The sequence below is a fragment of the Neomonachus schauinslandi genome, chromosome 14 (assembly GCF_002201575.2).
Source record: "Neomonachus schauinslandi chromosome 14, ASM220157v2, whole genome shotgun sequence".
NCBI lineage: Eukaryota > Metazoa > Chordata > Mammalia > Carnivora > Phocidae > Neomonachus > Neomonachus schauinslandi.
In genome coordinates this window covers 71791138-71861727 of record NC_058416.1, presented here as the reverse complement: position 1 = coordinate 71861727, position 70590 = coordinate 71791138, and the positions used below count along the sequence as shown (strand labels likewise).

At 54.3% G+C, this 70590-nt stretch overlaps 1 protein-coding gene across 1 annotated transcript; it reads right to left on the bottom strand.

Annotated features, from left to right (window-relative positions):
- Positions 1-26062: 26062 nt before the first annotated feature.
- Positions 26063-69528, bottom strand: MN1 (MN1 proto-oncogene, transcriptional regulator). Its single transcript, XM_021703537.1, has 2 exons — positions 65718-69528; positions 26063-26412 (listed from the first exon to the last, which is right to left on the bottom strand). Exons 1-2 carry the CDS (start codon positions 69487-69489, stop codon positions 26231-26233), a joined length of 3954 nt encoding a protein of 1317 aa, XP_021559212.1. The 5' UTR covers positions 69490-69528; the 3' UTR covers positions 26063-26230.
- Positions 69529-70590: the final 1062 nt, after the last annotated feature.

Sequence of the window (70590 nt, the reverse complement as noted above, 5' to 3'; positions counted from 1 at the left end):
AGGCCCTTTGCACATGCTATTCCCTCCTCCCAGAATGCTTGTCCCTATGCTCTTCCCCTAGTTCTGATCTCAGCTGCCACTTACTCAGGGAAGCCCTCCCTGATACACACTCTCATCACTCCATATGTCTCTTTTCTGGAAGCACTGTATATACTTACTCCATGAACTTTGTCTCCCTTGGTAGTCTGTGAGCTCTTGGTTGGGAAGTAGGGAGTAGGAAGGGACAGGACCTATTCTCATTCACCACTGGGCATATTCACTATACCTAATGCTGGCACCACCTGGCATACAGTAAGCACATACTAAATGCTTGTGAATGAGGGAATGAATTAGTGAATGGGCAACTTCTCCATCTTTTCTGCCCATCTCAGGGGCAGGCAGGGTGCTCAGGCCTCTGGGTGTGAAGGCAATGAGTGAACCCCTCCATTCAACACTGAACAGAGATACCATCTGTGTTATTCTCCCTTATTTTTTTTAAAGATTTTATTTATTTATTTATTTATTTATTTATTTATTTATTTGAGAGAATGAGCGAGAGAGAGTGCAAGCAATGGGAAGGGGGGGGGGGGGGGGGGGGAACATCCCAAACAGACTCCACACCAAGCGTGTAGCCCAACACGGGGCTTGATCCCATGACCCCGAGATCACGACCTGAGCCGAAAGCAAGAGTCAGACGCTCCATCGACTGAGCCACCCAGGCTCAGTGTTACTATTCTCCCTTAGAAGGACAGGTGTCCGGCTTGAATTCTTCATGAGGCAGCTTCACAGAGCAGAGCAGGACACTCAGGTCTCTCCAAGGGGTGGGTGCAACTTAGCCAGCCTTTCCCAAATTCCTGCAATGGGCCAGGCTCTGTGTGGGGCACCAGGAGCCAAAGGCTAGGAGGCCCCCAGCCCAGCCCAGCCTCAAAGAGCCACTACTCTAATGCAGGAGAGGGGGTAAAGGGTCCAGGCAAGGAGCGGGGCAGGTCTGGCTACAGCCAGCAGGGCAGGCTTGCAGAGGATGGTTCCCCCCAACTATACCCAGAAATACAGGAAGGACTGCCACACAGGCCAATGGAGATGGAAAAGGGTGGGGGAGGGGTGTTGGGACAGAGGGTTGTTCCAGGTGTCAGTAGGGCATGAGCAAGATTTGGGAGTCCAGAAACTCTGATCTGCTCGAATTTAAGCTCTATCCATGCAGACAGCATATCTGCCTTATTCACCTTTGTAATCTCCAGAGCCTAGCACATAGTAGGTGCTCTATAAATGGGGGAGGGGAAGACACAGAGTTTATTTCTCCATGAGGGTTTTCCAAGTCACTCCTCAAGCCCTGAGCTCTGACCATGGTTCTGCATTTATCAGCTGTTTGAGCCTGGCAGGTCACTTACTCTGTGACTCAGTTTCCTCATTGGTAACACGAATATGAGATTCACAGACCTCTGTGATGAACACCTGCCTGCCCACCACCCATCCTCTCTTCTGGGATCAGCACACTGATTCTTCCTTGGAAACTATCCTCCCACCTCCTTCAGTCTGTGAAGTTTGACAGAGACCTCTTTCCCCACCTCTCTCAATGGCACATGACCCAGGCATGGCCAATCAAAGCACTCTACCCTCTGGTCTTATGACTGATTCAGAAACATGAATGTGACTCAAGTGCAATCAGTGATAACGAGCTCTGGAACTTTTGCCTGAGCCATTGGGAAGAGTTATTTTGGTTTGTTCATTGGGGTTATTTGTGTGTGTATGTGTGTTTTTTTTTGGGGGGGGGGTGAAGTTCTGAAAAAATAATGCTATAGTTCTGCTATAGTTCTGAAAGAATAATATAGTTCTGGAATTGCCCAGAGTCCTGTCGGTAGAGCCTGCCTGAAGAGGAAAACAGAACCAGGAGAAACCAAGTCCTGATGATATTGTTTGAGCACCTGGATCCAGCTATGCCTGAAGGCAGTATTGAGCTTTTTGGTGCCCAGTACATAGTAAGTATTATACAAATGGTAGCTGCTATTAGCAGCATAGAGTCTGGTATACAGTAGGTGCTTGGCAATGTTAGTTCCTTTCTTCCTTCACTCTCATGTCTCTGAAAACATTTTAGTATTACTGCGATTCCTCTTTCTGCCTATTACAAATGCTTCAAAATGGATTGTGGGGCCCCATTCAGGGCATGAGCAAAATGTGTTGTTCTGACAGCATGGCCCGGTGCTCGCTGAGAGCTTGCACTCTCTCTCACTCATTCTCTCAAGATGGGACGTCAGTCAGAGCATTTCCCCATCAAGCTGTTCTTCCCCACTGAAGACACTCAGGGGACTAGACAGATGCCGAAAATAATGAGGCCCAGAGTTGCCATGATCTCTGCCTGGCAAATTCACAGCTGCCAGACATTCAGGCCCTGGGACAGCCACAGGGAGAAGGGGAGTAGGGGACCTCAGGGGTATTCCGGTGCTGGGCACCTCCCCATCAGGCCAACGTGGGTGCTAGGGTTTGTGAGCTGAGGCCAAGCCCCAGTCGGCAGGGTAGTCAGGCTGTGAGTGCATTTAGTGGACACCTGCTGGATGCTAGGCCTGTGCTGGGGTTACAGTGGTGAACAGCACACAGCCCTGCCTTCACTCAGTGCTGAGGCTAAAAGAAAAGACAGGCAAGTCAGCAGACAGTTCCAGCCCCCGCATGAACAGCAATGGGGTGGGGGATGGAGTCTGGGGGAGCCAGGGTGAGGGGAGGGGCTGACCTGGCTGGACATGGGGAGAGAACAGAAAAGGCTTCCTTTGGGTTGTTTGTGAACTCAGTCGAGCCTTAACAGATGAGGAGAAACTGTGCATGAGGGGGCAGAGAGACGTTCCAGGCAGGAGGAGCAAAGGAGCAAAGTACCCCGGAGCAGGCTGGGAATGGGGGAGGCTCCAAGTGCAGCAGGGACTCACAGACCTCGCTCAGGAGTTCAGGTTTTGAATGGGGACACTAGGGAGCCATGGAAGGGCTTTGAGCAAGGGCTGACCCGACCAGATTTGGGTTCAAGAGAAACCTCTCCAGCCACTGTAGGATAACGTAGAAGGAGAAATCCAGGAGGCAGTTCGAGTCCTTCAAGTGAGTGATCCTGGGGCCGGAACTATGCAAGAGATTCCAGGAGCAGAAGCGGCAGCCTTGGGAGTCAGATCAGAGGCAGGGTGGGACAGGAGGTCCAGGAAGAGGATCTCAAGCTCGAGGCCTTGCCTCCTGTGGCCGGGTTGTAGGTTCGTCCTCTGGAAAAGGGAGCTGAATAGTATCTATCCTGCTAGACTCAGGGTTGGCCTGAAAACCAAGTACAATGGGACACGGGGTCTCCGTCACTCAGCACAAAAGCCCCAACAGGCGATACATAAATGAATGGACATGGCTGTGTTCCAATAAAACTTTATTTCTTTGCCCACAGGTTGGGGCTGGCCGACTCCTGATGTAAAATGATATGCAGATACCGAGCCTTCCTTATCACCCCTGACATATCCTCTGTCAGAGCTCTTCCTACAGAAAGAAAGTTCTTCTCAATTTCTGCATCTCCACAGCCCGGAGGCAAAGAACATCCTGTCCCCTGTGCACCCATTTTATAGATGAGGAAACCAGCACAGAAGAAGGGGAAGACTTGCACTTATGGGGTGTTTTGTTAACTGCTTATTGGATGAAGGAATGGGCCTTGGAGATCCAATCCGTGGGTAACACCCATACCCCCAACTGCCAATCCCATTCCCATGGCAGACATCACTAATCGATCCCAGCATGCTTTTCTGGAGAGCAGTGAGTCAGCTTCTAAATTCTCAAGTCAGCATCCCAAGCAGCCACCTCCAAGCCAGATCGACAACTAAGAAGAAGTGGGGTTTAGTTCAACCAACCTCTTTTGTGGCTGCGGAAATGGAAGCAAAGGTCTCATGAGGAATCTATGGACCAGCTGGTACCCTCTGGCTGCCTGCTTCACCCAGCCGCTCCAGAAGCTCCAGAGCAGCCCTCCTCCAGCTGGGCAGGGAGGGGGTGCCAGGGAGGGGCACAGCTGGGCAGCTGGCATGGGCTCATCGTGCTTCCCCGGTCCCTCCACACCGTGATCACTGCTCTGGCGACGTCCCCTCTGTTCTCCGCCCGCCTGCTCCCTACAGCTGCTCTTTTGAAAGCCCCGCATGGGAAGCTGTTGATGTGTCTCTCTGTTCCCTTTTCAGACCATTGTCCTCTTGTTGGCGCCAGCCGTGTTCTTCTCTTGGCCGCTTAATTAACAGTATTATTAATGCTGAGAGGCAAGACTCGCCCAGAGCCTTTCTCATAGCAACTCACGCTTGGGAGTATGAGCCACAGGCAGACAGGAAGCAGGGGCTGGTGCCAGGAGATGCCCCCTCCCGCCTCCGGGGCCCTTCACTTGCCAATGCCCAGCTGGACCACTTGGCCCCACCTCCCCTGGGGGCAGCCGTGGAAGGCCCATGAGGGAAGAGTCAGGGAGGAAATGGCTGGCATGAACCCCGTGTGCAGGTACCTAAGGCTGATTGATGATTCTGAGCTCTGGGTACAAGTCTTTGAGAAGAGACATGAGAGCCCAGCCCTAGGTTGGGCTCAGAGACCAGCAGATGGGTTCTGACCACCTCCATGCAGAGAAGAAGCAGAAAAAGCAGATGGAAAACATGCCCAGTAGCTGTGTAATGTTGGGCCAACCCACCACCCTCTCTCTGTGCCCAATTCCTCTTGTGTAAAAGGAGCTAATGATGCATGTGGTCCTAGGCTAAGCCACCTCTGTGCCTTATCTCACCTACTCCTTGTTCTGGCCATCTCTTACTACATAGCAGATCACCCCAAAACTTAGTGTCCCAAAGCACTAACAGTCATTTAGTTTGCAGATCTGTAATTTTGGTGGGGACTCAGCAGAGATAGCTCACCTCTGCGACCCCCCCGCCAAAATCAGCTGAGGCCGACCCACTATGGAGTAGAGGATCAACTTCGTTTAGTCACCAAGCTGGCAGATTGGTCCTGATCAGGAGCTCAGCTGGAGTCTCCATTCCTGTCCGCAGGCTGCTTGAGGTTCCTCACAACATGGCGGCCGGGTACCGAGAATGAGCGTCCCAAGAGAACCAAGCACAAGTACATGGCATTTTTATGACCTAGCCTTGGAAGTCATGGCATCACCTCCACTGTACTCTGTTGGTCGAGGCAGTCACCAATGCTCACCCAGCTTCAAGGTGAGGGGATTTAGACTCTACTTTTTGATGAAGGAGTGCTGAGGTTCTACCAGGGCGCAAGGGATGGGAGATATTGTTATAACCATCTTTGGACAAATATAGTCTGTCGCATTCTTCAAAACAACTGTGAGGTAGGTACTATCATTATTCCCATTTCACAGATTAGGAAAATGAGGTTCAGAGAGGTTAAGTAATCTGCCCAAAGTCACACAGCTAAGTGGCTGAGCAGAGATTTGGACATATGTAGTCTGACTTCAGAACTTAGGGCTTTCACACTTTTTTTTTTTTTTTTTAGCTGCAAAACCTTTCTTTCTAATGAAACCTTCTGGGGAAGATCTGTGAAAGACAGGGGTAGAGAGAACAAAGTGAGCGAGGGCTCTGCTGTGGCCTCCATGTCCTCAGGAACTCAAGTTCCCAAGAAAGAGTCCAACCACCACCCCCCACGCCAGGTAAGCTGCTCCCCAAGGCCCATCTAGGCACCGAGGAAACCTCACTCCACCTTCTTTCTGGTCTACCTGTTCTTTGTCCCGGGTCCCATTGTCTTGTTTCATGGGCCTCCTGCCTCTCTGATTCTTCTCCAAGATAATCCTAGAGACCCCGGTTGCTTTTCCTTGCCCCATCCCCCCCATTCCAACTCCTGGTTCTTGTTGGACGTGATGTTTAAAACAAATAGTAGTCAGCCAGGTAAAGGAGGTCAGAGGAAGGGCAGTCTAGGTGGAGGGATCAGCATGCACGAAAGCCCAGAGGACACGGTCACTGGGGCATGAAGCCTGAGCAGGAAGTGGCATAAGCTGAAGCTGGCAGCAAGGGCCAGGTCAGGGCATGCAGGGGAGGGGGGAGGAGGGAAGGGACTTTATTTTATGGACAATGGGGGACAGAGTGGATGGTCATTTCTGGCTGGGGCCACTGTTCCCTGTCTCTAGGAAGCTCCCAACAAAACAGCTCCCAGGGACAGAGGAGCATAAGATAGATATGAGGAAGAGGGGGTGACTCATCGGAGCCCCACCCCAGGCTGCCAGCCTGGCAGCTCCGACGTCAACCCAAGGCTTCTCCCTGGCCCTGTCCCCACGTGAACGTCACTTCCCAGGATGCCTGAGGTGTTCCTTACCTGGTGGCTTTGACATGAACCTGTTTTAATTTTAAGCAGAGGAGTTTAAAACTAGCCACCTCGTCCGGAGTTGTAGGAAAGAGAGACCCCTCTCCCCACCCATGGGTGAGAGGTGGAAAGTCACGGGCACTTGGCAGAGCTGCACCCGTGGGTGCTACCCCCTCCTAACCATGCTGAGCCCAATCCGGGCAACTTCATGCAGATTTGCTGGTGCCCGGTGCTCGGGAGTCTTCTGCGGCGTTAGCAGATCATCCCAGTGTTCGGTGACATCTCCCAGCTTCGTTCTCTCTCCTCTGAGGCCTCAGCAAGAGTGAGAAAAAGATTCTTGCAGCCATCAGGGGGCCAGTTGGTGATCCTGGGGGAGCCTGCCGAGGTATTGCTCAAAGCCTGGCTCTCCACATTGGTGCACCTAGATTCAAGCCTTCTCCCTCTCCCCTCCTAGCAGAGTGATCTTGAGCAATTGATGTAACCTCTCTGGGCCTCGGTTTCCACATCTGTAAAATGGGGCCCATAACCCAGGGAGACCAGGGAGACTCTGGAGGGCAGCTTCTGGAAGGCTGGAGCTGGACTCCCCCATGTCCTCATGCAAGTCCAGCAAGTGGCCACTTCCCATCTCTGCTCTTGGCCGAGAGCATGGCCCATGGGGACAGCCTGGGCGCCTTCAAGCTGCCTGATGAATGTTCCATTTAGTGCAATAAACAATACAATTACTCAACCCCTGCAAACTCCACTCTGAGTGGGGTGGGCAGGCTGGGTGAGCAGGCAGGACCGGCCTCCGGAGTCAGCCCTGCTATTAATTACAGGCACTTAAGCCCAGTTCTAGAAGCCCATGTCACACCTTGGCTGCTGAAAGGGTGAGTGTTGGGGTGGGGGGAGACAAAGATGGTGTCTCGTGGTCCCTCATTATGGCATCCAGCAAAGCAGGGGCCGCCAGACATGGCTTAAGGAAGACACCCTCCCTTTCTCCCCCCACCCCGCTGTCATTGCCTGTTCTCTGTCACAGTACCTCTGCATGACAAATGACGACCTACCGTGGGTTGCATCCAATGCCAAGCATTGGCTGCTCCCACATCTAGAGCGGTCGGGCCGGTAGCTCTGCTCATCTTGCTGGGTTCGCTCTCCCATCCAGGGCACAGCTGGCTGTTGGCTGATCTAGGCTGGCCTCAGCGACTCAGGTCTCTTCCATGTGCCTCCCATTCTCCAGCAGGCCAGCCCAGGCTTCTTCTCCTGGCAGCTAGGCAAGGGTTCAAGACAGAGTAGAGAGAGCAAACCCTCTTCGAAAGCCCAGCTGGGAACTGCCAGAGTGCAGTTTCTACCACATTCTATTGGCTAACCCCAGTCACATGGCAGAGACGAGCTTCAAGGCATGGGAGAGAGACTCACCTCTCCACGGAAGGAGCTGCAAAGCCACATCACAAAGAGGCATAGATATAGGGAAGGGTTGGGGCCGGGGGAGGAACCGAGGCGTGTTCATTCAGCCTATCGCCACCAGCCCTACGGTATAGAATTTATGGCCACCAGCTTTGGCACAACACAGACATTCTGGCTCCTGCCATTTGCCAGCTGTCGGACCTGGAGCGAGTCCCTTGACCCCTCCGCACCTCCATGTCCTTATCTCTAAAATGGGTATAATAATACTCACGGCCTCCTAGGGCATTGTAAGGTGCAATAAAATAATTCCTGCAAGAGGCGTAGCTTAGTGGCTGGCACGGCATTGAGCTCCTCAGAAGTGGGGGTGATTATGATTATTAATATCTGTAAATAGGAATATTAATACCCACCTAGAGAGCAACTCTAAGAAACTATGGGGTTAATGAACCATGGAGGTGCCTTGGAAGCCAGGAAAGGCTTGCATTTATCAAACTGTTTCAGTCATATGGGACGGAAACACAAGTCTAATTAGCTTTGGCAGAACAGGAAATGTATTCTTGGCTCCCGTCACCAAAAATTCTGCAAGGAGGGTAGGTGTGAGGATGCCAACCTCACCTGGACATTTCCTTTGTCTTCATCTGCTTCTCTCGTTCCTGGTCACCTTCTTTTTCTCAGACCAGTCTCTCTTCAGAGCAGGCGACACCCTCCTGGCCAGCCCAGGGCTCACCTCTGTGGAGGAAAACAAATTGTCTTCATCTGGCCCAAGAGCAGAAATCCCAGGGCAGGGATCTGATTGGCCCAGCATGGGTCCATGCCCATCTTTAGACCAATCACTGCCGTCAGGGGGTGGGATATTAAGACTGGCAACCCCATTCAGAAGCACATGTTGCGAAAAGGAAGAACGGGTATCTGGAAGGGAAGGGAGGTTTGGAGAAAACCAAAAGGCCTGCTTTGGCTCTGCTCAGACCTACTCTCCAGGTCTGTTCGCCCCATTTGACAGGTAGAGTCCCCTAAGTCTAAGCAAGGTCAAAGAGACTCACTCAGGTTACACAGCAGGAAAATAAAACCTCACTCCCCACACGATGTGATACCGTGTGTCCTGGAAGGAAGAGTCTCCGGCGCCCAGGCAGCCCTGCTCAGCACCTCGCCCAGCCTGGCCAAATTCCTCTGAATCTTGGTCCCTGTCCATGTGTCCCTGGCATGCTCACAGGATGAGCCATGGCATTCGGTTGCTCACTCCTGGACCAGCTGCCGCAGCCCAGTGCTGCTGGTCCATTCTGCTGAGCCTGGGAGTTGTCAAACATCTCAGAAGCAATTGCCCGTATATTTTAGGTCCGGCCAAGGCAGCCTGCCTTTGTCCAGCATCATTTGCTGTATATTCCAAAAGAAATTGGATCCATATGGACCAAATTCCTCCACGCTCATCTCACACGGGCCAGGGTTTGGCACAAAAGGGCCGAGCACTGTGGAAAGTCTTCTCTACCTTCCCTGGGGGCCAGAGCACAGCCACCAATGCCAAAGGGATCTCAAGTCCCCCAAGCAGTGCCTCCAAAGCCTACCCGCAAAGGATCAGAGCAGGACAAAGCCTGGGGACAAGGGGAAGCTGCTATCTCCGTGCCCTGGGCCTGGGGGAAGGCTGGAGCACTGCCTCTCCCACCAGCTGCCTGCAAGCACGGAGGCACGGAGTCCAGAACTCGGTGGTCAGAGTGGGACCAGCCCGGCAGCCCATCCCCACTCCGCCATTCTTTAGCTGCATGGCCACAAGCAAACCTCAGTTCCCTCATCTGAAAAATGCGGATAAAAATGGGATCGATCCCATGGGATAGTGATTCCATAACAACGAGACGAGGAGTGTGAAAGTAAATGTTAGCTGATAGTATTATTTATGCTGCACACGCCACCACCATCACCAGCATCACCAGCATCACCAGCATCACCACCATCACCATCATCACCAGCATCACCACCATCACCAGCATCACCACCATCACCAGCATCACCACCATCACCACCATCACCACCATCACCACCATCACCAGCATCACCAGCATCACCAGCATCACCAGCATCACCACCATCACCAGCATCACCACCATCACCACCATCACCAGTTGCTTAACCAGCACCATTAGGCAAAGCCTAGTTGTTAAGCCGGCACGAATGGCTCCATCCCCAAAGCCACCGTCCTTCTCCGGTCGCTGTCATCGTTAACCCAGAGTACTGAACGGCCTCCCTGCCTCTTGTCTCACTACCTCCAAAACCCCTGCTCCTGCTCAAAGTTCTTCCGTGACTCCCGCCACCCATAGAATAAATCCCGAGCCCTTTCATCTGGCGCTGGGGTCCTTGCCACTCAAACCCCTTCCCACTTTGTCACCCACACCCTACAGTCCCAGTCGCATCAAATGGTTTTCCTCTCTCCCAGGTAGGCTTTGCTTCCGCGTGCCCCCAGGCAGGACTGGGCACCAACTTCTCCCTCCACACAGAATGTTCCTTCCGGTTCCCTGTCAAACTCCCAGTGACACTCCTGAGCTCAGCTCAAATGGCTCCTTCTCGACAAAGGGGCCACTAAATTCCAGCTAGACAGCATTGCCTGCAGAAGGTTCTGAGCTTCTTTGTCGAAAAGGGAGTTAGCAAGAGCTGGACAGGAGTGTTAAAGACACGTTAGCACCAACAGGGGTCTCTCCCCGATGTCGTGCGAGAAACTGGAAAGGAGATGGCTCACTAGGGAATTTGAAATTATCTATCTCACCTCCCACGGAGGTGCGCCCATACGTTAGCAGGTATGATGGGCCAGGCAGGACGCTTCACGCAGGAGTCTCCCTCCTCTACCGTCCTCCCAGCAGAGCCAGCCTCATGCTTTTGGGGGTTCACTTTTTTTTTTAAAGACTTTATTTATTTGAGAGAGAGAATGAGAGACAGAGAGCATGAGAGGGAGGAGGGTCAGAGGGAGAAGCAGACTCCCTGCCAAGCAGGGAGCCCGATGCAGGACTCGATCCCAGGACTCCAGGATCATGACTTGAGCCGAAGGCAGTCGCTTAACCAACTGAGCCACCCAGGCGCCCAGGGGGTTCATTTTTAATAGCTGAGTTTACATCATTTATCCTTCTATGAAGCAGACATTCCTAGCTCAAATCCCAACCTCACCCTTTCTTGCCTGTTGGGACTCAGTTTCCCCAGCTATAATTGGTTATATGAAAGGACCTCGGGGAACCCTTCCTGCCCGAAGCAGGGAGACCCAGGCTGTGAAGCTGGCAGACCTGTATTCCATCTGGCACACCCGTCCCCCCTTAATGCGAGAATGGAAGCTCCCCGGCAAGTTGGCTGGAAGCTTCCACTCTGACTCTGCTCGCTGTAAGCAGACTTTGAGCTCCGAGCAGATGATGCCCTGCTCCTTGCACAGGAGCCTGAACCCTGCTTTCTGAGCATGGAGCCTGGCACAGGGTGAGCCCCCACAAACACTAGCTGGGCATGACTCGTGGCTCTTCTCCATTCTGCTCCAAGAGTCTCCTATGCCTGGGGCCGGAGAGGGGGTCAGAGAGGGAGCCCAGGAAGGCCACAAGCCTGCGGAGGCCAAACCCGATGCCCACCTGCTCTCGTGATACTCCTTTAAGCGGCAGCCTGCGTGACAGAGCATTTGGCTGGAACCTTAAAAAAATAATTTCGGAGGAAATGCAAATGACACATGAAAATGAGCTGCAGATGGTGCCCAACTCCCAGAAGAGTGCCACCCTGGTCCCCTCCTAGGTCCCACGTTAGCACCCCTCATGTCCCCCCACCCAGCTGACCCACTGTACCCCTTAGGAGCATGTTCTGGAGGAGCCAGCTGAGTAGGGAGGGCCCAGAGGAAAAGAGGGAGGAGACAGAGTGACCTGGCATTGGCCTGCTGACCCATGGCTTCCTCAAACCACCTCAGCGCCTCACTCCTAAGTGTCAGGCTCTGCTCTGGAGATGCCATGGGGATCTGATCTGATCCCTCTGCTCCAGGAGGGAGGCAGAGGCTCTAAAACCTCAGTGCCTTAAAAGACAACTCTAAGTGAGGCATGTTTACCTCACTGGCTCATTCCCGCTACCCCTTCTGTTCTCCTTGCACTCTGGCCACTCTGGCCTCCTTGCTGTTCTCTGCACACATCACATTCTTCCTGCCCCAGGGCCTTTGCACTTGCCAGTTCCCTGCCTGGAGGCCATTTTAAATCTCACCTCTTCAAAAGAACCGTTCTCATTCCCCAATATATAATAATCCCAACCGATTCATCTTTATTAGAGTCCTCTGTTCATGTCCTTCCTAACTATTTTCACAGCTAGTAACAAGGCATTGATTTGTGTTTGCTTGTTAACTGGTGAAGTCAGGTTCATTTGTTCATCAGGCCCCTGAGCATATGACCAGGACCTAGCACCATGGCAGGAACACAGAGCTACTCAAATATTTGTTAGGTAGAGAAATGGGATGTTCCTTGTCTGGGGACTTAAAGAAACAAAGAATAGGGTTTTGAAGGATGAGTAAGAGTTCACCAAGTGCAGGGGGTGGGGCGTAGAGGTAATGGCGGCAGAAAGAGCAGAAAGACGTGAGCATGCAGGCCTGTGGCGGTGTGGCCTGGTGGTTCAGGGCCCACCGGTGAGCTTCAAATGGCCGGGCTTAAAGGCAGTTCCCCCTTTCACAGTGCCTTTGGGGGAGTCACTTCAACTCTCTGAGCTCAGTTTTCTCATCTTCAAGTCCACAGGGTTGGGTGAGGCTTCGGCGAGAAGATTCACAAGCTTGGCACGGTGCTGGACTCACCAGTCAGCTGGATAAACAAAGCAGCTGAGATTTTCAAGCCGAGACTCAGCTGAGGAAGGGAGGGCGGGAGACGGAGAGTGAGGGTGGGAGGGAGAGGGGGAAGGGAGGGGTTGGGAAGGAGGGAGAGAGAGAGAGGGAGAGAAAACCTGACACATCTAGGCCATGAGGCGGTGCTATCAGAGACTCTTCCAGCTCTGTGGGAGAGCCGAGTTCCAAGGAGAAATCTTGGCTATAGGGTCATAGCCCAAGGATTGACCAGGCTGGGGATGGGGTTTGGAGTCACATGACCCCTGAGTATCTCCTTTGGGGGCCTCTGGCTCAAACCTCCATCCCTGCCTTTACCTCTCCTCCTCAAGGTCCTAGGCTTGCCCTGAAACCCTCGCTAACTCCTGCACCTCTCCCTAGCCTGTGCCCTCCTCCTGAAATGCCCTTTTTCTAGCTATTAGAACTCTCAGCAATGGCCCCTCGGGCAGATGTTGTCACTCATGTCCCAACCTCTGGCCACTTATCAAGGGATGATCAGAATCGTGGCCTCTGGTCTCAGGGTCTGAAAGTTTCTAGAGAGTGTATCTAGGCTTGGAAGAGAGGGCCCTGTCCACCAGACGGGGAGTTCCTCCAGGACTGGGAGCAGGTCAGTCTTGCCAGGCACAGAGTAGACAGTCAACTAACATTTGTTGAATGAGTAAATCAGCAAATGTTTGAACTACCGGGGGTTAGGGAAATGATTGGCTTCTGTAGACTCACTTTCACCTCTGTCGCTTACCAGCACCCCAACCCCATCCCCGTGAGGCAAACCTGATCTTCAATCCAAACATGAGAAACTGAGGTCCGCGGGGGCGAGGGGGGGGGGGTGTCATGGTTTGGCCGTCTCCAACCTCATCTGGGTCCCTGCGCCTCTTTGGGCCTCGGTTTCCCCATCTGTAAGGGAAGCAGTGCCCCCGAACAGGGCCAGCCTCCTGAGCATATGACTTACACAGTCCACAGGACCCCCACACTCACAGGGGCCCTTGCTTGGTTTCAGGTTTTGCTGTCCCTGTCTGAAAATCCATAATAGTTTTATCTCTGAACTCGTGTTTTTAAGTGAAGCCCCGCAGAGACAGGATGAGCAGACGAGACACGTGTAATGCGCATGCCCGCTGCTTTGTCTCGCCGCCCGGCTCCCTTGTAACTTTCTCGCTGTCCGCTGCGCATGCGTGTGCGGTGAAAGGCGCAAGAAGAAGGGAAGCAGTCTGCGTCTAGGATTGCGTGGGGGTGCTGCCAGTCCCGAGCGGCCCCGCTTTCCACGCGCACTTCCTTCGAAGGTAGAAGGAAGGCACTGGAAGAAACACGGACGGCCAGCCAGAGAACGTTATGGTCTCCTTTCTGATTCGTGTTTACAGATGCTGAAAATAACACAGAAGAAAAGGAAGCTAGCGCCTAGAATGACCCGTCGTTCCTCCCTCCTTCCAGGCTTCCCTCACTCATCGGTAAGCCGAAGGCAGAGTGGTGGCCGATCGCGCGGGTCTCCAGGATTGACATAAAAACCAAGCTCGTTTTGAATAACATCCACTGTTCCGGGTAAAACAATACATATGCGTGCACGCACTACAAATACGAATCGTGTAATTTTGGTGATTCGGCGCATGAACTAAACGCTTATATTTTTTTTTTCTTTCTTATATTTGTGCTTAGAAGTGACATTGCACCATAGAAAGTGGTAACATTCGTGCTAATAATTTAAAAGCGTGATTTTTCTTTGCTTAGAACCACATTAAATAGCCAGTAAAAACCATCATGGCAAGTCGAGGGAGAGGCTACAGAAGAAACGGAAAGCTTTATATTTTAGTACCTTTTTTTCTGCCTTTATTTTTTTAGATTTATTTATTTGACAGAGAGAATACGTGAGCAGGGGGATGGACAGAGGGAGAGAGAGAGAATCCCAAGCAGGCTCCACACTAAGTGGGGAGCCAGACCCAGGGCTCAATTTCACGACCCCAAGATCATGACCTGAGCCAAAATCAAGAGTCCCACGCTCAACCAACTGAGCCACCCAGGTGCCCCTTTTTTTCTGCTTTTTGAACTAGGGGCCCACGTTTTCATCTTGCACCAGGCCCTATAAATTATTAGCCGCCCTGCCCTGAACTGGCAAGAAGACCAGCCCAGCCAAGTCTGAGCACATGGCCCACAGCCCTTAGTCCCCCATCCCCAGACCGAGTGTCCTGGCCTCCCCACTCTAAGGGGTCAGCAGTCACCAGGACAGGGTAGCTGGGGGGGGTTGGATCTCAACCTGACCTTCACCACCTGGCCCAGAAGTCAGAATTCTAGACCCCCACATCCGGAGGATCGGCTCAGAGAGTCTGGATGGGGACCTGCACCTCTGTGGTTAAACATCCCGCTGGGCCCCTGCCCCGAGTGGTGCAGCCGCTCACCAAGAGGAGGAAATCTGCTGCAAACCCCAGAGAGACAAGCCGCTTTGTTTCGGAGCTGGAGCTACTCTAAGTGCCTTCATATCCAGTAGCTCAATCATTCAGTCCTCGCAGAAGCCCTCCAAAGCACTCCTTGAGCCCATTTGGCAGGTGAGGAAATTGAGGGCCAGGGCAACCTGGCTGACCTCAGGTCACAGGGACAGCAGGAGGGCCAACAGGATTTGAACTCAGGCCTACCCGACGACCTTCAGCATCCCACACCGCCTGCCTCCAGTCCTGGTGCAGCCGGGCTCTGGGGACCCCGATGACTCAGGCACTACCTTGCCCACTGTGGGCACCAGTTGCGAGTCACTTATGGCCCAGGCTTGTTGTCTTATCTTCAAGCTGGCCATGACGTCCATTTCAGAAGCCCATCGCTGTCCCATCCCCACACCCGCCTTTAACACAACACAGGGGAGAAGTTCTCAGAAAACCGGAGTGTTCGGGGTAGAAGACACTGGCTTCCTTATCCTTCCATGAGGTCTGATGACTCCACAAACCCGGATACCTGGAGACACAGGTGTAGACATTAGGCCGCGCAGACCAGTGTGCACTCCATAAGATGGGGGCTTTGCTCTGTTCCCCACTGGGTTCCCTGAGCCTGAAGCATTGTCTGGCACATAGCAGGGACTCAACAAATATTTGGTGAGTGAACGAATGAATGACTTCATGAATTCTAGCAGTAAAGGATCACACTCTGTCATGTGCAATCCCGACATCCAAAAAGGTTCAAAAAACAGTAAGTTCTTAGATTCACATGCCTGGAGGTCTTTATTTATCTCGAATCCTAATGAGAGTATTCCAGTGCTTTCTTATATTTGATTGCAGCCCCGCAGAGGTGTCACTGAGCGCAGAGGAGAAATCCTACCTTGCTCACCTTTTTAAGTTCTCCCAAAGTCTAGATTTGCGAAGACAGCTGGCCTCAGGGATTCCAGGCAAGGTGGTGGCCTCGGTATCTCAGTTAACAACATTCAACTCTGTACATTATACACATGGCAGTTACAGGCAATCTCCAGCCACTGCGAACCCTCACGTCCCCCCGTCACCCCATCTCACAGATGGGTAAATGGAGGACTTCAGAGGCAAGTCCTCAGGGTCATACGGGGTGTGGGGGGCAGAAGCAGCCTTGCCTACTCTTGTCAGTTGCTCCTCCCTATACCCTTCCCCTCCCCCTCTGCTTGGCCTTGGCGCCTCAATGAGCCCTTTGTCCTCTTAGGGGCTCAGAACTCCTGAGCGTTCCTCCTTGGGACAAAGGCTAGAGGAGTAGAGGCTGCTTGGGGTGGCTGGCAGGGGTGGGGGGGTGGGCTCCAGAGGCAGGGCCAGGAAGAATGTGCTCCTGCACTGAGATTCCCATGGGGTCAGGCTCCTCCCACCCTTGAGGAAGGGCTAGAATGGTGGGGACAAAGGTTCCAGCCACAGCGCACACTGTCCGGGAGGTCCCCGCAGCCCCCCCAACCCCCACTCCAGGCTTCATGTAACTGGCCAGACCTGCAGGGCCCTAGCTCCAAGCAAGAGGAGAGGCCAGAGAAGCAGGAGTTCCTACCTCCCACTGGAGGTAGCCCATACCTGCCCTGCCAGGAGGAGGGGGCGCCAAAGTCAGGGGCCTCTTCCTCCCAGTCTCTCCTCCCCACCTCCTTAGTGAACAACAGCCAAAAGGAAGAGAAATTTGGCCAGGTCCCACCCTGGGCAGGCCACAGAGCATTTATCCAGTGATTACTGTATGCAGGACACAGAGTGGGGCAGGAAAAACAAAATGAACCTGCCCCCTTGAACCTGGCAGGCTGTGTGGCCTCAGCCAAGTGGCTTAACCTCTCTGTGCCTCTGTTCTGTTCCCTCCTGGGGCCCCACCTTCCCTAGAAAAACAAGGTGGCCACAGGAGGGGAGAGTTTACCGCTGTTGGCTCAAATCTGTATAGAAAGTACAAGTCGAAGAAGATGACCCCTTGCTAGCCCACAAGCTGGGAGCTCAGATCTTCCCAAATGCGCATCCGGCCCACCACACACCTCCTGGGTGACCTTGGCCCACAGGTGACACATCCCTGAGCCTTGCTTTCCTCATCTTTAAAGGAGGAAGGATCCTGAGGCCCTCACCTCCCGTGGCTGTCTGAGCACTGAGTGTGTGGGGTGAGCCCCCTGCCAGCATTTGGGGTACAGGAGGTGATCAGTAACCTTTGGCTGGACAGGTTCTGATAACAGGCAAGGGTGTCCCCTCAGAGCCCACAGGAGTTCACCATTTTCAACTTCCCCCTTCTGTCTTTCAGAGAAATCTTGCCTTGGGAGGTATCCGAGGCTGATACTGGTTTAAGCCCATTTTTCCGATGGGGAAACTAAAGCCCAGAGTGGGGACTCTTGGCTGGTTAGTGGGAACTCAGCACTGGCCCCCTCACACCACGTGTTCAAACCCCACCCTGTGCCCAACCCTGGGGCTTCCTGGTGGCCGCAGAGCACAAACTTTTGGATGGGGACTCACACGGGCAGGGATTCGAATCCCAGAAGCTGAGGACAAGAAGCCTGAGCTTACGGTTGGTGCATGGGAAGTCCCTGGGCACATGCAAGGTGAGAGGGAGGCGGTACCAGCAGCAACAGCTCTATTCCCAATCTCCTTCCTGCCCCCAGAAAGCTAGAAATGGAGCTGGGAACCCCAAACCACTAAGAGACAAAAGTAGAGCTTCTAACTCCAGTAGGGGAGCATCACGGCTATTCCCCGGTGCCTCCAGGTCTCCCTGCATCCCCAGAGCCTGACACCGTCACCTCCAGCCTGGCAGCCTCTGCACACACAGAGATCCTTGTGTCACCTCCCTCGGCAAAATAAAGTGAGATGAATAACTGATACCCAGGGAGCTTCGGTGGGAGCCAGAGAGGCAGAAACCTGGGAAGACAGGCCAGGCCCAGGGAGCAAGGTAGCAGGTGGATCGGAATAAAAACAGAGAAACTCAAGAAAACACTGTGGGATCCCAGGAGAGAGTCATGAGACAGAGAGGATGCTGGGAGCTTACTTTGGTTTTTGTCTTTAAATGCGTCAGAGTAAGAGGTTCAGAGGATGGGGTCTGGATTCTTGAAGCCCCTCACTGTTGTGCTTCTCTACCAACCCTGAGCCCAGTGCAGGGTTATCACAACCACCTCACTATTCCTCCAACATGCCGAAGATGCTCTTACCACAGGGCCTTTGCACACGCTGTTTCTGCTCTCCATATATCTGCTTGGCTCACTCCCCTCAGTCTCTACTCCAGGCCCTCTTTGATGAAGCATCCCTGGGCAGTCTCTTGTCCCCCTCTATTGCTATTAGTCTTCATACCAAGGTTCACTCGTGACTTGTTGTCTGTTTTGGGAGCACAGCCATCGGCAGCCCCAGGAGTGTACGTCAGCCGGAGTCAAAGTCTGAGCAATCAGCTCTCACCCCCAGATATAAGCTTCATCCTCTACCCATTAACCTCAACAGCAGCCAAAGGTAAAGAGTCCATCAAGCAGGAAAGAGGAACCAGCAACAGCCCCTTTTATTCAACCCCTATCTTGTGACGTCCTACTGTGTGCCAGGCCCTGAGCCAGCTGCTGTGGATACAGAACACACCTCCCCCTGACAGGAGCTGCCATCCCTCCCAGTTACCCTGGAGCCAGATCTCAGGACAAGGGACAATGGGAGACGGCAGGGAGACAGGGCATTTGGTTCTGGCTCCATTGCTGACTGCTGCATGACCTTGAGCCAGACACTGGAAATTCTGAGCGTCTGTTTCTTCACATGTAAAATGGAGAGACTGAGTAACATTTCTGGGAAGTCAGACATGGTGACATATGAGGTGTGCAGAGGCAGCCTTGAGTAATTCCCAATCTCCCCAGCAATGAAAGCACTCGTTTTCCAACCCCACAAAGCTCTCTACTGCTACAAGGAGAAAGCGTCTGCTCAGCGCTACTAGGTCTTTAACACTTCTCTCAAGTGTGTCAGCCTCGGTTTTCAACAGACGGAAGGTCTTGGGCTGGGAGCTTTCATCAGGCAATGGCGACATTGCCATGATTTCAAGGGGTTTATTTTAGGATCAGGGTAGGATAAATCGGTACCTTTCCACTAGACTCCCTCTGTTTTCTTCCATTCTTCGGAGGGAACACAACAAAATTTCCATGTGACCCCAGCTTAAAATGTATCCAAGTGGCAAAAGAGAGTGCAAAACTAGACCCCCATGTGCACAGGCAAATGATTGCCACCAAGGATGGCTAAGCCATCTCCCATCTAACAAAGGAATGGAAAATGTCTTGAACCGATGGAAAGGGACACCTGGACATTCTGGAAACAAGGAACCCTTACCTTCACCTCAAACCTAAACCAAAATGTACCATTGAAAGCTAAACATAAAACCATCAAGCTACAAGGAAAAAGCATGACCCTAGGGAGGACGCAGCTCTTGCCATCAAAGAAACTTGATAAAATGGACCATATGAAGCTTGTGAAATTTTAGAACCTTTGCATTTTGAAAGACTGTGACAAAAAGCCACAGTCTGGGAGAAAATATTTGCAACACACAGAGAAGGGGCTTGTATTAGGCAATGATAAAAAGACACACAACCAAATTTAAAAAAAAAATTGGGCAAAAGATTTTAACAGACACTTCACAAGAGAAGACATACAGAGAGCAAACAAATACATGAAGATACACGCAACATCATTAGGGAAATAAACATGACAACCACAGTGAGATGTCACTATACCCACTCTAGAACGCGAGAGTTAAGAAGACAGATAATATCGAGTGTTGGCAAGGATATGAGGAGGAATTAGAACTCCCATACATTGCCACTGGGAATGCAAAGTAGTACAATTTTAAACAAATGGTTTGGGAGTTTCTTTTTTTTTTTTTTTTTCCTTTTTTTTAGAGGGAGGGAGAAGGAGAGAGAATCTCAAGCAGGCTCCGCACCCATCGCGGAGCCTAGTGCAGGGCTCCATCTCACAGCCCTGAGATCATGACCTGAGCCAACATCAAGAGTCAGACGCTTAATTTGACTGAGCCACCCAGGTGCCCTGGTTTGGCAGTTTCTTAAGAAGGGAAACGTGCACCTGCTATACAACCCAGCCATTCCAAAAAATGAAAGCCTACGTCCACACAAAAGTTTGTACACAGATGTTCATGGTACTTTTATTCCTAGTAACCAAAACTGGAAATTAATGCATATCAACAGGTAAATGATTAAACAGACTGTGGTATGTCCACAGGAGGAAATGCTATTCAGCAATACAGAGGGAGGGACTCCTGACTCACGCTTCATTTATAGGACATCAAGATGCAAGAACGGGCAAAGCTAATCAATGGTAAGAGAAGTCCGATGGGTTGTTCCTTGAAGAATGGGCTGTTGACTGGAAAGGGCAGGAGGGAACCTTCTGGGAAGTTTGTCCTGTTGTATAATCTTGCTTTGGGTTACACAGGTGCAGACGTATGTGAAAATGCACCACACTGAACACTTAAGATCCATGGGTTTCATTGTGTCTAGATCATGCCTCAGTTTTTTAAATGTGATAAAGCGGAGTGGGGAACAATGGGTTAAATAAACAAATGAAAATCCCTTTCCAAGATGTAAAATGGTACAGCTGCTCAGGAAACAGTCTCGTGGTCCCTCAAAAAGTTAAACATTGGGTTACCATACGACCAGCTGATTCTGCTCCCAGGTATACACCCAAGAGATTTGAAAACATATGTTCACAGAGAAACGTGCCCCTGAATGTTCATAGCAATATTATGTATAATAGCCCAAAAATGTGAACAGCCCTAATGTCCATCAACTGGCGACTAGATAAAAATGTGGTATATTCATAGAGCAGAATAGTATTTAGTCATTAAAAAGGAACAAACCCCAAAACTTCAGGCTAAGTGGAAGAAGCCAGCCACAAAAGACCACATATCGTATGATTCCATTTATATGAAATGTCCAGAATAGGCGAAGCCAAAGAGACAGCAAGTAAATTAGTGGTTGTCAGGGGCTGGAAGGAGGGGGTAATTGGAATTTAATGATCATGAGTACAGGATTTCTTTTTTGGGTGATAAGAATTTTCTAGAAATGGATAGCAAGGATGGTCGCACAACATTGTAAATACACCAAAAGCCACTGGATTCTACACTTTAAAATCATTTAAATGGTGAGTTTTATGTGAGGTAAATTGTATCTCAATAAAAAACTTTTTTCCAAGGTTCCTGGGGCACCTCGTTAGACCACGGGATATTTGCAGAATTTGGTACTCATCCACAGTCACGTCCCCCTCAGGCCAGCCCAGTCCGGGCACCGAAGCTTGGCACCTCCCCCACCCTCTATGTCTGCTACAACTCAATTGCAGTGCTCTGGGTGGGGTGCTTCCTGCCTATCCCCTTGTCAGTGAGGGAAATCCATGGTTCTCTCTGCTCTTGGAATCTTTTTCTAATTTTTTTTTTTAAAGGGAAAGGGGGATGGGACGTCCTTCTTTGCACTTCCGCCTAGCTCTGGAAGAGCAGAGGGTCCACCCAACTCCTCCACCATCCCCTTGTCAGAGCAGGGTGAAGGAGGTATGTGCTGGAACATTCAGGTAAGATGACGCTTCTCCGTCAATTCGGAAAGGTCAACCTGCAACCTGTACCCTACCCTAGAGCCCTAACCGGGGCCCTCCCTGGGGCCAACATGCACCCCCATGTTGCAGCACCCAAGTCACAAGTCCCCACCTACCCCCAACGATGTGCCAGTCCATGGCTCTCTGGTTCTTGGGCCCTCCCTGACACTCCCTCATTCATTTCACACCGACCTGAAGTCTCCCGAATGCCTGCACCCAGTGCTCATCATTCTGTCATTTCTCTTCCCTTCCCTGGGTACTGAAAGGGATCATATACCACTGTCACTTTGAGCAGGAGACCTTTAAAGGTTAGAGAGATTTTTAAACTTCTCCAAATTAAAGTGGATATACAGGCCTTGTCCTTAAAACTTTATACTGACAAATATGCGTTTGCATATATAAAGAAACCCTTAAATGCTGAAGGAAAGAAACACAACAAAATTTCTGTCAAATCAGGGTCAATTTATATGCTGGGACAAATAAGATGAACTTCTACTCATCCTTCAAAACCCCAATGGACATAACCTGCTGAAGGAAACCTGCCCTAAGCCCCCTACATGAGATTCATGAATCTCACAGAGTGACATTCATCCTCTTGTACTGGCCATGGGTTATGGGGCATAGTCTCCCTCACTTTTAACTGTCAATTTACTTGTCTATCTCTTCACCCCCATACCCCCTTTTGTAAACTAATGTCTTGCATGACCTTGAGTCTGAGGCTGCAGGTACCAGAACGAAGCTGATGCCAAAGGGTGGCAGAGTTTTATAGGGTCTGGAACAGGGTTGGTGCTCATAGTAACCTATAAGCTAGATGTTATTTGCTCCATTTAAAAAAAAAAAAGATTTATTTATTGGGCAGGGGGAAGGGCAGAGAAAGAATCACAGCGGGGAGCCCCATGCAGAGCTAGATCCCACGACCCTGAGATCCTGGCCTGAGCTGAAATCAAGAATCTGACGCTTAACCAACTGAGCCATCCAGGTGCCCCTATTTGCTCCATTTTTGAGACAAGAAAATGGAGACCAGGTTTTTCTCTTTTTTTTTTTTTTTAAGATTTTATTTATTTGCGAGAGAGAGAGAGAGGGAGAGACAGAGAGCGTGAGAGGGAGGAGGGTCAGAGGGAGAAGCAGACTCCCTGCTGAGCAGGGACACCCCCCCCCCCCCGATGTGGGACTCGATCCCAGGACTCCAGGATCATGACCTGAGCCGAAGGCAGTCGCTTAACCAACTGAGCCACCCAGGTGCCCCCTGGAGACCAGGTTTAAACCACCTGCCCAGAGCGCATGGTTGTAAGCGGAGGAAGCAGCACCCAACCCAGAACAGCCCGACCCCAAAACACTGTCAGCTGTGCCATGCTCAGAGAATGACACCCTGCTAGCAATTTATGCACGTGGAGCCCTCCTACCTGCTGGGTCCACCCGCGTTGCCTCCTGTAACTTCACAAGTTCGACCCATTTCACAGATGAGGGAAAGGAGGAAGGGAGAGGCTACACACATTAACTTGCTGGAGGTTACGAAGCTTACTGGGATCTGAACTCAGCGCTGGGATCCAAAAGCAGCACCACAGTATGGCCACCTGGGTGGTCTCTCCTTGCCCCCTCCCTCCCACACCAATCAGATACCAGTGGTTCTCAGTCCCAGGAGGGTCATGCCTCCCAGGGGATAGAGGGAAAGGAGAGGTGCCCCTGGCATCTAGTGGGTAGAGGCCAGGGATGCTGCTCAACATCCTACAGGACAGGGGACAGACCCCCCCACAACGAATTATCCAGCCCAAATGTCAATAGTGCCCAGGTTGAGAAACGGATGACCCAACTTAGAACAGCATGGAAGCATGCAGGCGCACGCGCACACATGCGCACTGCAGCGTCCAGACCTGCACTCCCATCCCCCATGGGATTCTGAACAGACCTACCGGAAAAGAGGGGGTGGGGAAAAAAAAAAGCAAGCCCCACCCACAAATGTACCACAGTCACCATTAACGTCATATTTATTGTTATTTAGCTGCTCAGGAAAACATATACAGGTATATACAATATGCATGAATACAGAAGACTGCACTTTACATATTTTTTTTAAAAAAGAAAGAAAAAAATAACACTCAATTTCATGAGCTATTGTCACAGTCTTCCAACCAAGCATTTCAGAAATGAATTTCTTTTAAGAGTCAAAAAAGATTACAGGATTGCCTAACACACAGCAGAGTTAAGATTTTATATTTTACATGTGCAATAACGTTTTCGTTTTCTTTCCCAAAAAAAGTTTGCTATGCAGTACCGATTACCAGTGTTTGGAGTCTCGTGGGTTGGGTGTGTTTTTATTTTGCTTTTATTCTTTCCATTAAACCAAATTTAATGAAATAACATCCTTTTGCTTAAGGCTATTTTTAAAGCTGTTCCATTCTGGGGTCGTGGGGAGCGAGAAAGTTTAAAACTTCAGGGGCTTCCGACGTTGCTAGGACCACGAGCTGATGGCCAGGTGCTAATGAACTCAACGCAGGGAAAGTCAAAAGAAGTCAAGACGCTTGGCTCCCCGGCCTTAAGCAATGAAGGAGAAATCATTCCTGTTTAAAAAATAAAGTGATAAAGCTCTCAAACAGCTGTACATTGCAGAATCGGAGGGGGCGTGGAGTTTTGCTCAGACTATGGCTGATTTCTCCTGCGGCCCCTGGCAGGAGGGACATTCTCTTTCTCTTTCCTCTGGTGGCAGAACTCGGGGACTGAGTCAGTTCACACCTTCCCACTGCTGATCAGTTCACACCACCTGCTCTTCTGCCTGCCTTCTGCGGGCCCCCGGGGGGCTGGGCCCCCGGTCCGATGGCCCCAGCAAGGACCATCCAGACGCGGACCTGAGCCAAAAGGGCCCCCCCAGGAAAGAAGAGGGAGGGGAAAGAGCGAGATTTTTCTGGACTCTTACCCCTTCGCTGAAAAGTTCTTTGAAATAAACAGTGTGGGTGTTGTATGGTGAACCCAAAGTCACTTGCTTAAAAAAAAACCAAAAAAGCCAGGTCTAGAAACTCTGGGTACCTGGGGACAGAGGGGAGGGGATGCCAGGCTCAAAATAGAGCATTTAGTAAGACTTGCTCTTTAACAAAAATAGAAGGAAAATGGGGGAGTTACTGATTTGGGTGAAGGGCTATCAGTCACTTCTTGTCTGACCCATCCTGGAATCTGTGTGCCCCTCACGACCCCCCCTGAGTCATACGAGCCTTTTGTAGGCATGCACAGCACCCAAAGGTGCCCACCCCGCCAATACTGGTCCTCTGACACCTGCCACTCTGGGTCCTCGACGGGGCTCCAGGTGCCCTGCTCGCTGCTGCCTATTCACCTGGCTGCCCCCCATCTCTGCTCAAAGAGATTATTCCTTGGTGAGGCGCATGACACATGGCTCTAGTTTTGCAAGAGGGTGAGATTAAATCAAAAGTGGGGGGGTGTTCTGGGGTTAAAGAAAAAGGCCCAAGCATCAAAGTCAATGATTATGTTCCTTGTTTCCTTCCCATAGCCCCCAGGAGCCTGCCAACCTCTGCAAAGAAATACACCCAGGTGCAGAGAAGGGGAGCCTGGCAGGCTGAGCCTGGGGGCTCCTTCCCTGAGCCCCTGGAAAAGTGCTTGGCAAAAGCCTCGTCTCTCCCAGGGATGGGGGGTTGCCCAGGTTGGAGGGGGAGAAATAGATGGGCAGCGGGGACAGAATGGGAGTGGTCGGGAAGATGCCCGCAGTTCCACCTCCTTCCTCCCGCAAGGCCTGGCTGGGACCGGCTGTGGGCAAAGGTCAAGGGCTGAGAACCAGATCCTCCCCCAACTTGGGCACCCAAGACCCAGCCAGCCCGGCCGCAGCAGGGTGGGAGCCAGGAGCCCCCAGAGACTGCAAGCTGGAAGGGCACCATCCCCCATGCACATCAGGGCTGTTTAGCATAGCGTGAAAATTCAGAGCCTGGGCGCTTGCACAGAGGCCCAGAAAAGGAGAGAAAACACCACTGTCGAACATTCCGACTCCTTCCCACTGAGAAGGCTGGACACGTCATCGCCTCCATTGCAGAGAGAACAGCTTCCAGCAGAAGAGAACGGAGCTGAAGGCTGAGCGTGTGTTTGTAGGAACGAAAATATATATCTGTCTATTTTCTTAGGAAACAGACAAAACAAAATCCCAGGCGGAATACCTAAGGGGGGTATTAATTGTTTGGCTCCTGCCTGACTGATGACAGTTGGGTATCAATATATAATATCATGATGACAATTTGACTTTTGCCCGGCAATATTCCAGAACTACTATTCTCCAGGATTTCCATTTTAATAAGCAGTGAACAAAGCAAAAAGGGAAAAAAAAAAAAAAAAAAAAAAAAAGGCTGGGGGTGGGAGGGGGGAGAGGAACGAGAATAAAAGAGAATAAAAAAGAAAGTAACTCTTGTCTTATTACGAAATAACAATGCTTGGACATACAGCAGCATGAAAATAAAACAAGGAAAGAGGTCATCTAAAAAAACGTATGCCAAGATTACAGAAAAACGGGAATTCTCTAGCAGAAGAAAGGCTGAAGCAAAAGTTTGCTAACTGCAGAAGGGTTAACACTGGTAACATACTGTGGCAGACGAGTTTTCTTTTTTAAAAAAATTTTTTGAGGTTTTTTTTTTTTTTCTTCCCCTTTAAATTAACCCTTTCCGGTCCATATGCCACTAAGCAGGTACCAACCTACAAAAAAAATCATCCACTCAGCAATAGTGGCCCTTTCAAATTAAGGGTGGGGCAGGAGGAGGAGGGGTTTGGGAGCACGGGGTGGGGGGTGGGGGAGAAAGAAGGGCCTGATGGGGGAGGGGCATTTCTTGTCAATTCAAGTTAGGGCGGCCACGAATGTCCCAAATCTGTTGGAAATGTCGGTGTGCAGGGACCGCCAGGTGGGTACGGAGGCTCGGGCCTTGGCATCGCCCACGTCATCTGTGCAGTGGACGGACAGGCACTGCAAGTGGCTCCCCGGCTGGGTTGCTGAGGCCTTATTTGCAGGGAGGTCGTGGGCTGCGGAGAAAAAAAGGAAGAAATGTTAGCGGCAGGCTCAGCTCTGCAGGAGGCCCTAAGAGGGGGCAGAGTGAGAGAGGTAAGGAAAGAGAGGCACCGTCCACTCCCTGTTTTCATGGCTGAAGACGATGTGAGGAGATCTAGAGATGTTTGGTTCAAATGCCCCTGCTGCTACTCTGATGTGGCTGTGAGACCTCAGCCAAGGGTAGGACTCGATGTCAGATTCTCCCTACTCAGGAATGGGAGAATTGGGCAGGGTTGGCCCATCTCTGATGGACTAGAGTTCCCAAAAGATTGACTGGACATGAAATAAGTTGGGAAGGCTTCCTGGAGGAGGGGCATCTAAACTGGGCTTTGAGGCATATGTAGGAGTTTGCCAGAAGCAGTTAAAGGTAGAGGGGAGGATTGTCTGGATCTAGAACACAGCCCTTTCTCTTGTCATGCTCTGGACATTTGCTAGAGGCCTACTGTGTGCTGGGGACTTCCTGAAACAGTACCACACTGCTCAGACCAGTAATGATGAAGGGCCCCCCAACCAGACCAGTGCCCTTTGTCCATCCCCAGCTGCTTTATGAAGGGACTTACAGTGATGGGGGTGAGGGAGTCTATTCCTCCCCTGCACCCTCAATGAAAATCCCTTCCATTTCCTTCTCACACAGTCACACAGGCCCAGAAGCACCACAGATCCCAGTGATGCCTGAGTTAGAAAGACTTGCGGGGAAAGAAAGTCTGACAACGACTCACACCTTGGTATGAATTACACTCAAAGAGAGGAAGAGCTGGGAATTCTGAGGCAGGGAAGGAACAGAACAGTCATTTCGGGGGGCTGCTAGTTTACTGCTGCCAAGTGACCAATGGGTCTGTTCTCAGACCTACTATATATCCATGAGTATTCTTATCATTCAGTGAGATGAGACTGAAGCTTGACTCAGAGAGGAGAGGCAACCTGCCCAAGGTCACACAGCCAAGAAGGGGCAGAGTTGGGCTTGAACATGGGTAAATTTCTGACTCCAAAGAAGTGAGAAAAGCTGGAACTGGGGGTGGGGGCCCAGCTCCAGCTGAGGGAGCACACCCAGATACTGAACTCCATGACTGGCCCGCCCTCGTCAGCAGGGCCCTGTGCCAGGCAGGAGCTATCCCGCCCATCCCGCCCTCTGGGATTAGGGGGGAGGCCTCCCCTGGGAGCTGAGCCACAGCCTGCAGAGAAAATCCTCCCAGAGGATGGGCCAGGCCATGACTAACCGGGCTCCCAGCCTGGAGCCCCAGAGACACCCAGCTTAGGACCTGCATGCCAGGAGCAGCTGGGGCCGGGGCGGGTGGAGATTCTCTCCCTTGCTCCTTCCCTCGTTCATCCAATTAATAAGACCTTACTGAGTCCCTACTATGTGCCAGGCATGGCTCTAGCCTTCAGATCCGGCCAGAAATAAGGCAGACGCCATCTTCATCCTCCTCCAGGAGCTGACAGTGAAGCCAGAAGAGAGCATCATGGTAGTCATTTGGAGTCACAGATGCCATAGGACTTGAATCCCAATCCCAGCCCCACCACTGTGCGGCACGGGGTCTGCCACCCTCCCTCTCTCCGAGCCTTCGTTCCTCATTGCTGAAGTGGGGGGAACGTCCTCTCCCTCAGGCCTTGTAACGGCCTGGCAGACAGAGAAATCCCCCGACAGGGCTGCTAGCATAGTCTCTGGGGAGGTCAGGAGGTGAGGGGTCCTTGCAGCCATCTAGAGGTCCCCAAGCCTCATCCCCGCCTTGGACTGGCCAGGTGGCCACATTCCTGCCCATGAGACTGGAGTCTATGCTCCCATTTCGCAGAAGGGAAAGCTGAGGCCCTGAGCTCCAGGTTTCAAAGCTGGTTAGCAGCGGTGGTGCTACCCAGGGCCTCAGAATTCAGCCCAGGGGTACCTGAGAAGGTACCCCAGGAAGCTAGGGGCCTCAGATTCAGCCCCCACATCTCTGCTCTTGAGCCCAGTCTTGCCTTGCTCCCAGTGACGCCCTACTCCCTAATCCCCCCAGAAGGAATCCTGTTCCAAGCATTGTGAGATCTGGATTGGGGGAGGGGAGCATCTGCCGAGAGAGAGAGAGAGAGAGAGAGAGAGAGAGAGAGAGAGAGAGAATTCTGAAAAGGGTTCCTTACTTCACTTTACACCCATTATCTCAAGGAGCTGACTCAGCAAATGCTTGTGCCCATTTTACAGATAGGAAACCGAGGCCCCTTGCCAAAGTCTGCACAGCTAAAGAAAGACGAGACCCAGGCCCAAGCTCCTGACAGCTGGCTCCCTTGCTCTATGACCGCAGCGCCAGGAAGGCGAAGGAAAGTCAGCATTTCCCGAGTTCTGTGCGCAGACGGAGGAGGCCTGTGGTCCCTTCTGGGAGCTGCGTTTGCTGAGGGATGTTTCCACACTGACCCAAATGGCCACATGTCCTCAAGATGCCGTATTCCCAAGTTATAGACGACTCCGAAGCATGCCGTGTGCCAACCCTACACACAGCTGCTTTTCTTACTTGGGGAGGATTTAATGAGGGTGTGCCAGGCACACAGCTGAACATGTCCATGTGTTATCGCATTCCATCCCCCCGCAAGCCCAGCAGCTGGGTGCCCCTTCTCCCCACCTTAGAAGGGGCACCTGGGGCTCAGAGAGGGTGAGGGGCTTGACCAACATCACAGAGCACGGGCGCAGGATTCCCCAGCCTCTGCCTGGGACGAACAAGAGAGTCTGGTATCCACAGGGAATATTTTTAAGAGAGAATATTATTCTTCAGTTCTTGACAACCCAAGCATGACCAAACTCATCCTCCCGCCAGATTCATTCCAGCCGGAGGTGGGGGGACCCAACATGCCCTAGGACCGCAGCTTCCACACACATACAACCCCCCCCCCCCCCCCCCGCCCGCCGCCGCCGCTGAGTGGCTACGGATAAATCAGTCCCACAGAAGCCCGCCTCAAGTCAGGGCCTGCCGCTCCTCGAGAGAAGCCCTCAGTTCCTGCTCCTCGGCGGTGGCAGGCATGCCGGCCCCCCACCCCAGGACCCAGAGATAAAACCACCCCTTGCCGAGCTCCCAGGACTGGGGGGAGACCCTGGAGTTACTCAGCGCGCCACGGACACTGATGCAGACTGTCACATTTTCCACTTGTTAGCGACCAGCCTCCCCCATCAGACTGTGGTGCCAACAGCACTCCACACACAGGAGGGGCTCAGCTGGGGCCTGTGGGCTGTGGAGTGACCCTCATCCCTATTTGACAGATGGGAAGACTGAGGCCCTGGGGGGCGCAGGGAACTGCCCAGGGGTCCCCCAGGGCCAGGCCAGCAGCTTGGACCAGCCCTCTCCTTTGAATCCGGGATTCCCCGTGCACTGGGCTGAGGTGGGATCTCGAACCCCCCATCCCTGGGCAGCTGGCCCCACCTGCAACTCGGGGATGGTGATTCCTGGCAGGCCCATCTCTGAGCAGCTTGGGGGGACCATACAAGAGAAAGGGCGGATGACACTGTGCATGTGGGGGGATCAGTCCTCGAGGCAGGGGTGTCATCAACTCAAAACTTATCACCCCAAATGGGCCTCACCCTGTGCAGAGAGCACAGTGGACGAGGTGAGGGCCTTCCGGTTCCTGGGACCTGATGTCACGCCCGCCCAGCAAGGAAGGGCTGTGGGGACAGTTTTTAAAGGACAGTCCCCTCCAGGCCAGAACAGACCGCCTCAGTCCCCACGTGCAAGGGCAGGGCCTGGAGCGGGGAAGCCCGGTTCTTCCTCCCCATCCTTCACGTGCACAGACAAGTCCTAGCTGATCTCTCTGGCCCTTCCCCAGCACCCCCTCCCTTCACAGCACAGCACCCGAGCCACAAGGTCATTTCTGCCACCAACTTGGTACCATGGCATGGAGGTGCCGGCTGCCTCCTGCTTTCCCCGCGGTGACCCTGAGACCCGCGTCGGATCGATCCCCAACAGGGACGGTAGGTGCCATGAAGGGAAGGAGAGGACCTCAAGCCGGTGCCAAGCATGACTAACAAGCAGGCTGCTATTTCTCCTCCTGGGCTCAACCACGATAGCGCCTACCCTTTGCGGAGCACGGGGCTTTTGCGAACATCACTTCGGCTCCCAGAACCTCAGCCCTAGAAAACGGGGAAAATAATAGGACTGGCCGTCATGGAGGCAGCGACGAGGATTAAATGAAATGATCCATGTAAAAGGCTTAGCGTGCTGCCCAGCCCAGAGCAGACTCCCACCCGACGGCGCCGGGTGCGCCCCGCGTGCTCGCTGACCCGCCTACAGGCGCGGGGACCCGCGGGGCCGGCCGGCATGGCCCAGCCACCCTTTTGCCAGCCACGACCGAGCGGGGTGAAGGGAGAAGGGGACAGACATGCGTCTGTTGACCTGGGGACACCTCGTGGTTCATTTTACTTCTGGAGATGCCACCCACGGAGGGGGCCGAGTGTTCTTTCTTTTTTGAAGTCAGCAAAACAGACCTTGTCACCACCTTGCTCTGCACTCAGTATCCCCAGGATTGGGTTCCAATTTGGGTGAGTCAGGAGTCATGAGCTTGGTGGGGGCAGTCGCCACCCCCTCCCCCCCAAGGCAGGGCTTGGTGGGACTGGCAAGACCACACGGCTCTAAACCTTCAGAAACAGGACTTCTGTCCACCTCCTGTCCACACCTGCCACCTACCCCCCGCCACCGACCACCATAGGGAAGGCCGGAGAGAGGGGGCTGTGGGGGTCGGGTTGGCCTCCAACTAGGGCCCAGATCAAAGGCTCCTTGGCTGCTCATGCAGGGTGTGACCTGGGCAAGGTGTTAACCCGTACTGCAAAATGGGAACCAAGTTCACAGACTTTAGCACATGATGCGCCCCCCAAAAAGGTGAGCTGCTCTTCGGGTTATTACGCTCACTGGGCTTCAAGAGCCCAGGGCCTTGGAGGCAGTCAGAGCTAATACTGCCGCATGCCAGTCGGGGACCCCGGCCACAGGATAGTCTCTTCCTCTCCATGGGGGCCTGCCCCCCCCCGCCCCCCAAGGTGGGGTGGAGGGGGACCAGGGTGCGATCCCAGGCAAAGCAGGCAAATTAGAATTCCGGGCGTATTTTTAACTCCAAGCTTATGTAAGGAGCAGTGTGGGCCCCAGAACACAATAGCGAATGACTCTCGCCCGACTCACCCTCTCTGGATTCCGACAAAGGGAAATGTATTTTGGTTTTTCCTTTATTTGGACCTGGCAGGGGGAGACGCTGGAGTATGACAGCTGCCATTGAGCCTGGAAGCAGAAGCAGGCCTGGGAGCCTCAGGGTTGGGCCGGGTCCTATCAGCGCCCGGGAGGCCCGGAGGCCCGCAGACACATCCATGGCTCTCCTAGCTCCTGGTCCCCATCTCCAAGAAAGGCTGGGCCATTGCACCCAGGCTAGCTTTGGGCATTGAACATCGCTCTTCTCTCCTGCCCCACTGTCTCCACCCCGGGGCAGGCCCCACTGTCTCCTTTCTAATTCCACACTGGCCCCCAAGGCCATTTCCCCCTGTGAGTCAGGTGACTTTCCTAAAGCATGAGCAGCCCCCTCTCCTGCTTAAACCTTCCATGGCTCCCCAGTGCTCCCAAGGTCAAGTTCCCAGCTTCACATAACCCAGCCTGCGCTCCTCGTGGGCCTCCAGCCTCTCCTCTCCGAGAGCCAGCTACACAGTCTCTCCATAAAGCCCTGATCCTTCCCGCCTCCACACCTCTGCTCCTGCCGTGTCTTCTGCCTAGAACACCCTCCCCTCCTCACCCCTGCTGACTCCCACCATCTACCTGGCTGTCAGCCTTGTGGCAAAGCTTTTCCGACGCCCCTACTCTGAGGTGGGTAACCCCTCTCCCTGCTCACAGATGACATCCCTGCCCCCAGCCAGCATAAGGGCAATGAAGCACCAGTTACCTCCGAGCCGCTGCGGGGATGGGGGGGGGGGCGGTCCTGAGTTCAGGGCCCTCGACAACAAGCTGCCAAGGATGAAAAACATCATGGGGAGGGGGGGCTTCGGAGTCAGACGACCAGGGACTGAGACGACTGCATCTCAGTCCCTGGCGCTCCCCCAGTGGGTTGACCTTGGGCAAATCACTGTCCCTCTCTGAGCCTCAACTTCCTTCCCCGTGAAATGGGACAAGGATAGCACCAAGGTCCTTGCCGAGTTACACCAGGTTCTACGGCGCCTGGCGCACGGCAGGTGCTCACGCAATGGCCACCAGCTATCACAGCAGACAAAAGTCACAGGAGAAGAGAGCTTGCCCAGCAGTAAGCAAAGTCACAAGGATTTTTAAGGTAGCACGAAGGCCCATCTCCAAGAACCCACCACTGGGGATGTGGGGGACCCAACCCCAGCGGAACTGACGCCCACCACCCAACTGGAACCCTTCTGCAGGACCCCACAACCTCAAAGCAGAACCCCTCCTCAGCTGCCTGTCCATATTGGGTCCCCGGCCCATGTCCCCTCCTCCAGGGAGGTACACAGGGTCCAGGGGACTCGCCTACTTTGGGCTCAGGGTGCGAACAGCAAATCTAAGCCAGATTGTGGGCTGCACACAGAGGGTCTGCAGAGCCACCAACGAAGCAGGAAAACGGCACGCTCAAACCCCCACTCCACTCCTCCCCCATGCTCGGCAGCTTCAGGCGAGACCCAGCTCTGTGTGCTCAGAAGCCTGGATTCAAGTCCCACCCCGGTCTAAATCTCACCAGCTCCATGACCTTGGGCAAGCTCAACTTGCCTATTCCCCCATCTGCAGGGGGGCTAACCACCCCTCCTGTGACCAACCCCCCTCAGAGGGGCCTGGCCTGGGGACCCTGAGGGTAGACACAGCCATGAGGATCCCAGCTGTCTCTCTGGTCCCTGGCACACAGTAGGCAGCTAAAAAGGATTTGTTAAATATTTTACTTATTTTGTTTAAAGATTTTATTTTTAAGTCATCTCTACGCCCAACGTGGAGCTCAAACTTACAACCCTGAGATCAAGAGTCACATGCTCCACCAACTGAGCCAGCCAGGCGCCCCAGGATTTGTTAAATATTTGAAAGAATGATTCACATTCCCATCCCAGCTCTTCACCTGCTTGCTGTGTGACCTTGGGCAAGTCCCTCTCCCTCTCTGGGCCTCTTTGGTCCTCTCTGAAATGAATGGTGGTGGGTAGATAGACAACCTCCCTGACTCTTTTCATTCCTTCGGGGAAATCAGATTTTACACTCAATGTAGGCAGGAAGCTGGGGCAGAAGCCTACGGCAAGCAAGGGACATTAAGATACCTTAGCCTAAAAAAAAGATACCTTAGCCTAAGTAAGCCCCAGGAGCACAACCCTAGAGGGCGGGCAGCTGGCAGCCTGAGTGACACTCCATCCAGGCATTTCACTGAGGTCAAGGGACCAGCCCCTCCTCAGCCCAGCCCTCTGCCTGCATCCCCACCCTTTCTCTGCCCTCCCTCGAGGACAACTTCTAGCAGGGGTATCATTGTGACAAATGAGGAAAGGAAAAAGGAAAAGTGACCCCATCCGTACTCCTGTCAGCTCCAGGGCTGATAAGAGTGAGCACTGATCTCGGGCTCCCTACGGGCCGGGCCTCGGCCTATCTCATCGGATGACCCCAACACCTGGGGAGAGAGGGTCCAACACTCCAGCCCATTTCACAGGGGGGGAAACTGAGGCTCAGAAAGGGGACGTCACTGACCCACAGTCATGCAGCTAACCAGTGGAGGACCCGGGGTCACTCCCAAGTCTGCCTGATGCCAAAGTGTGTGGGTTCATCAAAGTCACATGAAAAAGTAAAATGTCCCAACCAAAGTGGTGGGTGCTCCCTCTCCCCTAGCCCCGTTCTCACTCTCTCACAATGCCCCCCCCCAGTTCTTTCTCAATCTCTCTGTTCTCTCCCCCTGCCCCCACACTTCCGTGTCTTTCCCCAAAATCAACACTCACTTTTTGGGAAAGGGCCCTGATAGCCCTGCTGCTCACAGATGGGATGAGAATGACCCTGTGGTGACAGAGAAGCCAAGGACAAAAATATGAGGCCCCCCCATTCAGCGCTCTCTCTCCATGGACCCTGCCTGAGAGTTTCCCCATCAGCCCCATCTGATGGGGGCGATCCAAAGCTTGCACAGGGGCTCCTGGGAGGCAGAAAGGGCCCCCCACCAATGATCAGGAGGGACCTCGTGCGGCCCCCCAACCGGCCCCACGAGGGTGAAGAAGGGGCCTCGCGCGAGGCCGAGTCTGGTGCGAGCCTCAGCCAGGGCCCTGGAAGCCTTCGGAAATTAATTGGAGTTGACTCGGCTGAAGGCAGCTGTCATTTAGATTGAGAACTGGCTCAGGGCTCCACTGAGGCGAAGCAGCGAGGGCATCGTGGGGACCGGGCGACCGAGCGCTGGGGAGGGGGGTGGGGCTGGATGCCAGGACCTTCCCGGGGCCCTGAAGGAGGAGCTGGGGTGGCGGAGGAGGGCCCAAGCCCACAGGATGCACACCGCAGGCCCCTCACCCGGCCCTGAGCCTCTGATTGGGCTCCTTCCCCTGGCGCCTTGGGCCACACGGCCAGTGACCTGTGACAGATGCAGCCCCGCGCACCCCCCGGGCCACTCCTGGCTTGTGGGCTGCCGAGATGTGACAGGTTGGGGGTGGGGGGGCGCGGGCCGACCCCTCAGCCTGCCCCTTCCTTCTGACAGGGCCCACAGTGGTGCAGCAAGGCACCTGCCCTGGGAGTCTAAATGGGGATGGGGGTGGCATCATTCTTCCGGAACCATGGGAAGGGCCCAGCGGTACTGTGAGCAGAGCACTCAGCCCCCTGCCAGGCACCAAAGATGAGCCAACAAACAGTAGCTGCTATTCAGCATTGTTAGCAGGATTATTATACCTGAGATCCCCTCAACCCCTGTCTCCATTCTAGCCCATCCCCCCACCCCTCTATCCCCATTTTCTCGCCTATTTGCTCACAGTGCATGCCCCCATGGCATTGGACCCAGTGCTGGGTGGCCCTGGACAGCACACCGCCCCTCTCTGAGCCCCAGCATCCTCACCTCTCTCCTGGGGCAACCTAGCACCAAGGCAGACACCTCACTGAGCTCCCGGCACGCTGCCTGGGGGCGATCAGCCGTTCAACAATTATTTTATAAAATAAGACAGACGGACAGACAGACACATGTTTCTGTTGAGGTAGAACCTCGTTGCTTTCAGCCCACTGAAGGAAAAGACCCGATTTGGCAACAACTCAGAATTTTACAAAGTAAGTTTTCAAAGCGCTGATGCTTTGGGTGGGGGTTCTTGGGGACATGTGTCCTGCTCCCCTCCCCCCGAGGGTCTGTGGGAGCTTTGTGACCTTCCTACACGGGCTCGGTGGGGCTGCAGGTGGCCTGTTCACCCAGACAAGTTCCCATAGCGTTTCTGCAACCCCGAGGAAGGGCTCTGCATGGGGGTCCGTCATGGGATAGTCGTGTGCTTTGCAGCTAGACTCTTGGGGTCAAATCCTAACCCTGTCACCACCAGGCTGCGGGACCCTGCTTCAGCTACTCTGACCCCCTGAGTCTCCATTTCCTCACCTGAAAAATGTCTTCGGTCATTCCTGCCTGGCAGAGAGGGGCAATGGGCTAGTACCCAGGGACCTGGTACCCAGGTGCCCCTCCATATCCTGTTCTCTTCTCCAAACCTGAGCCTTCCTGGGGCCAGGCTGTAAGAGGGGGCCCTCGAGGGGCGCCTGGGTGGCTCAGTCGGTTAAGCAGCCGACTCTTGACTTCAGCGCAGGTCATGATCTCATCAGGGTGGTGAGATTGAGCCCCACATCCAGCTCTGAGATGGGCGTGAAGCCTGCTTAAGATTCTCTCTCCCTCTCCCTCGGCGCCTCCCACCCCCACTCTCTCTTTCCCTTTCTCTACCTCTCTTAAAAAAAAAAAAAAAGAGGGGGCCCTTAAGACAGCAATAACAGCAGGGCGATGAGCCAAAGCATCCTGACCAAACAGGTGCTCCCAGCTGTATGCTGGACGCGGGACTCAGAGAGGGGATCCCAACACAGAGCCCCCAGCCTGCCTGCCGCCCCTCCCCCACCCCCGAGTTCTCAGCCTGGCAGAGAGATATTCAGTAAACACTTAAGTGTAAAACAGAGCCGTCACTGCCACAGCACAAGGCTGCCCTGTGTCACAGACCCAGGGGACAGGTGGGGATCCAGGGCAGAATTTGCAGAGGAGAGGACATACAAGGGGGAGCAGGGTGCTTAAGGATGACTACAAAGCTTTGCAGCGAGAGAAGCAAGAGGTGAGCTCCAAGCCTCTACCGTGACCGGGAAGAACCAGGGGCCCTGATTTGGGGCCCGGGGGAGAGCGAGGAAAAGGAGGCTGCAAAGTTGAAATGAAGTCAGTCACGGAGGCCCCTGGAGGCCCCAGGAAGTGTTTGGCTTTGTTCCTGAGAGCAGAAGGGAGCCAAGGAAGACTGCTGAGCAAGGGAGGGGCATCGGGAATCTGTCAACATGAATAAGAAGCTTGCACCTCATCCATTCCAGCCTTGGCATGGTAAACCTGACTCAGAAACACATTCCATTGGGGACAAGGTCCTTTGTGTTCTACAACTCTAAACAAGTGGGGGGATGTGATCCCACCCCCAAGAGAATGGTACTCTGAGAGAGCTCTGATCTAACTGGGCGGGCCATTCCTCCCCAGCAGCTTCTGAGTCAGATGCCTATAACCCGGGTCCCCAAGAAACCCAGCTCAGGCTGGCCATGCGTCAGCCGATGGCCCTTGCAAGGGACTCCGCCTCTCTACGCCTCCACTTCCCCTCCACACAACGAATGTGAACACCGGGCCCTGTGCATTTCCATCAACAGATCCTCGCTGAGGATATAGGTGGGGAAACCAAGGCACAAAAAGACGCATCCCGGGTTATCCAACAGTGAGCAGAAGGGTTGAGGGAAACTTCCTTATCTCTCTACATCTGAGGTTCCCCATGTGTGAAATGAGACCATACACCTACTGGGCAGGGCTGCCAGGAGAATGAATATGATAATATTAACAATAACAGACAATAATTATAGCGTTAATACCTGTCATGCATTCATTCTTTTAAACTAATTCCTCACCGTAATCCCGGAGGGCAGCTTCTATTCACTCAGCGCCATTTCACAGGTGAAGGACCTGCCAGGGTCAGCAACCTATAGCCCATAGGTCAAATCCGACCCACCGTCTGTTTTTGTCAATAAAGTTTTATTGGTACATAGTCACGCCTGTACATTTACATTTAGTCTATGGCTGTTTTATGCTACAATGGCAGAGTTGAGTAGTTGTGACAGAGACTGTATAAGCCACAAGCCTAAAATATTTACTATCAGGCCCTTTACAGTGAAAGTTTGCTGACCCTTGAACTTAAGGCTCAGAGAGGTGATGTCACTTGTCTAAGTTCACACAAGTAGGAAGGAGCCACCAGGCACCCAGTAGGTGCCCAATACGCATTCCCTAGGAAAATGTTTATGTGTAAACAACACTGCTGATCTGTGAAGACTTGCACAGTGACCCTTAGGGAGTCAGAAATGTCCCTCCCATTCACTGTGTCCCTGGTCTTCCTTCTCAGGCTCCTTTGGAAACCTCCCTGCCTTCCTATTTAAAAATCAATAAAACGGGGCACCTGGGTGGCTCAGTTGGTTAAGCATCTGCCTTCGGCTCAGGTCATGATCCCAGGATCCTGAGATCAAGCCCTGCCTCGGGTTCCCTGCTCAGCGAGGAGACTGCTTCTCCCTCTCCCTCTGCTCGTCCCCCCAGCTCATTCTCTCTCTCTCTTTCAAATAAATTAATAAAATCTCTTAAAAAAATCAATAAAACATTAAAATGTTGGTTGAGGGGGTGGGAGGATAGGGGTTGTTATTTAAAAACACCGTTCCAAAATGTGTCTACAGTGCAACAAAAGGAGAAAGGTGGGCTCTCCGAGGCAGAACAAGTCAGCCCCATCAGGCCAGGGCTCACTCCTGCACGGCCTCTGAGCACCCTGTCACAGTTCAGTCTCCACTTGCAGAAGGACAGAGCAATGGGCAAAGGGGATAGAGACGGGCAGGACAAGCAGGCCTAGGTGGACCCTGGGGGGCAGAGCATCAGCCCTGGGGCAGGCCCCGGGGCCTCCTCACTGGCTGATCTCCTTTATGCCCTCAGCCGTCCTAGCAGGGTCAAGGTCACACCGCGAGAAAGTGGAGAGTTGGAACTCGAACACAGGTCCGCAGGAGTCCAGAGCCTGCATGGTCTTAACCACCCGCGGCATCTGCCCCACCTCGGGAGAGAGACAGGTGGAACAGTGGAAGCTGGTCTGGGCCTAGAAAGAGCCGGTTGGTCACTCCCATCCAAACAACAGGGAACAGAGCCCCTGGATTGCCCGGTGGCTGGCCCACCCATCCTCAGCTCCCATCTTCCACGGGTTCTGGAAGGTCCAGCCTAGGCTTCTGAAGGGAGGTGTCTCTGCCACAAACAACCCCCAATTTGCTTTCCCTCCAGGTGGTGCTCTCCCTCCCCCACTGCAGGAAACCAGGACCCAGTTGTGCCAGAAGCTGGCTGTGTGCCTCCAGGGATATCACTCACCCTCTCTGGGCTGCTGTCCCCTCTGTAATTGGCAGGAGTCCCTACTGCCAGGCCTGTGACTCGGTGACCTAAAGAGGCCATCCAGGTAGGTATTGCCCACCCCAAATTATGCTGTGGATTTACAGGAACTGTTGGCTAAACTGTACCTTGAGGATGGGAGTGGGGATTTGGCTCTGCCGTCTGTGTCCCCACTGGGGCCCATGATGCCCAGAGTGAGTCTCTGGGGTTGACTTGGGAAGGCAGGGGCCACTGCACTCCTTCCATGGCAGAGGTCACACCCTCTTGTCCCTCTGGTTTTTTGAGGAAGGCAGAACTGGACCCTAGGAAGACTGAGCTGGCCAGTACTGTAAATTGGGGAAACTGAGACCAGAGAGGAGTAAGTCAGGGGCAGAACTGTAAATAAATCAGAGAATTCTTGCCTGCTTGCCTAAGCCAGCACTCAGTCCTCTCCTCATTCAGAAGGTTTGACAATGGAGTTTGCAGTATGCTGTCACCAAGTGGTGGCGACACTACTCCTGCTTGAGCTCCCCTCTTTCTGGACCACTACTGTCACTTCGCCCTTCACCTAAGTAACTTGTCTGTCTCCTCCTTCCTCAAGTAGGTCTTTCCAAGCCCCTCCGTGGACTCCAATGTGCACTGTATTATTACACCCAGTGCTAACCCCGACCTCTCCTAATTGTCCTACTCTCAACCACAGCCCCTAGGATATGAGTTCCATGACATCGGAGCCTCAACTCTCCTATTCACTACATGGCCCTGGCACCTGGCACACGGTAGGCCCTCGACCAGTTTATGCTGACTCTATCGATTCCTACAAGCAGGAACAGACCCTAAAGAATCACTAAAATAAGGAAGATCAAACCACATCACCTGGACCTCCAGACAGACCTGAATAGGAACTCTTCAAGGCTTCCTGGTACCAGTGAAACAAGACTTCATTCGGAGGCTTGCCCACTGACCCCTACCCAAAATTTACTGAAAGGGACCACACCCCCTCACAGACTATTATCCAGCAATGGAGGAATGATATCCACTTACTTCCACAACCCCAATCCAGCCAACACCCTTCCTTCCAAGTTTGGGCACTAGAATTCTCCCAATTTATTTTAGACCCTGCTGGTGTGTGACGAAGCCACAAAATGCAGGTGCCGTTTTCATGGAAAGAAAAACTTGGGGGAGGCGGGGACCAGCTGACAAATGCCAGAAATTTCCTCCCACCTGAGAATGACTATGCAGGAAGGCCCCTTTCCCAACCAACACCCCCATCCAGCCCACCCCTCCCGCCTACCAGCCCTGAGCCCCCGAACCCACTCAGACAACCCGGGAGGTGAGTTTTAAGTTGACATCAAGCATGGGAGTCAGTTAAATAACCCTCCAACACTCTCACACCATCTCTGTTTTTCCTTCTTCAGGGAAGGGGACCACATCCCAGACACTGTTCTAAAAGGTCCATGTATATCATTGCATCAGGACCTCCCAGCAACCTACACTGGGAGGGGCTGTTACTCCTTTTTAAAGGAGGCAGAAACAGGCTCAGAGCAGTGGGGTGACTCATGCAACACCACACAGCTGGGGAGCAATCGAGGCAGGATGAGGTCAAGTTTATTTCCAAAGGCTCTTCTACTTTTGCTGCATGCCAGAAACAGAGGGAAGAAGAGGGAGAGAGGAGGAGAGAAGGAAGGAAAGAAAAAAAAAGATTCCCCTCTCTCCTAAAGGGCTGGCACCCTGCCTTCCCTCCCGGTGCACTCACTCTGCATCTGGAAGCACCTGCCAGTTTCTCAGGGAAGCTAGCATACATGCTATCTGATGGGGGCAACTGATCCAGGCCAGGCCTCACCCCCTTGCAGGGTCTGAGCCCTGGGGAATCAGGCCCCCCAGGAGGGGAGCGGGACAAGTAAAGGGAAAAGCCTTTACTCTCAGGTACGCGCAGCTCACCCACCTAAGCAAAACTCTTGCAGGGGTGGTTTCCGGCTGCCTGGGGCAGGGCTCTACTGAGTGTCTGTTGCTAAGCAACAGGCTTGCACCTGATGACCTACCCAGAGTTCACGACCGGCCTGGGGTATAACAAGTCCGTGATCTTGGAGGCCCCGATAACGCAGCTCGGGAGCTCTGTGAGGCTAGAACTGGGCTGTCCAGCATGGCAGCCCCCAGTCACACGTGGCTTTTTAAATTTAAAAATCAATTCTTCATTCACAACTAACCGCATTACGAGGGTTCAACAACCATCCGCGGCCAGTAGTCATTATATACTGGACAGTGCAGACCTAGGACATCTCCATCATTGTAGAAAGTTCTATTGGACAGCACCGGTCTAGAATTATAATCCAGGAAGTACCCATCTGTGTCAGCAGCTGCCATGTCAACTGCTTTGCTTACAAAAGGCAAACGTCATCATTTTTCAAATGGAAGGCTCCATAGATGGAGGTAAACTGGGGGCTGGGAAGGAGCCACGGGGGTCATCTTTTCCAGGATTATCAAACACCAGGGACTCCCACCAAAACGCATTTCCTCATGAGCCCACAGCACTGGCCTCACGAAGCCCAGACTCGGCCTCAGAGTCTTTCTCAACACAATGTTCAAGGCCGCCAGAACGAAATCAATCCGGATTCGCAGCTGACACTGAAGCTCTGCAATCACAGAGATAAAGAAACTGAGGCCCAGGGCAGTAAAGCGGCTTGCCCAAGGTCAGGCGGCAGATCCAGGCCAGGCCAGGAGGAAAGCTCCCATCTTCTTCCTCCTACTCTCCCCAGAGCATCTTCCCCACTAAAGCTCTGGAGAGCAGAAGTTCACCATCCTCAAAAAGTGCCTGGAAATGCAGTGCCCGCAGACAACGAATGGCCTTGCTCTATCCTAACAGCAACACGGCTAACAGGGAGGCCTCTGTCTTGATCCCCTGCTACGTGGTCGGCCCCATGGGTCCCTTTACCCCAGCCCCTCCTTTATTGTCACGACAACCTGCGATGTAGGATTATCTCCACTTTCCAGATGATGGGTACGGGGAGACGGAGAGACCCAAGGGGACCCGCCCAAGGTCACCCATTCACTAGAGGGTGAGCACAATCTGATACCGACAACTGGCATCTGGAGCCCTCCCAGGCGGGCCCTGGGCCAGGCGGAGAACCAGGTGTGTGCTCAGGTCCCGCCTCTGCCTTCTCCCTGCTGTGTGACCTTGGACAAGGCACTTTCCCTCTCTGGGCTTAGTCCCCTGGAACAGGGGTAATAGGTCCTCCTCCGGTCAAAGAACTCAAAAAAATGCATAGACACTGTGTGAACAGTAAAAAGGGAGACTCTTAAATCTACCATAAAAGGTATTTCGAGCCCAGGAAATAGTAAGAGTAACTGGTTCCATGTACTGGGCGATTCCTCTGTGCTACACACCGTAGCTGCTTCCACACGACGAGAGCAAAGGTTAGGAAGAAATGACGCAGACTGAATGGCCAGCGCAGCCCAAAATATTTAGCAGCATCTGATCCTTTACAGAAAAGGTCTGCTGACCCCTCCACACTCAATCCACTTGCAAAAATGCCCCCATTTTACAAATGAGAAAAATCGAGGCTCGGGGAAGGGAGGTGATTTGTCCCAAGTGCCACCGCCGGGCAGAAGCTATGAACGTCTAGATTCCATTTCCGGAGATCGACTGCAGGGATCTTCCGGAAAGGCTGAGGGACAAGACGCGCGTCAGGCCAACCTGCCTACTCGCTGAGGCTCCTCCTGGCCATGGGGCATCTGCGGCATCCACGGGCAGCTCTCACCTAGCCGCCAACAGGCCCAGCGCCTGGCCCAGTGGGCACCAACTCAGCCTGTTTTTATCCCACTGCTTCAGTAGCGAAATTGCCCAAGACTAATTGCAAGTAGTATTTAATTTTATCAAGGACAATTACATGAAATTAATTCAGCTTCTACCTGGAAGCACTTTGTTACCATTTGCTTTCCCAGGTTGCTGGGGTAAAAAAGGAGGCAGGCAAGCAGGCAGGCAGGCAGGAGAAGGGAGAGGGCCCTGAGATATGCCCCGAACAGGAAACGGGCAAAGTAATAATCAGGTGATGACGACGTAAGTGAGCACCAACTGTATGTGCATGGGAAATCCTCCATGGGCGTGAAGGTCCTGTAACCTCAGGATAGCCCAGCAGGTGGGCATGTCAGACCATGCCCCCCACCACCGCCACTTTACAGAAGAGGCCACTGGGTCCCAAAGGATCATGGGCAGGCATCTGTGTGCCATCCAGGAGAAAGCCGGGCCCTGGATGGATTTCTGCTTGGCCACTTCCTAGCGGCATGATCTTGGACAAGCCAGCTCACCTCTTGGGCCTCAGTGTCCTCATCTGTCAAACGGGAATAAGGAGACTAAACTGGCACAGTGGTTTTGGGAAGTCCATAAGATAACACAGACAACATGCCGAGCACTGTGTTTGGCATTCAGCAAGTGCTCAATGGGTACAACCGTGACGATCGATCGTCAGCATCAAGCGGTGCAGCTTTGCAGGCTGGGACCTCCTGCCTCCACTGGACCCAGTTTGAGCCGGGGTGGGGGAGGATCAGAAGAAGAATCTGGGGAAGGCCTGGCTTTCTCAGCCTCCCCAAGGAGGCCCCACACACAGAACCTCCGAGCCAAGAAGTACAAACGAGGCCCCAAACAGGCCGAGAAATCCAGGCTGCCCCTCCCCAGGCTCCAGCTCCCCACCCGGCCCTCCAGGAGCCCCATTTGGGGGCACAGGCTCCCCCGGGGCACCAAGAAGAAAAGGGGGCCCCTCTCCCACAGCTGCTGTGGTTGCCAGCCTCCCAGAGTTCTGGGGGGGGGGTCTGGAGTCGCTCTGAAAGGCCGCGGGCGCCGGGGTTCATTCAGCTGTTTTCGGGTGGCTCCAATGAGTTCATTTTACCCCAGCAGAATATTAAACAGCTCCTGGGGAAGCAGATGCTGGGCTTCGGTTTCAGAGGGAGGGAGGAAGGGAGGCCACAGGCCGGCAAGGGGAGAATTCAAGTTCCGCTTCAGGCAGCTCCGAAGACCTTTCTAGGCTCAGCTCAGCCTGAGCCGTTGTCACGGTGACCGGTGACCAGTGACCAAATGCATGGCATCTGTGGGAGCCCAGGCTGGCACCCTGAATACCTCTACCTCGCTTCACTTAGTCCTCACGTCCACTCTATGAGGCGGGAACTCTGCCGTGCCCATTTTATAGATGAGAAAGCTGAGGCACACAGTAGCAACAGGACTCACTCAAGGCCACACAGCAAAAGGACTCCTTTTCTCTCTCCCTCCCCCCACGGCACCCTCTGGGAGGCAGATGCCGAGCAAAGGTCCTGGGGCAGACCTGGAGCTTCCAAGTGCTGTGCTTGATTTCCCTCTGTGCTCAGATTTCCCTCCACTTGGCAGAGAAACGATCCCACTTTCTGTCATTCTAATAATAATCTCTGATGTCTGAACAGCTTCCTTGGAGGCTACAGAACGCATCTGGGCATAGCGCTTCCTCTAAGCTTCACCATGATTTACACATTCCAGACAGGGAAACTGACGCCTGGCCAGCAGAGTGGATCCCAGAGCCACCGACCAGTTAAGGGCAAAGCCGTGAAGCAAATCCTCCTCTACCCCCACTGCAGATTCAAGGTCTAGACTCATGCCACCGCTGACAGAGGACGCTGGCATTCCCTCCCAGCTCCAGAGCACAGAGAGGTGAGGTGACTTGCCCAGGGCCACACAGCCCAGGTTCTGAGGTCAGCCCGGGCACAGTCCCCCTGGCTCCCGGCTCTCACTGGCTCCCACTGGGAGCCCTCGCACTCCTGGCTATCCACACAGGTATCATCACAACATGGGGTGCTGTTCTTTGGGACCCTGTGGCCACCTACATTCCCCCCCGCCATGATCAGGAATAAATAACAACATGGTAATTATACTGAAGCTTGCCAGGTGTGAGCCATCTGATCACAAGGCTTTACGTGCTTGAACAAAGGCAGTTCCCAAAGAACCCCCTGACGTGGACACTGCTGTCATCCCCTCTTCACAAATGAGGAAACTGAGGCATAAAATTTGTGACCATTACCATATGGGCCCCACGTGCTGGGGGCAGCTCTGCCAGGTGCTGACCTAAGCCACTGACAAACTACACCCCGTATTACCTTGACAACACCCCAGCCACCCGTGCATTGAGCCCCAGTTTGTAGACCATGCATCCCCCACCGCATCGCCCCTGGAAAACCCCACAGGTGATGGAGACCTTTGGTCACAAGGCGTGAGCTCTGTACTGTCTCTCCCGTTTCCGTGGACTGGTAGTGTCCCCATGCCGAGGGGCAGCTTGGCCCAGTGGGCAGAAAGATGGGAGTGCAGACCGGGCTTTAGCTCCTGCTAGCCACGCCCACCTCCGCACCTCACTCACGTCATCTGTAAAATGGGTCCACAGAAGTAGCTGCTTCACAGGGCTGTGAGGATGCCATGGGTGGCTCAGGGAAGGTGCTGACTCATGCTGGGCTCTCAAGGAGTCCAAATGCCGTCCTTGAGACAGGCCTGTCCTCCCCTACTGGACCCCGGGGAGCTCTGGAATCAAGGGTTCAGGATACAGACCCCAGCCCCATCCCTGCCTGTTACCAACTGGGAGACTCAGCATATCACCACGCCCCCCCCCCGGGCCTCGGTTTCCCCATCTGTAAAGGGGGGCATCTCCTGGGATGCTGACAGGGTTAAAGCAGTGAATGTGGCCAAGCCTGCCCACCAGCCCCATCCAAATGGATGGCAAATGGAGCCAGGTCCCCAGCACAGAGGACAGGTGCTCAGTACCATAAATCCAACCTGACATTCTCCTAAGGGCTGCTGCTGGGATGGTCCCTGGCCCACCCCTCGCCCCCTCCACCAGCCCCGCCCCCACGCCTAAAACCCTAGAACATGGAGTCCCGGTGACATAGTCCCCTGACGCTAGTGAAGAAAGTCTGGAAGCACCCAAGCCCCCCAGGCCGGGGCTGGGCTCCAAAGGGTTAAGCTCAGCTCTGATTTCTCCCAAATGGCAAAGACAGAAGCCGAGACTGCCCGGCCCTGCTCCCTGCTGCCTGAAGCCTGACCCCTGACATTTCCACTCCCAGCCGCACTTGCATTTAAAAAAGGGAAGGAAGAAAATTTAACCATCCACACAGACAAACAGGTTGGGGAGAAGTGGGGGGGAAGGGAGTGGCAAGGAAAGAGGGGGGCTGCAGATTTCCTTTTGTAGAGTCCACTTCACCCCCTCTCAAAAAAAAATTTTTTTTTTAAAGAAAGACCTAGAAGGGAGGCAGAAGGGGGGAACAGGAGAATAAAAAGGTGGCAGACAAATTCTCCGGAATCACCGGGCACCACTAAATTTTCTGATTAATTAACCCTGAAAGGGGCCTCTCTCCCAGCCCTTCCTGGGGGAGGTTCTGGCTGGCAGAGCCCCGGATCGAGCAGGCAGCCTCTTTGGGGGGGATTCACTCAGAGGTCCCGGCAGGGGTGGGGGGGTGCGCAATCCCCTCTTGAGACCTCGCTGTAGTTAAAGCCGAAGATGATAAGGAATTTATCAAACGAGATTTACACAGGGAAACCCTAATTAAGAGGTTAGTCTCCAGTTTAATTGCCTTCAAACCTAGGCAGGCAGGCCCAGACAGATGGATTTTCAGTCTGACCTCATTAAAAAATAATCATAACCAAATAGAATACAGAGCAGAATCCGAGGTCCACAACGTGGCTAACAAGTGGGGGGAGCGGTGGGGGGGGGGGGGGGGGAAGGGGCCCGGCCCCGGCCGGGCCCCAAACCCCCCCCCCCCCCCCCCCCCCCCCCCCCCCCCCGGGGCTGGCCTCAGACCCCTGAGCCAGCCGGCCCTTCCCTCACCCTCTCTCTCCTCTCTCGAAATCTGGGCGATTCTGGACTCCTTGCTCCTTGAGGTCTTTTCTCTCCTCCGGCTTCTGCTCCCCTTGAAGCTGGCATTCTGGAATATAAATTGGAAGCATGCGTGCCGCCCCCCCACCCCAGGCGGACGCCACATACCAGACAAAACGACTGCAGGCCTGGTCATCTGGGGTTAAGAATGGTTTTTGTTTTTGGCAGGGAATGTGGAGGAGCCCAAAGGAACTGGCCGGAACATTGTTCCAGGAATGAAAGGGAGAAGGGGGGAGAGGAGGGGTGGGGGAGACAGAGCGAACACCTGGGGAACCACAGCTGGGGTTATTTTTCTGTCCCCCAGGGACTGGCATGCAAAGACTCTTTGTACCAGTCCTTAAAACGCAAGGGGGACATGGACGGACCCCACTCTGGGCAGAGAGGATTGACCTTCCTGCCCACCCTCTTCTCTGCCCCACTTCTGTTGGCTGAAACCATAAATGAATGTTCGAGGCAGACATCTCCAGCAAACCGCCCCACGGATTTGGGGAGAAACACGAGCAACAAGAAAAGTCCCGCGGGGTATGCATCTGTGCTGTCCCCAGTCGGTGGCCCAGGCCGATGACAAAGTAACAGGTAACAGAAACTGGGGCCTCCTGCCAGCCAGGCATTGTGTTTAACAGCCCGCGGAGAGCCCGTCACTGTTCTAAATACTCTTTATGTTCTTTCTTAGCACCCTTGCCATGATTTTTAGAGAAGTTTCCTAACATTAGCAAGGGACTGATTTTCTAAACCCTACGCTGATAGGGAGTCTGAGAAGTGGGTATGCGGGACCAGGGTATTGAAAGCTCTTAAGGGGGTCCCGAAAAATGCCCGATTTTTACCTCAGATCCATGTGCTCACGGACTTATGTTCTAAAACACCGTCTGGGCAGTTCCTGCCAACCGCTGTGGGCACCGTCTCTACCCTCCACAGCACTTCAGACCACCCTCCCAAACTCTGCAGGCCAATTTCTCACTGCAAGCTGGGGACTGAGTGACCCCGTAAGGTGGCCCCCACTCCCCACTTCTTCCTGCGGGGTGGGAGGGGGAAGGGACCTGTATTTATGTCAGGGTTTAGTGACCTCTGTGATGAGCCGGATGCTGGGTAAGTACATTATTTCCTGTAATCCTCACTAAGACCCTGTTTAACCCAAAAAACAGATGAGGAAACGGAGGCGCAGGACAGCAAAGGGCTCAGTCCATGGGGAGGCGGCGCTGTTAAGAGTGCAGGCCCAGACTTCCTGTGCCATCCTCCTCCCCGAGGTCTGGGGCGTAAACACTAGCTCCAGTGGCCTCTCGAGGCACCCTCTGACGACCCAGTCGGGTCAGGCGGGGCCCTGGCATCTGGAACAAGCCTCGGCTGGGACAGAGGCTGTGTCCTGGGCCACTAGGGCTCAGGCAAGCAGGACCCATGGGAAGGAGGGGCTGGTGAGGACCGGTGTTGGGGATGGAGACAGGAGGCAGGCCAGTGGGCTGGGGATGAGGAATTCTAATGCTAACGTCCGGGGGCCCCTCCCTTCCCTCCTCACCCCAGCCCCTCTGGAGGGAAAGTCCCATCAGCCCTCCTAGGTCTCAGGACTGTTGGGGTGGCGCTCAGCCCCCAGCCCTGGGACCAGGCAGGGATGGACCCTTGCCTCTGGCAAAGCCCCTTCCTGCAGTCATTCAATCCCGGGGCACCTTCTGGCTGCCAAGCCCATGCCAGGTGCTGCAAATGGCTGCCACTTTGTCTTCACTGTGGTCTCGACTCCTATGGCAGAGCTGCCCAGCCCTCCTGGCCAGCAGGCCCACCCCAGACCTTCTCTCCTTCCACTGGCCAGTTTCCTGTGGAACATTCACGCAACTGTCCATTATACCCATGCCTCCTGCATAATCCCCGCCCCCCAACAGGCATAGCGTCTGTTTGGTTCACAGCTACGCTTCCAGCCTGGTGCAGGGCACAGAAAAAGTAGGCGACAGCTACACGGGGAGATGCTCCCTCCCTATGGGGGTCTTAGAAGAGACCAGAATGGACCCATTTGACGGACAGGCAGACTGAGGCTCAGCAAAGTTGCATGGCCTAGTCACACCAGGTCACCTCCCTGCCCCCAGGCCCGGGGCCCTGACCGCTGCGCCTTCACCGGTGAGGAACACGGATGGTAAAGATCTCAATAGCCAATGGTGTGGCTGACATTTGCTAGAAGGGGGCGAGACCAGGAGTCGGTTTTCATTTCGAGCATCTGTTGGTGAGAAATCCGCTTCCAGTCTCGCCCTTAGCTCCTTAGCGGTCCTGAGCAGGGGCTCCCAAGTCAGAAAGGCCCAGGCATGAATGTGTGCTCTGCCCCCGCTCCCAGCCAGCTGACCCTGGGCAGGTAGATTTGCCTCTCTGAGCCTCAGCTTTCTCATCTGTAACATGGGGCTTGGCATGACCAGCACCCGATGCCTGTAGCCTGTAACAATTGCTCTGCAGCTCAGACAGTCAGGGAGGAAAGCAAAAGAAAAGCTCCCAGAAGGTGGACGCCAGGCCCGGGTCACCCAGAGGCTCAGCCCTCTGCACCTCCTTGGGCTGGCCCCAGCAGGGCCTGTTGCCTTCCTGTCCCGGTGACCTCTGTCAGGCGTGGAGAACAATGCCTGGGAAAAGAAGGAAACAGAGTCTCCCTGGGCCGGGACATAAATCGTGGCCTGCCCAGATCAGGGAACGGACGGACGTCCCCCACGCCCCCCACCTATGGCAGGCTGAGCCCTCCCCTTGGGTTCTGAGTGCCTTATTCCTGGGAAGGGGGGTACGACCCTGCCCTCACTAGTGGCCCCGATGCTGCCAAACTAGGGGAAGAGTTTCTGCCTCCTCAGAAGGGGCCTGGCATGAAGAAAGAAAAGGGAAACCAACATCTTCTCAGAGACTGGGCTCAGATGCAACCGCTGTTAACTGCGCATCTGCTATGGGCCCTCAGATGCCATCCCTCCTGTGCTCAACACCCTCCCCAGCTCCCCGTCACACTTGGAATAAAATCCACGCTCCTGACTTGATCATGACAAGCCCTCAGTGGTCCAGCCCCTGCCTGCCTGGACCATCTCTCCCTCCTCACCAGCCCCTCCCTGCTCCTGGCAGATGCCAGCTCAATCCCACCTCGGGGACCCTGCACTTGCTGTGCCCCCACCTGAAAGCCCATTCCTGCAGACCTTGACTCAGCTGGCTCCAGGCGGGGTGTAGACTGTTCACTGTTGAGGGATTGTGCAAGCCGGCTGCAAGCCTGAAATCGGGCTATGGTGGGGAGAATTTACACCAGGGGAATCGGCAAATGCTACAAAACAGAAAGCGTCTTTCCTCCTCCCCCAGAGAGCCGGTTGTTGGGGCTAGCAGCACACCACTGGCTGGTCCCTTCTCATCATTCAAGTCTCTTGCTCATCTGTCTCCACCCCGCAGAGGCATCCCCGGTGGCCCAGTCGAGAAACTCCCGTGCAGGCCCCCTTCTCCTAAGGCTCTGTTGCCCGCCCTGCCTGCTCTGTGTCATTCTTCTTGTTTTGCTGCTTGTCTGTGGGTCTGTCCACTCTCCTAGAATATAAACTCTGGGCCGGCAGGGGCTTCTGTCCCCCTGGTTCCTCACCACTGGTGTTTTTGACCTTCTGGGCTTGGGAATTCTTTGTTGGGGAGGACTGGGGCAGGGATGGGCCTGGGTATTGTGGGATATTTCCCAGCAGCCTTGGCCTCTGCCCACTAAACGCCAGGAGTGACTTCCCTCTCCACAGCTGTGTCAACCAGAAACATCTCCAGACATCGCCAAGTGCCCGGCCGGTGAGGGTGGGCGAGGGGGGGTGGTTCATATCATCCCCAGATGAGGACTACGGCCAGGCTCCTGAGGGAGGTGTGTTATTCTCCCCCAGGGTGTAGCAGAAGACACTGAGGCTGGGGAAGGCGCCGTGATTTGGCCAATGTGGGAAGAGAGAAAGACTCCCTTCCAGTTGATTCCAAAGCCCTACCCTGCTGCTCACTGCCCCCAGGGCACAGGGCTCATCGACCCCCATGGCAACCAGCCTAGAGGGGACCAAGGGATCTCCCCCGTGTTACAGGTGAGGAAACAGAGGCTCAGAGAGGTGAACCACCAGCCCAAGGTCACACAGCACACCAGTATCAGAGCTGGGATTCGAACCCAGGCCCGGGCAGTTAGCCCCTCCCACCCTCACCGTGGCAGGGATGTTTCCTCCCTCTAGAACGTGCTCACTCGCACTCTCGCTGTTCAGCCTCAGCCTGCCAGGTTCCCGAGTCCTCACCTGAGGTGCCAGACACAGGGGTTTAATATTTTATTGCCAGCTCTCAAATTGTTTATGGCTGGCGCAGGCTCCTGGCAAAGTGCTCAGAGGCGGGGGACCGGCTCATCTCATGAATTCCTTCAATGAGAAGGCTGACCATTACTCACGCATATCAGGGAACTGTGCCTTCAGCGCACAGGGAGAGTTGTCAGGAGGAAGAAAAATATCACAGCGCTGCCACCCGGCCGCCAGCAAGCCGTGGCTGGCCGTGGCTGGCCGCGCCGGGCTGGGGCCGGCCCACCACGGTCCACTGGCGGGGGGCGGGGGGCGGGTCTGGCCACCCCACACAAGGAGAGGGTCAGACAGTGAGGCCGGAGGTGTTTGCAGCAGGAGCCCTGCCCTAGGACACTGTAACATCTACTGAGCAAGAGCCTGGCGCCCGGCCCCGGGCTAAGCGCCTGATGCACTTAGCCTCCCCTCCAGCCTGCACCACTGGATGGCAGAGGACAAGTCACACGGCCTCCCTTGCTGGGACAAACAACAGCAGCAACACCATCCTGCACATCCAAGGGTCACGCATGTGAAACATCTGGCATACAGCAGGTGGTCAATAAAAGCTGGGCAGGCACAGCGCTTCCTTGGTGAGAGGCAGTCTTCTGAGTACTTGCCCCTGGATGTATGAACTCCCTGAATCCTCCCAGCTCCGTGAGGTAGGAACGATGATCGTCCCCTTTCACCGATGAGGAAAAGGAGGCACAGAGAGGTTAAGCAGCCAACCCAAGGGCACACAGCCAGGAAATGGGAGCTGCTGGAGTTCGAACCCAGCGTGTTTGGCTCCTGAGCCAATGCTCTTAAGCACATCGTTATAATCACCCCGTTTAGTCCTGTTTAGCTACAATCGTCCCATTCAGTCCTCACCATACTTCTAGGAGGGGAAGCACTATTTTTTTTTCCCTTTTTTTCAATGTTATGAGGAAACCAAACTAAGAGCACTGAAGTCGCTATAAGGTCACAGAGCTTAGAAGAGTCGGAGGACCAGGCCTGAACCCGAGACCACCTGTCGGGCAGGATCCAGAGCCACTGGGGCTTCCCCAAGGTCAGGAACAGTCTCCTAAACATCAGGAATGGGTATCAGGGTGCTTTCTACAGGAGGCCTGGAGACTTCCGGTTTAAGAAGTCCCCGGCCCCGGTCCACACAAGGCTTAGCCAGGCAAAATCAGATCCTGACTCGCAGGTGAGGAGGTCAAGAGGTAGTAAAGGAAGGTCGAGGCCAAGGGTCCGCTACCGTCCAATCCTTGTTCTGCAGCCATGCTGTGTGACCGTGGCCCAGTTGCTTGCCCTCTCTGCGCCTTGGATATCTCAGCGGGGCACGGCTGTGGAGAAGGGGCACGAAACCGGGAGAAGTTCTTTCCCAGGCTAGAATGTTACCTAAACTGTCACCTCCGCGCTAGTTCGATAGCGAAAGCTAAGCTACAAGCACGTACTTCAGGACATTGACCTAGAGCAACACCGCAGCTCTGACTTGGGTCCCGTCTGCACATCGAAGTTGCCAACACAAGTCTACACAGTATCTCCACAGATGCACACCCGGGGAGGGCCGGAAAACCTGGGTCAGCAGACACCAGCCCATGGCAGCCAGAGGAATAAGCTCTCAAAGACTTTCCACAACGATGCTGCCGCAAGCTTCTGCTGGAAGGCACGAAGCAGGCCTTCCAAGAAGTTCCCAATTTCCACTCCTCCCAAAATGGCCACAGAGGCCCCGGCAGAGAGCTGGCCCACAGAACCACTCCTCGGTGGGTGCGCAGGGGCTAAAAGCATCCTCTTTCATAGCTGCCCCATAACGGGGAGCAGGGAGCGGGCACCTGGGCATCAGGGAGCGGGCACGTGGATATCAGAGAGAGAGGATGGTGGGAAACTGCCTGCGGAGGGGAGGGCAGATGAGGGGGTGAGGGGTGCCGAGCACAAACAGCTCTAATTTCAAGACCAGTTTCTGTACCTGTGGAAACCACCAAACAACCCCCAAGCCCACCCCAGGAAGAAGAAAGGAAAAAAAAAATGTGAGCAAACCCAGCCCCTTTCCCTAGGACAGACTCACCATTTCCATCCAACCTCTGTACAATCTAACTTCAAAAAAATCCTGGACGCAGGGTGGGGAGGAAAGGGGCCTGCCGAAAACTGGGACACCCATTTTTTTGCAGGCTTAAAAACAGATCAATTTTACTCTAAAGTTTAAAATGAAACATACCCCTGTTTGGGAAAAGAATTTCATTAGGAGGAAAATATAATATAAAAATACCCATTTAGAAAGAATGTGCTATTAATTCTTAGCACTCTATGCAGAAGGGAAAATTGCGTTTTTATCTAAATGGTTTTTCTGCATAAGCCATTTACAATATTCTTTGCCTCTCTATAATAGGCCCTGCTACCATTAGTACTGGGACGACCAGGCTGAGGGCTGAAATCACCCTCAAACACATTTAATACATAACCCCTGAAAATCTATTCCAACAGGGACCTCAGCAAACAGGCCCGGCATTCCTTTTTTAAGGAAGAAATAAATATTGCTGAGGGAGATGCGGGGGGAGGTTGGGAGTGGGGTACTGGTCGGGGAGAAGGGGGACAAGATGGTTTAAGTTAAAAGCAAATGCTCTGGGTCTCTTTAGCCAGCTGTGAAATTGCAACTGATTTTTGGTTGCACGACTGCAACCATTTGCCTGCCTGTGTGTGTGCAGATAGATGTGTGTGCTGGTATCACACACACACGCACACACACATACTCTCACGGGTTTCCATCAGACAAGCAAACAAGGAAAGGATGAAATTCAGGATATGAAAACAAACTATTTTTAAACGCTAAAGCAAACACACCAAGATAGTAATACTGCTATTTTCCCATTAAACTAAGTTTCTCTCAATTTGAAAAGCGAGAGTAATCTAAACAATACTTCCAAACAAACTGCATGGAGTCTGGGGGTTGTGGCCTCCTCCGTTCCTAACAACGGGCGGGGGGGGGGGGGGAGTGAAAAACCTTCCGTAGAGAAGCAAAAACACAGCAGGGACGGAGCCAGCCTGCTTCGCCACATTCTGCCACGTCCCACCAAACGTGTCCTCCTCCACAACACCATGCCTGGATGCTCAGGCGTCTCCAACTTCAAAATGCAATACTTTTTCTTTTTTCCAGTTAAAAAAAAGTCTTCTAGTTCTTTCTCTCTTGGATTCCCAAAATAGCTACTTACTTAATACCAAATGTCGGGGAGCTAAATTAATTCATTAAAGAGATGCAGGGACTGTGATGGGCACAGAGCTGTGGGGGGGAAGGGGGGCGCGGGCAGGGAGGTGGCTGGGATTTTGCTGCCAGGAGCCAGAACGCCTCAGGCCGCTCTCTTCCGGCATTGCTGGGCCCATGAATTCTTCCTTTCAAACCAGGAGTCCAGAAATGTCATAATTATAGCCGATAGAGGTAACAGGTGTGCACCCCCTCTGTCTTCCCACCTCCCCCGCCACCGTCTTCCAGATGAGCTTCTGGAAGATTTAGTGGTCTAGCCTGGGGTGTCGTAATTACAGGAAACGACTCTAGTTTTAAGGGTTAGATAAAGACCCTCTCCAAATTTAAGGCCAGACACCAATGTCCATTAGACTTTAACGGGCCCACATAAAAAAAGAAATTGTATCCTCATCTCTCCAAATGCCCCTTTCCTCAGTGACTCAGGTTCATTTCAAGCTGGCTCGGCGCCGAAAATACTCTGTCCTGCCCTCGCTCCGCAAAGGCAAGGCCTCCATGGAAACTAATGTGCGTGGAATGAAGCAAATGGGGGGCTGGGGGGGTGTTCGGGAAATCATTCTCTCGAAAACCGTGATGGCCAACACCCGTCTTTAAAAAGAAAAAAAAGCCGATCATAATGGAAGTGGAATTTTAACCCATCATCTGGACGCAGAGAGACAGGAAGGCTGTGGGGAGCCCAGGGAGGAAGAGGGGGGTACCCGGAGACGCCGGGGCCGAAGAGCCCGCACCATCAAAATGACATAAGCTCCCCTTTTTGAGACTCCGTGTTCGGAGAGGCCAAAGCTGCGGGCTGTTTGGCTCTGTTTTCCCTTGTCCCAGCTCTCAAGACATACGCATACTTTTTCTTCCTTCTTTGGAAGTCAAGCCATGCGTTTCTCTAGAAGTTCCGCGCGCGCACATCGCAGCACTACCGTTTGTCCGGCAGCGGCATGGAGGGTGCTCCAAAAAGGTTTACAATTCTTAAGTCTTCTCCATGTCAGTGCTCAGCTCCCAGTCAATTAAGAAGTATGCTCGAAAACTTTCCAGGGACCAAGGTACCAGGAGGAAACCCACGTTCTTTGGCTGTCTCCAAGGCTCTGGGAGGCTGGGTTTGCTGGACAATTGGGCTTTTTCTCCCTCCTTCCCGACACAAGTGATGGCTGAAGGGGCCACTCGCCTCTCTTCCTGTCCTGGGGAGGTGGTGGGAACTGCAAGTGGGGGTCTTTATTCCACCTCAGGGGAGCTGGGCCCCTTAGCGTTCATGTTCAGCCTCACGGGCCCGCACGCATGCGCCCGCGCGCAGACGCACACACCCCCAACAATTATAATCCCAGCAAAATGCTTCTCACACTGAGCACAAAATAAATGCTTATTAACTAAACTGACCCCAAATAGTGAAATGTACAAGTAAATTAATCATGCCTCTCCCGGAGGCCTAACAGGATTACCAATTCGGCAAAAATTGACCACACTGAGATCAATAAGCTTCTACTTAAAACTGAAAGGAGCCAAAACTTTGTATGAGCTTCTTTTGGGGGGGGAAGAAACCCATTTATTTTTTCATTTCTTATGAAGACTTCTCAGGCCTGTGTGTGTGTGTGTGTGTGCTCGCGCTCATGTGCGTGTGCATGCACGAGCAGAAACCGGCAAAAGGCATCCAAAGCTTTATGCCCAGACAATTTAGAAACAGTCACGGCATAAGGATCGTGAAATTGCTCTTGTTTAAAAAAGCCAAATTTTGGGCCACAGCCTCCCTTCCCTCAAATACTAAACAACCACCAAAAGTTACATTGCAGGGGATGAAAATGGTCAATTTGTTTTGAGCCCATTAGGCCTCCCTACAAAAGCACTCCAGGCTGCTGATGGCTAGACCGGGGGTCTCCCGAAGAGGAAGAGAAAGGAGACCCGAACGTCTGCAGCTCCTTTCCACACTTGGCTTATCTCGAGTCAGGGAAATCTTCCTGTTGCTGAATTCATCACTTAATTTCGTTCCGTTTTTGCCTACCATTCAGAAAAAGGAAAAAAATATACATTGTGTAGGAGGGCGCTGCTTGCGTTTCAAAGTGGTGGGACCTGCCTGCAAGGTCTGTGAAAGGCAAGATTATCCCCAGAGTGGCTGGGTGTTGGGAGGGAAGCCTCAGTGGTCACCTTATGGGGTCACCAGGGGAAAGGTCACTCCTTTCTCCCACCCCCATCACCCCTCTTTAATGGAAAGGTCTGGGCTCATCTGCGAAACTTGGTACATCTGCAACAGGCCACATGGGGCCAACTCCTCTGCAGGAGAAGGTGGCCACAGGCACATTACAAGGCCTTGACCCACCCAGGGCCCATCTGGGTCTTCAGCCCCCCCCACCCCCCACACCCCGTGCGTCTGCCTCGGCCACTATCTAAACAAAATTGGGCTCTGATTGTTAACAGATGCACCATTCGGTCCTCAGTCCCATGCTGGGTCTTCCACATCTACATTCTCCCCCAAAAATCTGCGGTCATGGGGAAGCTCAAACCATAACTTTGCGTGCTTTTGCGATGGCCGACGACAGCCCCCAAGCAATTCGCTCACCCCCAGCCTCGCCCAGGAAGTGTGATATAAATGACTTCCACATTTAGAAATTATCTGCCACTCCTGAAACCCCAAGTATTGGCAAATAACATTCTGATTCATATGGACATACTTCTTCCCTGCTCCACCCACCCCTCTACTACCCCTTCCCTCGGCCCCCAGAAAATAAACCGCACCCCAATCTCAGTCTTCCCAACGAGGGGTGTTTTTCTCTCTGCCTTCCAGCTCACAGGAAAAGAGCAGAATATACACGTCAGGCCTCGGGCCCTAACATTCGCAAGGACTTTTCAAACAGCCCACGCCGCCAGGGTAGAGCCCGCTTACTTCTCAGTGAGTTCCCAACCAACCCCTCACTTTCTCTGGAAGGCTGAGCTTTGGAGATTTCAAAGCAGGCTATGTTTTCTTCGGACTCCCCACCCCCTCTCTGATCATAAGATGGTCCCTCAGAACTATTTTATTCCTGGTGGTCATTGCCAATCATTCGACAATACATGTGTTCCAAGATCCAAGGGCATTTGAAAACACTGCTTCACGGTAACTGAAAAAGGGTCCTATCTTTTTGACATCCCACCCTGCCCTGGATGACTGGATGAACAGGGAGCAGGGTATTTGTGTGTGTGTGTGTGTGTGTGCATGCGTGCACACACATCCATGCGCGTGCAAGTGTGTATGGAGAGGTTCACACATTAACTGTCACCTCCCGTTCCAAGAGCTCCCAAATACAACCAGAACGCTACACTGGGGCCCTCAACTCTGGGGCAGATGGGTTCCCCCAGGCACGCCACGTAAAGCCAGCTGATCAGAAGGGCCCAAGACCGGGGTTTGCTCCAGTGACATCAGACCCGAGCTTTCAGATCAAATTAAATCTTGGTGCCCAAACACTTTTTAAATCATTATCAGCAACGAGAAAGAAAGCCTAGTTTGATATCCTCAGAATCGAACGCATCTAGGAGCCACTTTGTTCTCCCAAGATAGGCTGCTGGAAGAGGGAAATGGGGAACATGGGGGCGGCCAAGTGCCCTCAGCACCAAAGTTAGTCCGCGCTTCCTCCAAAGGCATGACAATCGCTGTCTACTGCTGAGTAACCGTGGAGATTAGTTTTTGAGACATGCCGAATAAAAGCAAGACCTGTTTCCCTCTGGGGGGGGGGGTTGGGGGGTTCTTCAAAGCCCTCGACTTTCCAAAGACGTCCACAGCCATGGGCCCCAAATACGGCTTTGCCCAAGGGTCTCCCCGTTTCCCTAAAGCACTGTCCAGCACATTTCCTTTGCCCAAACCAAACACTGGCACAGATAAGTCAGCCTGCAGCCCAGAAAACCAGGGACCACTGGAGGGATCGGAATCCCAGGGACAAACAGTTCACGAGGAGCCCAAGATCTTCTACAGAGAGGTGGAAGGTGGGAAGGAAGACAGAAGCTTTGGGTCATATGGTGGATCCTAGCAGCAATTAGGGAAGTGGGACAGGCAGAGTTTGCTGGACCCCTGAGCTTTAAAGATCGGAACACTCAGGGCACCTGGGTGGCTCAGTCATTAAGCGTCTGCCTTTGGCTCAAGTCATGATCCCAGGGTCCTGGGATCGAGCCCCGCATCAGGCTCCCCGCTCAGCGGGAGGCCTGCTTCTCCCTCTCCCACTCCCCCTGCTTGTGTTCCCTCTCTCGCTGTCTCTCTCTCTGTCAAATAAATAAATAAAATCTTTAAAAATAATAATAATAAAGATCGGAACACTAAAAACCTGCTTTCCTACAAGGTGAGTTTGTGTTAGGATGTTTGCTGAGGGTTTTCCCCTTTATTGGACAAATCTATTCCGTGTCAGATGTTCCCTCTGGGACGTGCAGAGAGAGCCAACTGGTTATTGTGAATGCACTCAGACCTCCAAACTGTTCAATTCAATTCCTTTATGTTTAAAGGGGCATTTTGATCCATACGATGATGTGCAAATCGTAGAAGGATACGCACATGATCGCTATAAAGTTCTCTCTCTGATCCAGCTTTGCAAGAAAAGAGTTTTTTCAGCCAGGAGGGAGAACGAGAATTTGGGATGATGCCGTAGCTATGACGGACCCCCACACACACTCAGTAGGTACCGGCGGGGGTGGGGGGGCAGTCCAACGTGGTCTCATCGGGCCAGAGCTCAAAGCTATCAAGAACCCCCAAACAACCCCTCGGATTTCAAGGCGCAAGGAAACCTGTGGCAAGTTTCTCCCCTGCCTCATCTCCGGGGTCCTTCCTGGGCAAACATCATGTTGGAGCAGACCCTTCCTTTGCATCCTAAACCTTGGAGGCCGCTGATTAAAATGCAGGCCAGCAAACAAAGCGGGCCTCGGCGTCCTATCAGAATTACACCCCGTGAGAATGCTGTCCCTCAAACAGCCCTCCCCACTCAAGTCAATGTCACTGCACTCTGCCTTTCCATCCTGGTCACAGAGTAAGTTTGGAATTGTTGTGCCCTGATACACACGCTGTGACACGGAGGCCACCTTCTCCCTCATACTCGTGCCTCTTGTCAAGTCATTGCAAGGCATCAGAAAATGCTCAGGGCCCCCTCCTCGCTGGGCTACCCATCGGGCAAAAGGTGCCAGGGTCCCAGAACCATCATCTCTTCCTTCGGGTCCCCTTCACAGTTTCTCAGGGCCCCGCGTGGCGCTGAGTTGGGGACTGTCAGCTGAGCTGTTGTGCATCAGGACACAGAGGGTCCCCGAAGGCAAGGCTGTGACTAATTCGAAAGCCCGGTGTCGGCTCCTCCATGTTGGTACCAAAAGATTACAATGAAGGAGAGGAATTTCCATAAATGAGAAGCAGTGTCCGCTTCCCACAACTGGGAGGGGGAGGGGAGGGAGAGGAGGAGGGGGAGGGAGGCGGTGGGCACTGATTCAAAGATTCCTCTCCTGGCTGGAGAGTGGTGTCAGCTGAACTCAGCCAGCGAGACACCTCCACGCACGCTCACGCACAAAACCCAGCAAGGGGCGATGTGCGTCTGCTACCAAAATACTCCAGATCAAAGTCACCCACAGCCCAGGAGGCCCGGGAGGCCGAGATTTCATAATTAGGATCTTCAAAATCCTCCGTCTATTTTTAGGACTTGCGCTCATTCAGTCCTTTACAGAATCAGAACCTGTCAGCTAACACCATTAAGACTGAAGGTTTAGCTCCTTTCCCCACTTGCCTTGGGAAAGCAGATTAAGGGTAAAGTGGAGGAGTGGCTGGATGATTTGATGGAAATACACTTGGCCATGCATATGTATATGTGCTTGTGCTGGGGTGGGGCATGCGGAAGGTGGGGGGGGCTCCTTCACACACACTGAATCGCAAAGGGGCCCTGCTTTCCTCTGGTGGGCTACATACAGGCAGACCCAGGGCCAACACCCACCTTGGCCGCACTCTTTCAAGTTGGGCCCCCAGACCACATCCTTTGGCTTCCGTGGGTTCGAGAAGGTGAGGGAGCTTGAAAAATTTCCACCAAATGTCTCTCTTCTCAATCACGCACTCATGTATATACCAACATCTCCGCCACCAGCAATCAAAACCCACACTCAAATCTGTCCACCCAAGTTGGGCCTAAAAATAGACATGGTCCTAAAACAAACACATCGCTCAGCAAGTCAAAATCCCGACTTGAGTCAAAATGATGAAGCTGGTTATTCCAGACCCTCCAGGCCGAATATTTGGGTGGAATAAAAAGGGGGGACAGAGAGGGAAGGACATAAGGTACACCCACTGGGTTATGGGGAGAGGGGAGGACAGACCCAGGTCCCCTCTGACATCAGAAGGTTTGGGGTTTTATGCTGCAATTTGCTGGGAGGCCTGGTTGCCCCTGCACCCTTCCTGGACATTCAATCCCGTGACATAAAAGCTATAGCTTTTTATTCTCTAAAATTAACCAGAGGTAAATAACAGTATTCCTTACCAGGAGTATTTATCTCCTAAGTGCCTTTGGCAAAGCAGATCACTCCCTGTGCAAAGAACGTGACCCTACGTGATTGTCCCTCAAGTGGAGAGAAAGGTGATTTTGCTCTATCCTCCAGTGCGGAGTGAATTCAGGAGATCCTGTGAAATCCCAAGGATCCACTCAAGTTTGTCCCGCCAGAGTGGGAAGAATTTCCTTCCTCCAATTTCACCTGGTCCTCCCGGACTGTTTATTAAAGATGTATATTTTATATCAGTAGAGAGTATCAGGTAACTTCTTGGCAAGGGCAGGATCTATTTTTCAGGACCTATTAAGATTCTTTGTGGAAATTTAAATACCTCTGTCAGGCAAACAAAATCATATCAGGAACCATAGAATTTCATTGCTAGAAAGAGATATTAGATTAACCAGCCCTCACTCCCTTCCTAGAAACCTCAATAAAACAGAAGTACATTTCAAAAGCCCCTTACTTCCGGTCTGAAGGGCCTCACAAGAAATGTAAATGAATTTATATTAAAGAAAGCCATCCTTGAGGAAAGCCCTTCCATCTACGAAAATTGTATATATTTATATATTTACATATATACATACACATAGGAAAGAATATAGGTCTACATGATATATCAGAAGGCAGTGGCTTCTTTAAAATCAAAACAGCCAGAAAAATCCAGCGGTGGAAGCCATTAACAAGTTCAACACCGATAAGCTTCAAACCCTTAAAAATCCGTGTCCTTTATTAATATTTAGCAGAAATGTATAATTGCAGATGTGCGCTAGGCTGGGGTTTTATGCCGGGAGGCGGGCAAAGGAGACAGGTTTATTACAGCCATGAAATATTAAACAAGCACCAACGAACAGTAATAGTACGTCCCGTCCCGGACTAGTCAGGGAGCAAGCAGGCTGGGACGTCAGCTGCACAAAGGGGGCTCCTATCTGTTTACATTACCCCTGATTAACACCTGTGAAGTTTTGGGTTACAATCTTCCGGAGGCACCAAAGTCACATGAAGGCATGCAGCCCTCGCTGGGTGATTCTGCAGGGAAATGGAAAGGCAAGGCTCCTTGCCCTCCCAAAACAAGTCTGAGTGAGCCGAAAAAATTCTCTCCATGCCGTGGGGAGTGAGGGAAACTACTCAGGAAAGCAGCCCTGGGGCCTCCCTCCTCCCCCAAGCCTGCCCCCACGTCAAAGGAAACTCAGTGTCCAAATCCTGCCTGCCCACTATTTCTCAGCACTGCTTACTGAGTTCTGACCGGCACACTCGGAGAGGCATGAAATTCCAAAAATTTCTCCCGCATCACTGTAAAAATATCATACTTCCAAAAAGGGCAGGATTGCATGCACGCCGTACACGGAGCCCTCTCCTATTTCAATGTGTGTGAAGGAACGTTTCTAGACCGCTCCGGATTTCAGGACCGGGAGCAAGCCACGGAATGGAAGTTTGGCAAGGGTCAACTTATTACAGAACACAGTTAATTCAAATTTTGAAAATCGTCAGGGGCACGAGGGGGGGGGAACGTACTTTTTCAGACTTAATACCCTCTTATCTACAATGCCCCATTTTTTCTCCTTCTCTGTCAGTTTTGGAATTTCTCCACGGCCACACACCTATTACCAGAATAGGTGGACGGTTTTGCCAACTCCTCTCAAATTCATGTCATCCTCACTGATCTAATGGATGTCTGAATAGAGCCAAACTCAAGCTGGTTTTTCTTCCCCCCCGCCCCCACAACCTCACCCTTCCCTGCCCCTACCCCCAACTTTGTGCAAACAGAACCTCAAGATGAGATGAGGAGTTTCATTATATAAAAGTTGTTGGGTGGGTTAAGAAGTCAGGAGAAGCCTAATTTGGAGAAGACCCGGTTACCTGGTTTAAAAAAAAAAAAAAAAAATCAATCATCACACGTGATTCTGGCCTGGCCTTTGCCAGAACTACAACTTGCCATTTGAGTTCCCTCCCCTCGAAAGGACATCTAAACCCCATAAGACAATCTGGGCACGTCCCACTGACTACATGGCTTGTGCGGGTCTGAAGACTGATCAGTTCTCACCAATCCGAGCACAGATCATTTTGTTAAATACCGACTCGTACTTTGTCATCGGAGCGAAGAATTTCAGAAACGGTGTTAATATTTAATCACATTAGTACTGGCGTGTTTTACGGCGTGACAAAATAAAATATCATTACAAAAACGGGCTTTGCCTGAAAGGGGGTGGGAGAGAAGGTGCTGGCTGGGGGCTGGGACCTCCAGAAGGTATGTTTGAAGCTGCTGGACACCCCGATTCGTGGCCGACAGGCCCACGGGCATGTGTTTAAGGACAAGCAGATCGTTGTACTTTAAAATTTTTTTTTGCCTCTATTTTGAAGTGGCACACTTCGCTGATTTTCAGCCAGGGGACTGGGGGGCTGTTGAAGGCTCTGCGTACCTATTTATACAACATGTGCAGATGGAACTGCAGGGTGTTATCATAATGAAAAGTTTAATCATCCTAATTTACTACCAGTAAGGGAGCAGGAATCGGATGCAGATACCTTATAAAGCCTTAACTAGCAGCCCCAAGGCTGCAGAAGCTGTGAGTGACCTCAATTCGGGGCTTTATCTAGGAAACTGTCCTTCCCACATCACAGAGTGGAAAACAAAGGAGGTCAAGTGGGTGTCCCTGTGATGCTGCTAAGGAGGCCAGCCCTGCAGCCTGTCCCCGTCCCCGAAGGAAGCCCCTGTCCCCCCCTCCTCCTCTCTGTGCAAGGGAAGGCTGCCTTTAGCTTACAGGGGGAATCAACCCTCAAGTGACTAGCATCTGTTTCCAAAAAAATATTTTCGCTCTTCTGACTGTGATAATGAAACAAACAAAACAAAACGTATCTTCAATGACATCTCTTCATTCATAGCCTGCATCTTTTTTTTTTTTCTGGAAAGGAAGATTGGGGGACCTGTGACACCTTTAAAAAAATCTTAAAACCACTCAATTCCTCTCTACCTAATCTACGAAGGCCCTTCAGAAGACTCGCAGGCTGAGGGCTACTGGTTTTTCTTTATTAATTCTCAAAATCAGGGGTTTTTAAAAAACTTTTCTCACCCTATTTTGGCCAATATGTTCTTAATTACTGGGATGGGGGAGGGGAGGAGGGGGAGGGGCAGCCAGGCCAAGGCAGGTAGAAGTGACAGGGGCTGGGATTTGTGCTAACCAGCTATCGATCGGGGTAGGATCGAGACGTTGTGTACAAGAAAATAAAAGAGACTAGGGATGGGAGGGGGGGCCGGGAGCCGAGCAAGCAGGATGCTGTGTCCAAGTCCATTTTAAAAAGGATGGGGGGGGTGTGGTAAAAACCAGGGAGAAGAAGCAGAGGGTCCCAAACTAACCAATTTATGGCCTTGCCTGGGAGAAGCCTGGAGAATGCTGATGCTGGCCGCAGCATCTGCCGTGCATGCTAAACAGCAGGCTTCAAATGAGAGCAGCGTCCCGGGCTGGGCAGTAGGCGAACAAAGAGAAAAGCAGGGAGGCCGCATTCATGAATTAGAAAAACCTAAGCGGGAACGCTACCCAGGACGGCAGCGGTGAAAGCCCCGAGTTCTGAGCCACCCAACTCCGGGGCCTCCCTTCCCCTCCCCCCTCCTCCTTCCTCCTCCTCCAGCCCATTCTCCTAAAAGCTACCCGCACCTTAAAGCCAGAGGCAGGAGGCCCAGGCCCACGAAGACAGAGGAGAAGAACTCTAAGAGAGAGCAAGAATCAGGGGACATCTATTTTTTTTAGACAGGGTTCAATCAGCAGCCGCTGGTTCCCTGGTAATATTCAGCCCCCGTGAAACCTAGGGAAGGCCATCTAGGGTTTAAAAGAAAAAGGTAGGAATTGGTGGGGGGGTGGGGGTGGAGAGGCATGATGTTACCTAATTTTAAGAAGCAATTTTCTGTGAAAAAAGAAAGGCCCCCGTTAAAATGAAACGGTTATCTACTGCAGTCCAGTCCTCTTTCGGTTCAAAACAAAACTGTTACTACTTTAACTGCAATGGAGGTCCCTTTGCTAACCCCCCACCCCACCCACCTTAAAGGCCTCCAGGCCTGGTGGGGAGGGAGTGCTTAGAATGCAAACAAGAGCTGGGACCAGACATCTGTCACCAAAGCCAGGCGAGATATTGACAAACGCGGTCCTTTGTGTCTTAAGAACATATATCCATATCCCTATACACAAATGATGCCCTGGCTGAGTGGTCCGGTCTCTGCCAAGCAGACCCCACCCCAGCCCCAGCACCCCCCACCCAAATGTCAAGGAGATGCCACCGGGAAAAGCCTGCCTGCCTCCTACAACCAGACAGGTCTCCAGGTTTCCAGTGAAACCCTAATAGCTAAGAAGAGACAAAACAGCTATTCATTAGAAACAACTGTCAAATTAGGCGTTGCCTCTGAGTGCTGCTGCTGTCACCAGGGCCTGGTAACTTTTTTTTTCTCTCTAAAGATGCTGGCACATGGAAGGGAACTCATCCTGGAGGTTGGCTGACTAGGAAAAGGTGGGAAGGTTATTAACACAACTTCCCAGGTGTCCTGCCAGGAAAGGGGGGAGGGGGGTGCAGGCACACCACTCCTACAAAGTGGAACCAACCTGAGTGTTAAGGGTGAGGAGGGGTCTTGGTGTGAAAGGAAAGGGGCCTGCCCTGTCCTCTGAGCACGCGGCAACCCAGCTAAAACTTGGTGAAGGGACTCTGAAATAATCCCCACAGGGCTACCATCTAAGTTCCTACCTCGGTGAGGAACTACAATCCACCTGGCAGCACCTGGGGGTGGGGGGTGGAAGTGGGAGATGGGCCCACAGAGCCCTTGCTGTAACCAAAGGGAGGGTATCCAGCTCTGAGCTGGGCATTAAGAGGGCCTGCGCCCTCCTAACCCCAAGGGATTGTCCCCTCCCATGGAGGACTCCAGGCTAGGCTAAGGCCTGCAGTGGGGATGGGGACGGGTCTGGGGGAGATGAGAAGGGAACAAGCGCATATACCTTCTTTGCTGTTGGGGTTCTGGGCTTTGGCCTTCTCCCAAGGTGCCAGCGTCTTGTCGTCGTCCGCGCCGTCCACCAAGGCCTTGTCGGCGGGCATGTACCAGGTGGCGCTGTGCTCCGCCATCAGCGAGTCCAGGTCGATGGTGCTCATGGCGCTCTTGACGGCCTCGGAGCAGCAGCTGCCCAGCTCGCTGTCGCCATTCTGCGTGCCCGAGGACCCAACGGCACACTCACCCTTCTTGCCACCCTTGAGCCCCAGGGGCTGGTCCTCAGAGATGCTGAACTGCTGCCTCTGCAGCTGGATCTGCGCCTGGAGGATCTCCAGGGGGTGGATCTCATCCGGGGGTGGTGCCCCGCTGCTGCTCGTTGGGGTCCGGACCTGCTCCAGGCCCGGGGTGCCAGGGTGGCCCGTGCCCCCGCCGCTGTAGCTATCAGGGGTGGAGGTAGAGGTAGACATGATGCCCAGGCCAAGCGGGGGCGGGGGCGCCTTAGGTCCGTGTTCCCCAGCGCCCACCCCACGCGGAGGGAGTTTGGGCGAGCCTGTCACCAGGGGGCTCCTACTCGCTTTGGCCAGGGCTGGGGGGTTGTCGGAGCTGGATGACACCTCGTCCTCGTTGGCGTAGCTGGTGCTCACCTCGTCCGAGGCAAACTCGCCCACGTGTGGGGAACTACCGTCCGACTTGGCCCCGCCGTCCAGGGAAGCCATGAGGTCCGGCTGGTCCCCCAGGAGCAACTCGGCCCCTTTCCCCCACGACGGCGACGTGAGCGCTTTGTCGTGGGGCGTAGGAGCCCCGCGAGCCTCGCTGGTGGAGTTTGCCCCGACGGCTGCGCCGGGCGCCTGCTGCTGCCCGGGGCTCACCCCAGGCGCGCCCCCGCTGTCTGGCGCTGCCGAGTATTTGTCGAAGAAGGTCCCGGGGCTCACGTGACCACTGTCCCTTTTTCTTCGACCGCGTCCCCGACCTCCGCCCCCGGGGACCGGCTTGCCGTCGTTCCCGGACGTTGACTCCAGGGTGTAGTTTGGGGAGAGGCTGGTGCCATCCCCCTGGGCGGGCGCGTTGGGCGGCCCTGAGGCTTTGGAGCCGCTGTTACTAGTCCCCGACGGGCCTGCAGGCCCTGGGGCCCCAGGGGCAGTCCCTCCGGGGAAGTAATCCGAGCCCGGGTTGCCGGCCACAGCCGCGCCGTCGGTCTCGTTCTGGCTCAGTTTCCTCTTGCCCTCGGGCGGGTTCTTCTTGTTGAAGGTCACGTTGAGGTTGGGGGCCCCGAGGCTGGCGATCATGTTCTGGCAGGCAGTGGAGAGTGCAGCCAGGCAGCTCTGGCCGAACAGGTTGTCCTTGGAGCTGGGCTTGTTGAAGGAGCCCAGCGACAGCGCGCCCAGCTTACTGGCCGAGGCGCGCTGGCTGGGCTGGAAATCAGGCTGCGGCGGATAGGCGCCCCCGCCGCCGCCGCCGCCGCCGCCGCCGCCTCCCGTGCTGCCGCCGCCCCCGCCCGCGCTCGGGGGCGAGTTCACGCCTGGGCCGCTGTGCGGCGTGGCCTGCCGGTTCGCCGCGCTGAACGGGAAGCCGGGCTGGCCCCCGAGGGCCGGTGCCGTGAAATCCGGCGGCGGGGGCCGGCGCTCGGAGGGAGCGCTGGGCAGCCCCACCCCAGACCCGGGCGACTGCAGTTGGCCCAGACCCGCCAGGCTGCCCCCGAACTGCAGGCCGGGGGAGGGCAGCGCGGGCACGTGGCCCTCTCCGGGCATCCTCAGCGACTCCTGCAGAGGGCCACGGAACAGCACGCCCGAGCCCCCGGGGGGAGGGGGCGGCGCCAGGCCCGGGTCGTGCGGGCCGCAGTCAGCCGGCAGGCCTGAGCCGCCCATCCTGCGGGGCAGCAGGTCCCCCGGCGGCGGGTGCGGCCCTGGGAACCACGCGCTCTCCTGCGCCAAGTGAGGCGCCGGCTGCTCGAAGGTGCCCAGGCGCCCCGCGCCCGCGCTTTCGCGCTCAAAGTTCGGCTGGGCCAAGCCGCCCACCGAGCCGCTGTGTACCAGGCCGCCCTGGCCCACGTCCCCGGGGTGGCCTAGCTGGGCAAGGTTGGGCTGGCGCAGCCGCTGCTGCTGATTCCGCGACGCCATCTGCTTAATCATGAGGGCCGCGTTTTGGCGCTGCTGCTGCTGGGGCTGCTGGTGTTGCTGCTGCGGCTGCAGGGACTGGTGGTCCGGGGCCGGATGCTGCAGGGCTGGCCCTGAGGGGAAGCTGTCGGGCACGGGCGGCGTGAACTCGCCGGGCAGGCCCGAATAGGCGGAGGGCGAGAGGTGGTTGTCCAGCGCGCCGTTGTGCATGCTGCCGTTCCACGAAGCGCAGCGGTCCACTCCCGCGCTGCCCGGGAAGTCAAAGCGCGGCCTCTTGGCCACGTTCATGTAGGGGGGCGCGTCGAAATGCTGCAGCCGCTGGTTGGGCGCCTGCTGCGGAGGGGGGTGCTGCATGTTGAACACGGGCTCCGAATACGGGTGCATGCTCCGGTTCTCCAGCCGGTGGATGGGGTACTCGAACTGGGCGTGCTGGCTGGGCAGCAGGGGGCCCCCGTCCTGCAGGCCGCCGCTGGGCGTGCCCGCCTCGCCCTGCTGCGGCCGCGGGAGCGCAGGCGGGCACGAATTTTGTCGGACCAGAAGCCCGGGCGGCGGCGGCGGCGGCGGCGGCGGCGGCGGCTGCGGCTGGGGCTGGGGCTGCTGCGGCGGCTGCGGGGGCTGCTGCGGAGGGGGCGGCGGGGCCTGCTGGGGAGGCTGCATTAGCGGGTGCCTGGAGCCTACTGCCGGCTCCAGCCCCACCGGCATCTTGCGGGCCCCGCCGAACCTCTCGAAGAACACGCCGTGCGGCTGCGGCTGCGGCTGAGGCTGCGGTTGCTGCGGCGGCGGCGGTGGCGGCTGCTGGGCGTGCATTTTGGACAAGCCCACCATGCCTGCAGCTCTGGGCATGGCCGATGCACCGGGGAACGAGCCCCCGGGAACCTGGCGCCCCGCCGCATAATGAGGCAGCTGCCCCTCGGAATCGGAGGGCGAAAACATGTCGAAATGTCCCGAGGGCGCCTCGCCAGGGTAATTGTATTCCAGCGAGTCGACGGCCCCTTGGTTGGCCACCCTGCGGGGCTCCAGACTGTGGGAATCGGAGCCGCTGGAGGCGGGCAGGCCGTGAAAGGAGGCGGCTCGGTTAGGGCTCTGGTCCAGCGGCAAGCACGGGGCAGGCACCGCATGACCCGAGGCGCCCGAACTGTGGAAGTCCGAGAGGTTCCCGGGTCGCTGCGGGCCGAAGCTCTCCGGCCCCTGGCTCTCCGCCATGTGGTCATAACCCTCCGCGAAGGGCGGCTGGCTGCCCAGGCCGCCGGCGCCGCCGCCGTAGCCAAGTAGGCGACCCCCGTGCAGGCATGAGGCCCCGGGGTCCGGGCCGCCGAAGTTGCCCCCAAAGTGGGGGTGATGTTGGTGGGGGTGGTGGCCTCCCGGGTGGCCGTGGTGCGGCTGCTGGCCTCCAAAGAATCCGTGCACCGGCTGCGCCTGCAGCCCCCCCGCGTGCAACTCCGAGTGGCCACGCGCGTGGAAGCCGTAAGGCTCCATGTTCATGCTCAAGATCGGGGGCTCGCCCAGCGCGCTCATGGCAGGGTCCACCGGGCCAGGGGGTCCCCCCGCGTGGAAAGCCGGGGCCTTAAAGTGGGCATTCATGCTTAGTCCGGCCTCGTTAAAGTTCCTCTCGCCCTGGCCAGCGTTCCTGCTGTTGATCTGGGGCTCGAATTGGTCCAGCCCAAACATACTTGGCAGGGGGCGGGGGGATCAATAGGGCATGACAGCCTGCTCTCCGCGGCGCGCCTCCGGCCAGCTAAACGTTCCGGCCCCGGGTTGGGCGCTCCGGGACGCTCAGCACCGCGGGGGCGCAGTGCGCACCGCCACCTCGCCTGGCGTGTGGAGGCTGGGGGCTATCAGCTCCTCTCCCGAAGCTCTGGCTCTGCCGGACCCGGGCCTCTCACATCTTGCGGTGCCGCGGGGCCTCCAGGAGCCGTGTTGGGGGGCCCATGCTCCGGCGGTTGGCACAGCCGCGGGTGGGTTTGAGCGGAGGGGTCGGAGCTGCGGGCGAGTGGAGACAAAAAGTTAAGTGGGGGGAAGGAGGCGGGAAGGAGGAAGGGAGAGCAGAGCGATCACCTTCTTAAGTCCGATCGGGTCGGGTGGGAAGCCCCAGGACGTCTCCCGATGCCTCCCGGAGTCCGTGGCGGAGCTGCTAAGGGGCCGAGCAAGGAGACCCTTCAAAGCTGTGGCTGGCGCCCGGGCATGGACAGAGCGGTCCCTCCCCCCTCCCCCCCGAAGTCCCCGCGCTCCGCAGCCCGAGCCTCCGCCGAGCACGATCCGCTCGCACAGTCTCCGTCGGCCCCGAGCAAGCGGCTACTGCTTCTTCAGCGGGTCGGAAGGCGGGAGGCTCCGCTCGGCATCACGGGTGCGGGCCCTGAGCCGAGGGTGCAGCGGGGCTGGGGAGGCGGCAGGCGCCGGGGGTTGGAGCCGAGGTTTGAGGGAAGGCGCGGTTCCCCTGCTCCGGGGCGGGTGCGCTGCACCCCGGCGCGCCGCTTCGCGGCCACGTCCGCCGCCTGCCGCTTCTGTCCTCCTCTGTTGGGTCTCTGAGTTCGCCTGGGTCTCCGCGCGCGGTTCCAGGCGCGGCCGGGCAGCGAGACGAGAGGTTGGGTCGCTCCGAGGCTCGGGTTCCCTGCCTCCGCGCCGAGGTGCTTCGCGAGTCCCCCTCGGACCCGAGGAGGGGGGCGTACGCGGGTTGGTGGGCCTCGCTAGACGAGCGGGCTGAGGCGTTCCGGCTACGCTCTAGGAGCCCGGAATGGGGGGGGGGGGGGGGGGGGCCGGGGGGGGGTCCGC

Coding starts and splice junctions, on each gene's coding strand:
- MN1 (XM_021703537.1), bottom strand. CDS start 69,489: ATGTTTGGGCTGGACCAATTCGAGCCCCAGATCAACAGCAGGAACGCT. Junction 26,413..65,717: donor GAACCCCAACAGCAAAGAAG/GTATATGCGCTT, acceptor TTTTCTCCGCAG/CCCACGACCTCCCTGCAAAT.